A 71,414-nucleotide genomic window follows, 5' to 3' on the forward strand; every position below is an offset into this window, starting at 1 on the left:
GTTCGACGCTGAAACCGAAGACATCGAGAGTTATTTGGAGCGTCTTCAAGAGTACTTCACGGCTTATGACATCAATGATGATGAGGATAACGCAGCCAAACGCAGGGCGATCTTACTGACGTCGATTGGGAGCACTTCGTACAGAGTATTGAAAGATTTAGCGTTCCCGGATGCCCCCAACACGAAAACATTTGATCAGCTGGCGACACTCCTTCGTGCACATTTTAGGCCTACGCGTTTGGCGGTAGCAGAAAGATATCGGTTCCACTCAGCTTGTCAAAAACCAAGTCAGTCAATCTCTGAGTATGTGCGAACTTTAAAAAAACTCGCAGGGACGTGCGAATTCACAAATGAGCAACTGAATGAAAGTTTACGCGATCGATTTATTTGTGGATTGCACTCGGAACAAATCAAGCAGAAACTTTTATCGCGAAACTTTACGTTCCAAGAGGCGGTGGACACTGCTATTGCACAAGAAGCTGCACACAAGGACGTTCGTAATCTTGGAGGTTCACACGGAGAAGAATCCGACGAACGTGTCAACAAAGTCCAGCGTGACAAATTTCTGTCACGCAATCTCGGGGCAAGACCAAGTGGACATCGCGGTGCAAACGCCCAAGGCGGAACAAAACCGAAAAGGTGTAATCGTTGCGGTCTAACGAACCACACACATGAGCATTGTAGATACAAAACCGCAGAGTGTTATAAATGTCATAAAATGGGTCACTTACAATCGGAATGTCGTAGCATGAGGCCTTCTTACAGAAAAGGGGTAGAAAATCAGCACGTCCGCCACACAGATCAGGATCCAGAGGGAACTGAAGATGAGTTCCTCGGTTCTATTTTCGGCGTAAATGAATCGTCCCAGGCTAAAATACAGGGCTCAGAGATCTCAACCCCCGCTATTAAGGTCCCAATCAGGATTGAGGATGTTGAAGTTCTCATGGAAGTGGATACTGGGGCAGGAGCGTCTGTTATGAGTTACGCGGATTACGAGCGGAACTTCAAATACCTAGCACTACGACCAGTCAATCGCTCGTTCCATGCCTACACCGGCACACCTCTAGACGTTGCAGGGCAAGTCCTAGTTGACGTGGCCTATAATGGCCAGCAGATGACTCTTCCGTTACTCATTGTTCGGGCGAAGCGGCACGCCCCTCCACTGTTTGGTAGGGCGTGGATGACGAAGATCCACTTAGACTGGCACAACTTGTTTTCGCCCTCGCATGGCCAACTAGCGGTGGAGCAGGAAAATGACGAGCGAATTGAGCACCTGAAGGAGCGATATGCAGAAATATTTAAGGTAGAACTTGGTACGGTAAAAGGGGTAACAGCCACCTTGCATTTGAAAGAAAACGTGAAACCAGTGTTTCAGAGAGCCCGCCCAGTTCCCTACGCAATACGGCCCGCAGTGGAGAAAGAATTGAAGCGAATGGAAGAGGAGGGGATCATAGAGCCAGTAGAAGTCAGTGAATGGGCCACACCCATTGTCAGCGTTCCTAAGACCGATGGGTCGGTACGAGTTTGCGGGGACTACAAGGGTACAGTTAATCCCGCAATTCAGACGGAACAATTCCCCATTCCAACATGACGAGCTTTGCCCACCAAAAAAATTTATGCAAATTAGGCTAAGCCGGATCTGAGTTCCGCCTGGCAATTATTAACTGTAAGAGAAGATCTCAGTTCGCGCCCACAGCACGTTCAAGGTGTTGCGGATGAAGTTTCTGTAATTACTTTTTGGCACTTTTCGGCGTCAAAATTGCATAGTTTGGGTAACCCAAAACCCTTAAGCTGACCTTTCTTGTCATAACACGAATGTTTTCCAGAAAGGGACACGCGGTAATGTCGGTGTCTTCTCGTGTGCAGGCATTTTTCCAGGTAAAACCCTCGCGTGGAATCAACTCATGTTTAATTTAACGCTCCTTTCATGCGCACAATGTAAGCCAAAGTAATTTTATAGTTAAACGTAAAGATCAGAATATTTTCTTCTAAGGATGATAAATGATCGACGCTGAACTAAATTATACATTGAAGAAAATGCAAAACGGCATAACATGTAAAAGAGGAAATTTGGAAAAATACGAAGTTACGGAAACCATGAAAATCTTCGATTTTTAAGAAAGGAAATTTTTATAATTCCAAGCTAAGTAAGCTTTTCTAGTGTTTCATTCTTTAAGGCTTTGTGTAGAGCGGGGCCTTTGTTTTATAAACCGTAAAACTTAGTGACAAGTCGAAAGGGCTCGCTCTTGGTTATGATACCAAAGAGTAGAGGGACACCACGGTGATCTTCCAGGTGTTTGATCATCGTCGCCGCTCGTGGTGTACTTCGCTACTTAGGTGAGCGAGATCGACGTTCTTCCTCTCTTTAATTTTGACTGCTGTGTGAAAGACCTGATCCTTACAATGAAAAACGGTCGATTGTGCTTTTTCAGTGGCGGCTTTAACGCTCGTCCATATTCAGCGCTTATCCTAAACATGCATGGCATCTCTAGCTATCTACAAGACACGCTGCGATGTATTATTCATCCATGTTCAACACAACAACTGCGCTAGTGAGATAGAGAATTGAAAGATCACATTGTTGCGCTCGAAGAAGTGCGCTAAGTTTGCCAAGTTCTACAATGGACAACAGATCGTACGGCCTCCCGCAAGAATAAGGACAAGGTCTATCAGTTACAAGCAATGGATAAGTGGAATTGTAAAAAGTTTTAATTCGTCCGGGCATCGAAAGGCCGATGGTATGTAATTTTGCTCTTTTCCGTTCTTCACACACTGGAATAGCTGTTAAAATTAAATTTAATTGCGGGTTGTGCAGTCAAAATATAACGTTGCCCAACATGGTTTTAGTTAAACCAGTGTCTTCTGAGGCGCTTCCACCAAAATAATTTAGAAGGGAACAACAGCGCTAACCGATTTAATATCTTCTCAAGAACATGTCAAAGTCTATTAAAACGCAGAAATTAAAAATAGTAAGAATTGGTGGTTCATGTTAAAAATCATTAAAGAACAGTTCTCAGTTTGGCTCGATAGTGCTGTCACTTTGCACTAGTTGTTCATAGTGACTTACTCATTACTTTCAGTACTTGTTCGAGCTTTTCTTCGACGAAATAGGGGACATACAAGAAATCGCAATTCACCTCTAAAACAAACATAATAAGCTCTCCCAATTGGACACCAGATATGACTGCGTAGTAATAATTGCGTAGTACGCGAAGTTGCAGTGTGAGAAAAATCAGTGAGGAAAATAATTCTAAGTGCTGTACAGCGCGGTTTTTAACATAGATTACCTAGCTAAATGACCTGCTTGTCTTAGATATTTATGATAATATAGGAAGGTCCCCAAGGAATACTAAAAACCCGGTGTGTAATTTTGTGATTGACAAAACCTGATAACTCAGGTTTATGTTTGAAAGGGCAAATCATTTAGTACATTTCACTCCAGAAGTAAATAATCTCTTAACTTTCGTAATTATTATTTTGGTTTCAGGCAAATGGTGTCGAGTTGAAAGATACTAAGTTCCTGAAACATACATCCAAGCTTTGTTAGCAGGCATGCCGAATGCTTTTATAAACGTGCGAGGGTAAAAATACATTTGCGGCCCCCTGTATGGAGAGAAAAATCCAAAGTTTTTTATTACAGGGATGGTAGAGTGAATGATGTTATTTCTGGTCTGAGTCATCAAAGTTCTGTACCATTAGAGTTAAGAAAGGCTATCGGGGGAATATGGAGGTTGCTGCAAGTAGTAGCTGTTAAACTCTCAACAAGCTTTACAGGCAGCCAATTAAAGAGCATGGGGCAAGAAATCAAGCACGATTCTCACCCAGTAAACTAAAATGGTTGTTGGAAATTGAGATGGACGAGCAACCAGAGAATTTGAAGTAATCTGGTAGCCTGATCTTTTCTCAGGCACTAAAAATGGGAAACTGACCTTGCGATTTTATGTTCCTAAAGTGATACTTTGATTTCAATGATGTGTAGTACACAGTCTAGTTGACTTGTTCGTCATGTTTCGATAAATTTAGTAGCTGTTTCTTGGCAGTTTTTGTAAGTTTGTTTTAAAAAACGATAAAATGTGTTTTGCATTTAGAGGAACAAACTTGTCTGTAGAAGGCTAAGATTAAACCCTGAATACAGCAAAATGACCCTGTAATATTAATGCAATTCATGTCTAGCTGGGCGCACTATACTCTGATGCCCTTCATTCTGTTGTAACCAAATTCAGAGGAAAAAAAAACACCTGGAGAAACTCTTAGAGGGATAATATCTGTGGACTTTCACCATTTCTATGGTCATCAGGAATGACAGAATAAAGCAGTAACTGTTCACAAAGTCTTAATTCACTTAACTGAAAGAATAATGAGTTGGAGGGAACTATAGATCATTTTTTTCCAAGCATCTCTAATAATTCATGATGGAAATAGTAATAACATTGATAACAATAATAATGATAATAATGATAATAATGATAATAATAATAATAACAATGATAACAATAATAATGATAATAATAATAATAATGATAAAAATATTTACAATAGTTAGAGAAATAATGTTCATTATCCTGATGGTTATAATTCCTATGATTATTTCCATTAATCTAATCATTATTATTATCATTCATATTACTATTATGATTATTTCAATGTTTATCTATGAACAAAATAGTGTTATTGTTAGTCTAGCTGAATGAGTATCCAAGTGATTGAAACTGGGGCAAAAACAAATTAAGAAAAGACAGAAAAACCCCAAAAACTGTTCAGGACTGCAATTCTTGAGTTGGCTCATTGTGAAAGGTTTTGGGACTTCATTAAGCTAGTGCTGTCTGTAGTGGGCCCTGTGTCAAAGAGAGAAGAGTAGCAGCTGAATTAATAATAATAATACTAAAGACAATGATAGCATTGATTGACCAAAGTCACCCTATAACTAATAACAGATGATACATGACAAGCAGCATAAGCAACACACTTTTCAAAACAAAAAGAGCAAGCTAAAATTGCCATCAGATAAAAATAACTGTCCATAAAAGACTGACAGCATAGAGCTGAAAAAAAAAATGGGGACTGGTTCTGCCATCAGATAACAACAGTCCATAGACTGACCACCCAAGAGAAACAGAACAGATCGGTGGTTCTGCCATCAGATAACAACAGCCCATAATGGACTGACTACCCAAGAGAAACAGATCCACCTGTTAGTTCTGCCATCAGATAACAACAGTCCATGGACTAACTACCCAATAGAAACAGAACTAGGCAGGTGGTTTTGAATCAGAAAACAACTATTTAAGACCTCTGTACAATGTGTCTTAGAAAATCTTCTACATTCTAACAATCTATTGAAGAGACAAACTATCAGAAACACTTGAATTTCTATTTGGGGGGAGGGGGGAGGAATTAAATGAAAATCTACTTGCCTCAGCCTGCCATCCTCACTGAGCAGCCTATTTCAATTTGAAAATGATGATCACAATCATAAAGATAATGATAATGATAACAATAACAAATCATTATTATTATCATTTATATTACTATTATGATTATTTCAATGTTTATCTATGAACAAAATGGTGTTATTGTTAGTCTAGCTGAATGAGTATCCAAGTAATTGAAACTGAGACAAAATAATCTCAAGAAAAGCCAGGAAAACCCCAAAAACTGTTCAGGACTGCAATTCTTGAGTTGGCTCATTGTGAAAGGTTTTGGGACTTCATTAAGCTAGTGCTGTCTGTAGTGGGCCCTGTGGCAAAGAGAGAAGAGTAGCAGCTGAATTAACAATTATAATAATAATGAAGACAATGATAGCATTGATTGACCAAAGTGCCTCCGACTAATAACAGATGATACGTGACAAACAGCATAAGCAACACATTTTTCAAAACAAAAAGAGCAAGCTAAAACTGCCATCAGATAAAAATAACTGTCCATAAAAGACTGACTGTATAGAGCTGAAAAAAATAGGGACTGGTTCTGCCATCAGATAACAACAGTCCATAGACTGACTACCCAAGAGAAACAGAACAGATTGGTGGTTCTGCCATCAGATAACAACCGCCCATAATGGACTGACTACCCAAGAGAAACAGATCCACCTGTTAGTTCTGCCATCAGATAACAACAGTCCATGGACTAACTACCCAAGAGCAACAGAACTAGGCAGGTGGTTTTGAATCAGAAAACAACTACTTAAGACAAGCCCTCTGTACAATGTGTCTTAGAAAATCTTCTGCATTCTAACAATCTATTGAAGAGAAAAACTATCAGAAACACTTGAATTTCTACTCGGGGGGAGGGGGGGTAAATAAATGAAAATCTACTTGCCTCAGCATGCCATCCTCATTGAGCAGCCTATTTCATTTTGAAAATGATTCAATCACAATCATGAAGATAATGATAACAATAACAAAATCAGTAATAATAATGATAATTATAATAATCATAACAATAACTACAACGACAAAGTCCGTGTTAGTCTGGCCTCTACCTTGCAGAAAATGCAGCCCACCAACTGAAGCTGAATTCTTTAAAGACATTGTGTTGCAATTGGTCATTGAGGCACTCAAGACACCTCACCACGACAAGGTACGAACAATGAGGTGGAAAAAAGGGTCTGTAAAATTGACTCCATGCTGATTCGAGATGAGAAATCTGTGTTCGAAGCTTCTTCAGTTCCACTCCAAGGGAATTTACTCTAGCTGATCTTTCGGTAAGTTAGGAAGAGAGCTCTTCGGAGTCGTGACTGAGTTTGGCGCCAAAAGATAAATTTTTCGCGCCTTCGGGCTCAAAGTCTAGCGTGGCGGAGTTCACCAGATTTACGATAGTCATAGATCCCGCAGATTTAATAAGTTCGTCGGGCATTGTTTATTACGAAGAAGATAGACCAGCTATTAGACAGAACGTGAACACAACGTGAACGAGGTCGGGAATCCTGGCTAACCCCACTACTCCGAACGATGAGTTGGCCGGCTGAAGTTCCCGTGTCGCCACACTTTGGATTTCGTCGGGAAATATCTTAAATACATCGCATATGAAATATTTACGCAAAGGAACGTCACATACCTCTTTCAAAAGTAGATACCAATGCTTGCAAGGGTCAAGTGTGGCACTTGTAATCCTGCAAAGACTCTGCGTGGTTAAGTTAGCCGGTGGAAAGCCGCACGTCCAAAATCCGACTGCCTCTATGACTTCATTTCGAATGGTTTCGAAATCGAAAACATGATGCTTTTCGACATTTCGACATGAAAAATCTCGTCGAGGTTTAATATTACAATATTGGTAAGAATTTAACCAGGATACGAGGCCAAGTCGTGCGACCGCCACAGGTTTTGTTCCAAAACAATAACATCGTGTACTACGATCGCAAAGCGTGAACACTGATCGATCCACCAAGTAACGCAATACTGGAAATTCGATGCGGTTGTTATTCAGGTCGTACGGCACATGAAAATTGCGATATCTTTTGTTACTGTTTTATGGCAAACCAAGCGAAAGAATCATACCTAAATAATCGAAAGAGAGGCTTTTCGAATACGGCGCCTCGCCGGTATTGCCTCTTCTGTGAAAAGGAAGGATCTTTGAAAGACTACGTGATTAAAAATGTCGTTATAAGGAAACAGGCAGAAACAGAGAAAACGCAGTATTTTATGACCATTACACGCACAACAAACTTCATTTCATTTCATGATTTTGATTTTCATCGCCAACAGATGACCCCGCGTTAACTCGCACGCAATCGCGTATCCCTCGTGGATTCGTGGGCGCTAATCTGTATAATTACATTGTGGTGTAATTAATGTGATGACAGCCACCCAACGCCTTCTTCCCCAAACCTCGGCATCAGTTTACGATGCCTGCTGAGGATTTTTTTCTTGAGCAAAGCTCGTCATGTTGGACGAGATTCGGGGAAAAGTTTCTACATGGAAGAAGTTCACCAAGATCGATCTGAGAAGCGCCTATCAACAATTGGTGTTGGATAAGGCCTCTCAACAGCTCTGCACGATCAATACGCACAAGGGCCTATTTCGATATACGCGTCTGCCATTTGGCATTTCATCCAGTCCCGCTATCTGGCAACGTTTTATTGAGCAAGTGCTTGCAGGTCTGGAAGGAACTTGTGTGATTATGGATGATCTTTTGGTAGGAGGGATCAACGATGAGGAACACCTTCGTAATTTAGAAAATGTCTTCAAGCAGTTTCAGAAGTACGGGCTAAGAGTCAAGCTTCCCAAATGTGTGTTTTTGGCACCTTCCGTGGTATACTTTGGTCTACGCTTTTCTGAAGGGGGGCTTCAGCCGACGGACGAAAAGGTTAAAGCTATCAGGGAGGCCCCCTCGCCAAGTAACGTGACGGAATTACGTTCCTTCCTGGGAATGCTAGCAGCACTTAGCAACTTTATTCCGAGGCTATCAACTATGGCGCACCCTCTGTATGAATTGTTGGGCAATAGACCGTGGAACTGGACGTCAAGTTGTGAACAAGCATTCGGCAACGTGAAACAAGCGCTCACATCAGAAACTACCTTGACGCATTACAACCCAGAACTCCCTGTAGAACTATCCGTCGACGCCTCGCCTTATGGTCTAGGCGCGGTTATAATGCACGTCTATTCCAATGGCATACGTCGTCCCATCGCTTACGCATCGCGAACGCTTAACGAACACGAGCAACGGTACGCTCAGATTGATAAAGAGGCTCTGGCAATTGTATTTGGATTAAAGCGGTTCCATCTATACCTTTATGGTCGAAATTTAACGATCCTTACCGACCACAAGCCTTTAGAGCGGATTTTCGGGCCAAAAACGGCAATTCCATCCCTGGCGGCTATGCGGCTACAACGTTGGGCAATAATGCTCGCAGCCTTTGATTACGACATTAGATTTGTTCCATCCAAACAGAATGCGGTCGCCGACGCCTTATCACGCCTACCTTTGTCGTCAACAGCAGGAGGCGAACACGCAGTGTTTAGAGTTGAAGAGCGTTTGATTGATTCATTGCCCGTCACGCACAAGGAAATCGGTCATGCGACACGGGTAGACCCTGTGCTGTCCAAGGTGCTGGGACTTGTGAGACATGGTTGGCCTCAGCACACTGACGACTTGCGCCTAAAACCTTTCTTTAATCGTCGCTTCGAATTGTCTATCGAGCAGGATTGTTTGCTGTGGGGAGTACGGGTTATCATTCCTACACGGTACCAGAATGATATGTTGGAGGAATTACATACAGGGCACCCGGGCATCGTCCGTATGAAAGAGTTAGCTCGTAGCTATATATGGTGGCCTAACATTGATCTGGAAATTGAGCAGACGGTGAGAAGCTGTGGTAGTTGCCAACGGGTTCGGAAATCACCCGTTGTGGCTCCACTTGTGCCATGGTTGTGGCCTAGCAACCCCTGGCACCGTATTCACATTGACTTTGCTGAGTACGAAAAGAAACATTATCTCATTGTTGTTGACGCGCATTCTCGTTGGCCCGAGATTTTCTACATGCCTCAAAACACGACAGCAACAGCGACAATCGCGATCTTACAGGAACTATTTGCCAGATACGGAATACCAATTCACTGCGTTAGCGATAACGGGCCGCAGTTTCGCAGTGAAGAATTTGCTCATTTCCTAAAAGTGAACGGTGTGAAACACGTACGGGTAGCACCTTATCACGCAGCGAGCGATGGGTTAGCGGAGCGTATGGTGCAATCGTTCAAGAACCACCTAAAGGCTTGCAAGGGCAGCAAACTTTCCATTCAGCAACGTATTGCGAACTTCCTCTTATCCTATCGGTCATCAAGACACCCCACGACTGGCAGAACACCCACTAGCCTGTTCCTGGGTCGCGAACTACGAACGCGGCTAACTCTTCTCCGCCCAAACTTAGAAGAGAAGGTCATGGATTCCCAAGCAAAGCAGAAGGCCACGCACGACGAACATGCCAAGTTCAGAGAATTTTACCCCGGGGACAGAGTTTCAGTGAAAGACCTCAGAAAAGAGGACACCTGGTGGCAAGGTTCGATAGCTGAGCGAAGTGGACCCAAGTCGTACATAATAGTATTAAATGACGGCAGAGTGTGGAAACGTCACGTCGATCACGTGAGACGGGACGGCATGGGCAGGTCGGCATTAGAACCAGGTGGAGAGAGAGAGTATCAGGACCAGTCCTTGGAGGTTCCATGGGCTATTCCGGTCAGGTCGGATATTTCCGGACAACCCCAGGTACAACCTGATGCCCAAGAAGGTGTATCAGCTGAAACAGATTCAGCTCAGGATCAAAAGCAGGACGTAACACCGGCAGTAAAAGCGGAGGCACCAGCGACGGCTCCTCCCCAGTCCGTGGAAGCGGCCCCCACCCCGTTTCGCCGATCTTCCAGAGGGCGAAGAGCTCCGGATAGACTAATAGAGTCTATCTGAAGTAATGCTGGGACTTCCGTACATTTAACTGTTGTCATCAGACATTCCTAGTTAATGTTGAAGTTTTTACACGGAGTGTTTGAACTATGTTCTCGGACTCCGTTCCTTGTTGTTATTTTCGGACCCCGTTCTTTGTTGTTATTTCCGTTGTAGTTCGGTCCAAGAAAGGGGGAGATGTGGTGTATTTGTAGTGACTGAGTAGTATTGGTTCCAGTCTCCCCCTATCTTTGTGTGAGGTTGTCAAGCGATGCCATGTGCTCGTAAGTTGTCAATATATTTAAAACCGTTTCCCTCGTTGAATACGCTTCACTTGCAAATAGAATTTTTATGCTTCTTCTCCCCGTTGTGTACTTTTTATTGCCTTTGGGAGCCTGGGACTTGGGGTGGCATTTATTTGGATTATACCCAATACCCTTTAGGATACTTGTGCTTGCCAAGTGACCAGGCTCCCATGTGAGCGTCACTCCGTTCCATCTTGATGGTGGTTAAAGGCTCTAAATCAAACTAAACAGGAGCAACAATGGCCCCAAATAAAATCCAGAGCAACAAGGGCTCTAATTCTAAACAAACAGGAGCAACAAGGGCCCCAAGTAAAATATAACCAGAGTAACAAGGGGGCTAATTCAAGATAAACAAGAGCAACAAGGGCTCTAAATCAAAATAAACAGGAGCAACAAGGGCCCCAAATAAAAACCAGAGCAACAAGGGCTCTAATTCAAAATAAAAGAGTGCGATCGAAAACTGGAATTGAAGCTGCTTCATGTGACGGACTTTTTGCAAATTCCAAACTTTAACTATATAGAACTCTGTTGTTCTGTTTTATGGGAGTTTGAATCATTTGTGATAATATATTAATTTAACGCCAAGCGATCCAATACTTAATTTTCTGTCTTGAAGAAATGCCATTGCAAACCTGAAAAAGCGATGCTTTTGAAGTTATTAACCTTAACAACGCCACAACCTGAAAGGGCTGAAAACAGCCGGACTCTTTATTCAGTGCACAACTGCCAGCTCCACAAGTTTCTTTTTTGTGATCAATTCTTGTGCAATGCGTTTTCGACATTGCCCGAAGAAAGTAGGCCATGAGTTTGACTTTTTGAAACTATTTAAGTCGAGAAGATATTCGAAAACTTGACAGAACGTCGCTCGAATTAATCACACAGAAGCTAATATGGTAATGCTGTCTATAAGCGCATCTTTCGCTTAAAGAATACGAAGAGAATTCAATTCAACTGACGGCAAATAAATGTCATTGGAATCGACCACTAAGACACTATGGGTTTATACACAATGAGTTTATACAAGAATTTGAAAAAAAAAATTATTTTTCCAATATTTATATGTGCACGATCCTTCGCAGTAAAGCACTATTTAAGCAATAGTGAAAATCAGACCTGAAAAAAATTCAGGCCTGTACGGGATTCGAACCACTGACCTCTGCGATACTAGTGCAGCGCTCTACCAGTTGAGCTAACAAGCCAACTGGGAGCAGGCCATCAAATTAATTCGTCATAAACCCGTAGATGATAAATCAAACAACAAACATGTAATGTGGTAAAGTTTAAATTCTAGGAATGGTCATAAGTGGGTTATTATCGGTAAATAGAAAATAGATCAGCTGTATTTGCCAGCAGCAAAGGGGAAAGATTGTACAAAACTCAATAAAAACTTAACACGTGTCAAATTCGATAACATTTTATGGGACAGAGCCTCTTTTTGGTGAATCATATCTTGAACTGTTCCCTTTTGTAATTGAAGGGGTTGTAATTGTAATTGTAACTGATCATTCTCCAGTGGTACCAAAAACTTATGAATAATCAGGTCAAGGCGAAGATAAAACGGATGTTGATCTGTGATAATCCCACAATGCCACGGATTCATGCCACTGAAAACCCCAGATGATTCAACTTAGCAACCAACCAACAACATCGACACCCATATTATCAATCTATTAAAATGTTTCTTTGAATGAAAATGGCGTCATGCCAAAAAGGATAAAAGTCAGAGCTCCACTGATCCATATTTAGCACAGCATTCGATCTGGCAATTCTTGGTTTGTAGGCTACTTTCCCTCTTGTTCCCTCGAATCCCAGTTTAATTTCAAAGCAGCACGAGATAATGTAATTTAGGTGTAAATTAATAAAGAACACTAAGACTACCATGTCCTAAAACCATATTATACGCCATAGTGATTCGTTAAATTTCTTAACTCTGATGCCGGAGGAATATCTCTTATCAAAGGGTCATCTCCGAGGGAAAGATCTTTGACTTTTTGAATGCTAGACGGCTGATTATATTCAACACCATTTTGTCAACACGACAAGGGAGTGATTTGAGAACGTGTACTACACGTGTACCACCCGGTTTACAATCCGCTGACCTACTTTCATGGCCATTCAATGACCAACTGAGTCATACACGAGTCTTAGGCGTGGCCATAATAATACTTTTAACCAAACAGTACAATGTTGAGAAGGTTGAGAGGGTAGGTAAGGAGAAGGGATTGAGGGATGAAAAAATCAACAAAGATAAACTGTGATGGTGAGATCGACGAATAAATGTCAAGATTCTCACATTTCCGGTGATATATATTTCCATGTTCTTCCCAAATAAACTTTGCTCTCGATTAATGTGGTTTCACAAAGAAAGACAAACTAACAACAAAAAGCCAATACTGACGACCAGAAATAAATTTATTGACATTCCTAAAATGAATGTGGAATTCAGGGGAACTGATTGCATTTTTCTCTAACTCATACAAACAACTTTTTTTTAACCATTAATGCATTCGCTGGCAAAGAAAGGTTTTAAGAATTTCTACTTGTTACTATGCACAAATGTTCTCAACTACATGAAAATTACAGTGTTCTCCACTGATTACAAAGAATGAAAATTTAAGAAATAAATAAAGTTTTGCGTAAACTTGAACGCGCCATCACCTTGACACAAATAAGCGCTCTTGCACCTTGAGTTGTGGGAGAAGGAACCAGGGGCCCGTTTCTCGAAAGACCCAGTAACTAACGGGCTCGATGGCATATTTTAAAATCGGAAATTAAAGAATAGAGAAACAACTTCTCTGACATCCTCACCAGTCCATTTCGCTTCTTTAGCTGCTAGTTTTATTGTATAATACTCAAACCATTTGAAACCCCTGCCTCGAATGAAAATAGAACAGCCATACGGGCTCGTAAAGAAACTCGTAAGTTTACCGGGACCTTCGAGAAATGCCGGTGACCCAGCATCGAAATAATTCATTCTGACAACTGTAAAGAGGATTGAATTTCGTTTTGAATATTTCATTCTTATCTATATCGTGTTTTTATTTGTTAACTCCTCGCTTTCCCCCTGTATACATCCCGGCCACATCTTCAAGTTGGTTTTAACCCTAAGCCAGTTTTTCATTTTGCAGGATACCGCTAGAGGTGAAGCTGAATGCTTTTCAATTAACTGGTAACCCAGGAACCTACTCACAAACGGCGGACTCCGATGATCGCCACCAAAGGACACTATACATCGGTAAAGTAGTCTCTCCGTAGATAATCTGCAAATGAAGCTAATCGCAACAAAAAGACGATCTACCTCATGCAGGTGAAAACTCAGTCAGCCCAAGAGAGTGGAAAGAAACAAAAGATACTGGATCACGTTGGTTCTATAGTAAATGAAAATCTGTTTTGATTTTGAGAAAAACAAATTGATTGCAAACTGATGGTAAAGCTTCACACTCAATTGAAAAAAGTTTTTCCACAAATAATTTATCATTAAAACCATACAACTTTCTGAGCCTCATGACACGAAAGGGAGAATGCACCCCCATCCCCTTTTGTGAGAATTTTCTTTTTGCATAGATTGAAGTCCCGCTCTCTCCCTCCCCCTCCCCTTCCCCCTCCCCTCCCCCCACCTCTTCTTCGATTCTCCGGATCTCTCCCTGCTTAGGTGTTATTGAAAGCTTTGAAACATTGAATCAGTTTTATCCTTTCCTCCATTTGAATCTTCAGGAAATTTAAGGATGAAACACTTATTGAAATCATGTGGTAATTTTAATGAAATAGCTACACCATATGTAATGAGTGCTAGTGTTTGGCTTTGGTTTGCCATCCCTGGAGTTTAAAGAAACCGCAATGCGCTTAGGTGTACTTGGTTCTTGTAATGACCTCCCAAACTGCACCGTCACCTAAAAAGCTTTGTGTATAGCTACAAAACTATTAATACATCTTACAGTCTAAACCTCGCTAAATAGTTGGAAGTTAAAACAAAACAAAAAGAGCAGTTGAAAGTTTAATTATTATTGACATTACCACATATTTTTGTCCCCTGACCTTCAAAGATGAACAACAAACACCCAAACCTTGCAGCCTCATTGGAGGAGATTGATTCCTAGTTAAGTTATACGACATTAAAAAATATTCTACTCTTGAAAATTTTGTTTGTAAATTTCAACTCTGAACTTCAAACCACAGAATGATGACTTTACTTCTAAAGGTTGCTTTGCGTAGCTTACACCTTAGAAACCGAAAAAAAAAACTGAATAATGACCCAAAGATTTATCAACTCTTCAAGTTAAAGTTACAAAAAATAGCCTCAAAACACGATAATCACTAACCGTTAATGAAAGTACTGCCTTGTACACTTCACTGGATAAATGTGATAATCACTCTACCATGTCCTTCGCTATTATAACAACATTCATTTTGCTGATTTGTTCCATTGTTAAAAGATCCCCCCCCTCCCCCACAGGAGAAATTTTCATCAGCTGCTCCGCCATTTCCCCCAGAGTAACCTCCACCGCCGCCAGCTCCCTTGTTGCGTCCGTGTAAACCACCGCCACCTCCGAACCCACCCAGGCCATGTCCTCCTACTCCTCCTTGAAGATATCCTTTACCTCCTCGACCACTACCGCTCGTAGAATCATCTTGTCCCTTATTATAGAAGCCACCACCACCTCCACCTACAAAACCAAAACATGATAAGTAGCTCTCTTATAAAAAGCAACATTTTCATTATAAACTAAAAAATAATTACACAAAATCATTGAATATTGTAGCCATGCAAAAGCTTATGAGGAATAGTCAGTGTTAAAATTTTGCATTTCACAATTTTTTAAAACTAAACTAGTGGGCAACACTCTGAGAACAGTAGTTGTAAAACTTCTTTATTCTCCGACGCGTTTCGTCTAACTGTCGTAGACTTCCTCAGGGAGTTTTACAAGTTAACACTAAACGCCTGTTTTTATAAGCCATAGTTAGCAACTATTACGTAGGCCAATGACCATAAAGGCTTGGCCGGACTTACGAACAGGAAAAAGCGAAGTTGTCAAAAATTGGAAATTTTTTTAGGCGACGTGAGAAAAAATATTTTGGGAGGCACAGTTTTAGCTAGTTGAGTGCTACGAGCTTAATTTTAAAAAGTTTTTCTATTTAATCCAAAATCGCTATTAGCTAATATGAAGGTCTCGCCAGTTGTTCTATTATTATCTCATACACGAGAAATTGAAATAACGCGATGATAGTGCATATTGACGGATCGGTGGTGAGCAGTAAATAAGTTGAGTAGGATTTTAGAGACTGAACGAACGAAACTCAGTTGAACTTTAGATATTTATAGAGGTGCCACTACAGATGTTGTTAACTAGAAAAGAAAAAAAAATCAAAATTTAGGATTAATAATTCCAATAGAGATCTGATTAATTTTACTGTCGTCTTACTGTCCCAATGAATTGAATATACTAATGGATTTTTCTTCTTTCTCCGCTTACCTGATCTTTTACCAGGGGTATTTCCTCCACTTCCACTGCTTCCTCCTGTCCCCAGTGGCAAGTTGTATCCTGCATTCCCTGTTGTATTAATGGACGCATCACATCCTGGATGTTGTTCTGACATTTTTCTAACCCCCCCTCCTCCTCCAGCAATGATCAAAGGCGTGTTGTTTCCTTTCACCACAAATGTACCTCCACCACCTCCGGCAGTTTCTGGGTTGGCATTCCCTCTTCTCCCTTTTTGACCAACAAGTACAAAGATATTCTCATCTTTGGTCAAATTAAAGTTTCCAATCATCCTTGCCCCTCTTCCTCCGTTGTTGATGTCACTGTCCTCACCGTACCCCCCTGAGGCTCCTATTGCTTCCATTCTGTATTCGCCAGTGCGTGGCACAGTCCAGAGTTGAGTACCGTTGGACACCGTAACTTGTCCGCTATGATCCTGATCTGTGTAGTGGCTACCGATTGAGTCTGGACCCTGAGATCCATTCTGACCCAGGTTTGTAAACACAGCTGTAAATTCTATTTAATAGACGTGAAATAAAATGAAAGTTACGATGTTAGTTGGAAATTTTTCAAATTTTCTTCGTCACTTCAGTGTTGCCATTACAATGGAAATGTTCTTATAGTAACGTAAATAATTGGATCACACTGGAACGGAAACGTCAGTCACTTGGAGTGTTCGAATTTTGTCGTGCTGTGCTATTTTCTAAAGCCTGCTCACCATTGTATTTTTAGAAACTAGAAACCTTTGATAGTCGGGTATTGACTGACTTCACTGCATTTGAGGATTACATTCGACAATAAGATATCTGAAACAAAATTGTGTTTTTGAACAGACACATGCTACTTTCATAAACTGTAGAATTCAGCTGTCACTGAATTTTGATCTAAAAATCCCAGGAGAGGACGAAGTTTCTTTCCCATTCCCATAAATTGAGTCGTTTTTCTCGTCAATTTATTCAAGATCGTTGTTCGGCGATCAGAGGTGATGGTGAAAGGAAGAGAGTGAAGAATAAAGGAATTCCTTATGACCAAAGCTGATAAGTCAATTGAGTAATGCCCTGCAGAGTAATTTTCGAATGACTGGAATAAGTTATCGGGGATTTCATTGACGTTGCCTTACTTCGCCCTGTTATTGGTCCACAAAAATTGCGCCGTTGAGATGACACACAGCGAATAATATCCGAGCGCTTGTGTTTGAACTGGAAATGAAATATCATCTGGTATAAATTGATCTTTTCAAGAGGTACCACTCGGGCGATATTGTCATGCAGGCCTTACCTTGTACACAGCCATACAGTTCAACCCCCATTGATATCCAGTTCTGCCACTCTACTGGTTTAAAACGAATGTAACGCGCAGTGATTGGTGGGTTAAGGTCGTGATAAACCACGGTATTCTGATCTGCGTTTCCATGAAAAACCTTTCAATCAACAACATAAAACATAACAGCCTTTCAATTAAATCTTTAATGTAAGTGTATGACTGTTGACTTCCTTCAGTATAATAGTTACAAGGCTCCCCCGGTCGTATCGGGGGGCGCTGTTGTAGAAGCTTGTCCAATGACCTTTCCTGGGGGACGCATGTTGACCACCTGCTGAAGAAGGCTAACAGACGGTTGTTTGCTTTAAGGCAGCTCAGGAGAAGTTCTGTCCCAGCGGAAGATATCGTCTACATCTATTGCTGCCTAATATGTTCCATACTTGAGTACGCCTCTACTGCATTTGCCAATTTACCGTCCTACTTATCTAAGACATTAGAGTCAGTGCAAAGGCGTGCTCTCGCCATTATTTGGCCAGGTCATTCGTACTCAGATACCCTAATGCTAGCCGGTAATAAGTCGTATTCATAATGACAACCCCCTTTATACTGCAATGTATGCCGACGTTCGTAAATCTTCAGACCGCTACAATTTAAGATCAAATCGTACTCACTATCACTCAAAAAAGTCAACCGATCATTTTAAGAACTTTGTGACAGTCAAATACTTGTCAGTTTAATCATACTCGTTTTTTTTATAATAAACATTATTATCATTTTAGTATTATCATTTCTATGTACATGCTGTTTTTACTTGTATGTAGTTTAATGCATTTTGTACAGTTTTCCCCCTTTTTTCTCCTATAATTCTTCTTAATATTAAAAACCTGTAATTCAGCATTCCTGCAAGAGGTTTGAATAAACGATATTATCATTATTATTATTATTATTATTATTATAATAAAGGCTATATTATGAATATCAGTTATTACGATGTAAAAACAGACCTCTCACTTATTCATGTACCATTCTTCTAGGCGTTCCCCTCGGGGGCCTCGATGTTTTATATCATTTGCGGTGCATATTGCAAAGACTCTGCTACTGATGATCAAAAAAATTATTTTCCTGCTTATATTAAACGGAAAACACGCGATACACGATAAATCAATTCTACCTTCGTAATGTTTTGTCCTGGGACTGTATAATTGTAGAACCTTCCTGTATTGTTGCCGTACTGCAGATTGTACTTCGTAACCCACTCCCTCTGGTGTCCATTACTACCTTGTGTTGCCACACGTATCACTTTTGTGTGCAGAACAACCAGATCAGCTTGGAGCCATTGATCCGTATCATTGCTTGCAGCTGCCCAAGATTCCGCTTTGTTAGGATGCACGAAGTAAAGTCTACCCTGGGCGGCAGAATGATTGGAATCTCTCTCTGAGGAGGCGCTTAACTGTCCATCAGAGATTTCACCGCTTTGCATACCGAGAAATCTTCCACATTCTGTTTTGGAAAGGTTTATAGACGATTTACAAAGCAGCTATACGATAACCCAATAATTAATTAAGTGAAGTTTATATTAAGCTAAAACTGTCTTTAACATAATTCCAGAAACTTTCAACGAAATGAAGAACCTTAAAGAACTCCTATGATCAGATCAACTGTGGCGCGGAGTCCTTTAATGTCTCAAGCTTATTAGAGGAAAACTGCAAATAGTTTCGTTCGAGGGAAATTTAGAAGCAATTTCTGGGACGCACCCGACAGTCATCGTCTCTGTTGACCACTTAGGATTTTATGTTTTTAGTACGGCTGATTCAACTTTTAACTTTCAATTTTCTTCACCTAGTTTTTCTTGACAACGGGATCTTTTATTCGACACAATACAAAACAGAATCGATTGCTCAGTTTATGCAATTAGCCGGCTAGATCATAGTTACAATGAGTATCAGCATTGGAAGACAGCCGTCTTCCTTACCTTTCACACATCCATACAGTTCCACTCTCATTGATATCTTATGGTTCCACTTCAGTGGTAGGAAACGTATGTACCTTGCTTTGATTGGTGGGTTTAGGTCGTGATAAACAACACTGTTCTTGTCTGTGTTTCCATTAAACTCCTACATCAAGATAAATATGAAATGAATGCTGCTCGTTTTGTTTTAAAATGTACTTTACGTGCTTGCGTTGTATACATAAGAACTTGCTTACTACTATCTATAAAATAACATACTGCAATGATTTCACGAGTAAACCGATTCGATTTGTCTCGGGAAATTCATCCCATACCACGGTACGGTAAAATTAAGACGAACTTTTTCTACAAATATCAATCTGAGATTAATCAAAAGCTGGATAGATGAGAGTTATACCCGGGCAAAGAAAATGGTAAAAAGTATGAAACTTTACAAACGTTTTATACATTGCAACAAATCGAGCAATGAAGCTCTGACTGCAAGGAGCGGTGCTTATCCTAACAAAAAGTACTGCTTGTCCTAACAAACTACTCAAAGAACACATTGGGAAGTTTAAGTTAAGTTCTAATTTTGACTTTGCGGCGCACAATAAGCAGCTCACGTTTCAAAATATTCTACCGTCTCGGATCTGTTTTACCTTAACTGGGGTTTGTCCTTGTTTCCTGTAGTATTGAAATCTCACTCCATAGTTGCTGTATTGTAGCTTGTACATCTCCACCCAGTAACTTTTCTGATGGGATCCTTGTGTTGCTACTAGTGTTACTTTAGTGTGTTGAGCTCTGAGATCTAGTTGGAGCCACGGATTTGAATCAGTCCTATCAGCTATCCAAGTCTCCCCAGCGCCATGTAATCTTGTGTTTTTTACGGTCTTCCCTTTATGGGATGAGACACTTATCTGCTCGTGTTTGATTGCACCACTTTCCATACCAAGTGTTTCTTGACAACGCAAATCTATTTCAAACCAAAAGGAAACTTTAAACTACCAATTTAAAATAGCAAAGTGTTGCAACTACTTATTATCCTGCTCACTGCTCACATGCAATTAGTAGATATGTCGCATTACTTCCACAGCCATGTTTACCAGTCAAACACTCGTCTATATCTGGAAAAAGAAAGTGATGAACATCATAGATAGTTGGCTCCTTTGAGAAGATTTAAAAAGCTTTTCATTACGTTATATCTTTTCTTGATAATGGGGTCATGTCTGAATTTTGGCGTAAAAATTCGTACTCAGTTTCATTGACATTTACTTCAATAAAAAGAAACTGAGAAACTACAAGTGGCCTAGAGGTTGACGGAAGACATAAGGAAAAAATGTATCGAGAAGATTGGGGAAAAAGGTCATGAACCCGCATCCAGTACCCCTTTTCTTACTGACATAGCTTAAGCTATCCGTGATCATTTTCACCGGAAACCTTAAAAGACAAAAACTCTCAGCTATAATGTTCTGTGACTATTAAAACTGTTGAGGTTCTAGCGATTGTTTGACATTCATCCCTTTCAAATAAGTCTGCCCAATCACCGAAACGAATTTCAACTTGGGGGAGGACAGTGTGGAACTCGTCACTTATATTCAATGTTTCTGCCCTAATAAAAGTATGAGATTCCTTACCCTCATCACAATCATGGCCTTCAAATCCAGATCCAAGAGCACACAGACACTGATAATCTCTGTCTGTAAACCCAGCTTGGCATGTTGCGTTATTCTTGCAGGGGTTTTCCGCGCAAGCATTCTTAAGGAGTCCGTTCATTTATTCCCTTCGCAAGCAGGGAATTTTAAAGTAAAGGAGAGGTGGGTGAATCCTTTGGTCTCGTATCAAAGCTTTCCCGTGGTACAGAATTAGAATTGCCTAGTGGTTATTACCTTGTCATTATGTAACTTAACGTACTACTACGTGGAGTGGAGTAATATATAAATACAAATACAAATACAAATAAATACAAAGCTTTCCTGGACAAGGACGGGAGTATTACTTATAGCTCTTAGAATTAATCCTCACCTCAGCTCCGCGGTAAACATAACTTTCGTTTTTCACCAGGTCTCCATCGTGTTCAATGGTTGCATTATTCAGTTCACACTTGTGTTTTTCAGACGCTTGCAATTGTTTTATCTTATGAAAGTTATAACTGACGCAGTTAGGTTCCAGGTAGCATTGTAGCATGCAGATATCCTCGTCAACCACGTCAACAGTTCGAACCGTGTGATTCTCCAGTCGGTAGTCAGGTTTAGGAAAACTGGTAAACTTCAAATTGCGGCAATAACCTAGAGAAAAATTGTGTTAAGTTAGAAAGTTACTGTGTGACAAGCACTTCTACTTAAATTGGGACTGTACAGCAGTGTTAGTACTGTATGACTCTCGCTTTGGTTTGGCTTTTGGCCTTACGTTAAACACCAGTCGAGTTATTTTTATTTATATTACAATAATTTGATATTTATATTTCGCAAATTAACATGTGGATATGATCAAATGCGTATCACAACACTTTTCGGGGGACTTTGGCCGCACTGCATCAGCAGTTTACAAACAACCGAAGGTAACTTATTTGAAGATGCCCCCTCCCCCCCAATTCCCAGTAAACAGGCCAGACCACGTCAAAGTAATTTCATAAGTGGGTTCTTTAACGTCCCCTGCCTAACCAAATTAACTAATTAATAGATGCAGGAGACGGAACCTACGGTTTATTCGTCCTTATCCGAGGAGACCAGAATGTCCATCCATTTCTTGATAGAAAGGTAGCGCATTCTCCTCAGTTCTTTTAAGACCTTGAGTGTTGGTCCGGCCGGGGCTCGAACCATCGACCTCGACCTCCCGCACAACAGTCCAGCGCTCTAACCAATTGAACTAACCGGGAGGCGGTTTCTGAATGATCATAGCAAATTTTAACTTCTTTTTGATGCGATCAGCTATTGTGATCGATCGACTGATCCACGCCGAAGTCTATAAACTACTCGTGTTGGTATGTAGAGTGCATAACTTAAGTATTTAACTACGTCAGACGTGCTTGTTGGAGCTCCGACATTTTACGCGAATTTTATCATCTATGGCTGCTTATGGCCTTTTCTTCAGGCATTAGTATCTTGCTATTGTGCCTAATGGTAACTGAGGCACAAAATGGATTGGAGAAAACAAGATTCTACGTTGTTTCAGGCGGTTTTTCGCCAAAGACCAAACCGATCAGTGTGGAAGCCGAAGTCACTCAATCGTCTGCTTTTGCATTTATTAAAATGCCTTCTCGGTCGCAGGCTATTGTCTCGCATTCGGATAAATCGTGCATCGTGGAATATCAGCATGCATGCCCCACGCAAAGGTGTCTTGGAAGTCAAGTCAAATTCCCTCGCGAGCAGTTGTCGTTCTTGTTGTCGATCGACTGTCGTCAGAGTTCGTCGCACTACACTAGTAACACAAAGAAAAAGTACGGAAAGTCCAGGATTCCGTATTACTCTAATAGTACGGCGACTTACCAGCTGTTAATGGCCTGGTGCGACGTCCATCCACAACAGGGACCTACATTAACATCCACGAAACCAAAATCATCCTCGATGCCAAAGTGTCCAGTTTGCGAGAAAACTGTACAGAGAAATCATAGACGCCTGGAATGTGAAAAATGCTTTGATTTAATTCATCTTCGTTGTTCTGGTGTAACAAGTTTTAACCATGTGAAGGCAAACTTGCCCGGGAAGTGGATCTGTTGTAACTGTGCGCTATCAATGCTGCCTTTCCATGGTCAATATGATCTAGACCAATCAGGCCCGTCTGAGGCCTGTTACGAAATTGAAGCTAATGATGTGATATTAGAGACATTGATCGATAACTCCAGCTCGCTGAAGTTGATGCACTTGAATACGCAAAGTATGCTTTCGACATTTAATGAATTCGCTTTGACAGTCAACAAATACCCCCTTGATATCTTAACTCTAAGCGAGACCTGGATGAAGAACAATAAGGATCTACTAGAATATGTCTCACTCCCTGGTTTCTCAAAGGAATTTCAGAATCGGGACAATGTCAAGGGTGGTTGGGTAAGGGTTTATATTCGAGACAATATCAAATACAAGCGACGAAAGGACATCGAGAACACCCAACCTGACATGGAACACCTCTGGCTGGAAACTCAAGGAAAGAACAAGCGCAGTAAACTTTTGCTGGGGAGTTTTTATCGGTCAGAAGCCATGCACAGACCTTCGGCATGGCTGGAAAAGTTCGAAGATCTCATCGGTTGCATTATTGCGCAGTGGGATGGTCTTCTCCTTCTTACAGGCGACGTGAATTTCGACCTATTGGGCATACCGGACGCCCCAACGCGGCGATATATTTCCCTACTTGACACCCTTAATGTCAAGCAAATCATTGACAAACCTACAAGAGCAACAAGAACATCACGAACCTTACTGGATCACATTATTATCAATGATCCATCCAAAATAACATCTCATGGTGTGATACCGTGCAGTATTGTGAGTGGCCACGATGGCCCCTTCGCGTGTGTAAACATCAGCGTAGCTCGTTATCAGCCAAGATATAAGTACATCAGAAACCTGAAGAACTTAAATGAGACAGCTTTTTTAGAGGATTTCTCCGCACTACCATTTTCGGTAATAACATCAACTGACGACCCTGACGATCAATTAGAGACTCTCAACACCTTGTTTAACGAGTGCCTTGAAAGGAACGCACCCCTCAGAAGGTGCCGTGTGACACGTCCTCCCGTCCCGTGGATGGATAACGAAACAATACTTAACCTCCAGTCACAAAGAGACAAACTGAGGCGAGAAGCGCATCAGTCAAATTCAGAATCTTCTTGGTCTGCTTTCCGGGAAGTGCGAAATAAAATAAAGAGCGCTATACGCAAAGCTCGTAAAGCTTTCATGGAAAAGGCTTTGCTGTCCAACAAGTCTAAGGAAGTCTGGCGCATGGTTCACCGCGTACTCCACCCCTGTCGACAGCCTTTAAGGTTCGACCCCGACAAGCTTAATCTTCATTTTGCTACGACCGCAAGGAGAACGCTTGATGTTGAATCGACCAACCAAGATGAACTCTTCCAGTTCATCCGCGGTCTTACGGATAAAGAGGGCGCCTTCCACCTGGAAAGTGTTACACACAAAGAAGTCCTGCGAACCCTTAAACAACTGAGCAGTGACTGTTCGACTGGACCCGACCAATTGCCTGCCCGGTTTGTAAAGCTGGCTGCTGGATGCTTGGCCGGCCCACTCACAACTATCATCAATAACTGTATTTCAAAGTTGTACTTCCCGCATGCCTGGAAACTCGCTCGTATCAGCCCCATTCCAAAAGTTGACATACCTGTCTCGGAAGATCACTTGCGTCCAGTGTCGATTCTTCCCGTACTTTCTAAGGTATTTGAGAAGCTTGTTGCTTCCCAAATGACTGATTTCTGCACTAGAGAATCTCTCCTTAGAGACACCATCTCGAGCTTTCGTAAGGGGCATTCGACCTCTATGGTACTCCTAGGTCTAAGGGACGACCTATTGAGTGCCATGAAAAGGGAAGACGTAATTCTTATGGTACTAGCAGACTTTTCGAAAGCATTTGATACAGTTTGTTTTAAAACGGCGATAACCAAGTTGCATCACTTCGGTTAATCAAAGTATGTCCTCAAATGGCTGGCTAATTACCTATGCGGCAGCAGAGATTACGTTCAAATTGATGATCGCAAATCGTCACCCGTGCTCTCCGAATTTGGAATCCCCCAAGGCTCAATCCTTGGACCGATGTTGTTCAATCTCTACGTCGCGGATCTTCAAGATATTCTTCCACCTACAATCAAAAGTTTCCAATATGGCGACGATACAACATTATACTCTAGCTGTTCTACACTGCAGATCACATCTCAAGCGGAAAGCATGAATGCAACCCTGGCAGGCCTCGGCGCCTGGTTAAATGATTCAAATCTGGCCCTGAATTCTAAGAAAACCAAGGCCATTCTTATCTCAACTCCACAGATGGCTCATGTACATTCTCTCGGAAATCTGGAGTTGGGATTAGAAATCTCCGGTAAACCACTGGAACGTATTAATTCTACAAAACTCCTGGGAGTACACATTGACTCAAATGTGTACTCCCAGGAGTTTCACATTTGGGAATTTCACATCAATTCTATTCTTAAATCTTGTTATGCGACTCCGAGAACCTTAAGAAAAATAAGGAACTTTACTAATTTTAAACTACGGAAATATTTGGTAGAAACATTAATTCTGTCTATAATAAGCTACTGTGACATTGTTTTTTATCCACTACCAAAGTTCCTCTCAGCTAGACTACAAAGGCTCCAGCGGTTCGCTATGGCTAGTTTCATCACTTGAAAATATGTTGTAGCGGCCGACACAAGCGAAGCAAAATTTCGACGACAACTATGAGTTTCGCAAATGAAGACACACTATGAAGCGAGGATATATTTTACGGACAAGCCTTGAATCGTTTTATTTAACGTAGTCGTGGTATCCAAGTACTTATCGTAAACTGAAATATGAATTTATAAGGAAGAAGCTAAGCTAAATGCGAATAGACAAACCAACATTCCGATATAAAGGCAAGATGCAAAGCTAGCTAAAAACTCAAACAAACTCACAAAACAAACTATATAAGCTCAAGGAAAGGAACATTAGCACTTACATAACAGTCCCGCTTGTAAGAATCGAACCAAAACGAACTTCAATATAAGTTAGGTATTCGGAAGCGAAACGGGAAATCCAAACAGACACTTACTCTAACACAGAAAACTGTAGTCTTACGGCAAACGACAACAACCAAACGATAAACAAAAAAAACTTCAACTACTCTTCTCTAAAAATCGCACACGTCAACATTAAAAAAGGGTCCGCGTGATTTGCTTACGAGATTGCTTCGTAACCTCAAAGCACGCGCACGCGAGTCGCGCGCGCACAAGTTTGTTAACGTCTTCTTAACAGCAGGCAAAACCGTGGCAGCTGTTACATATGTAAATAGTATATCTACCATTCTGGATCTTGGCTGGCTACCTATCCTGGAGCTAAGGGACTACTCGCTACTAAAGACTATTTTAAAGCACTATATTCTGATAACTGGCCCTCCCATTTAAATTTGCAAGTCGTAAAACCCGTTAGGCATCTCCGTTCAAGTGTTGCTCCAAGGCTTTATGTTACATTTGTACAAGGCACCTTTCAGCATTCAGCAGCCATGATTTCTAACGAATTGCCACCAAATATAAGGAATTGCATAGATTTTAAAGAATACCGCAGGCTCTGCAAAGCGTTCTTGAAGGCGGGCGCTTTGTCTTCCTTGTAAGGATATAGAAACCACCACCACCACCAACCAACATATTCTGCATATTTACTTTCATGTATAGTTTTTATTACAATTTAGTTAGTCATTATAATTTAGTTCTAATATTAAATATTAGTATCGTAGGCCTTCACAGATCCACACTGTGGATCACCAGGAGTGAGGAGGCAAAACGCTGAAATGTATGCTCGAGCATGCACATTGTAACTGGACAGAAGACATGTTATTTGGCACGTTTATCGATTATCCTATGATTTCCAGAGTATTCTTGTTTAGTCCTTTAGGAAAGTTCTAGTAGTTCCGGCATGAGTAAGTGACGTCTATTTATCGAAACTCGAATTGTTTACCGTAAATTCTGGAAAATTCTATGATGTTGTATTACTAAAAATAGTCGTGTTGTAAATCTGTAGAATCTTCTAGAAAGATTGTGGGGAACTATATAAGAAGGTGCAGTAGGTTGTTTCGTTTAGAGGAAAAAGAATAAGAAGAAGAGAAAAAGATAAAGGAAATAAAGGAGTTAGTGAAAACAATTAATTTCAAGGTTTATAACGAAACCAGTAACAGCGTAATTGAGTATACAGGAACAACAAATCCTGAAATGTCACATTTTGGTCGAGTGAAGTGGAAATACGATAAAAGGAAACATGCGACTGCTTTTCAGAGTCTGATTTCAAAATAGCAAGTGATAGCAAAACTTGAAAAACTATGCAGGAAAATAGAAAACCTTGTGCTGTAGTAGGAGTGTTCGAGAAGCTTCTTTTTCTTTAATTATTCTGGACATGCCATAGGGGTGAAGAGGGCATTTTCACATCATTCTCTTTAAAAGCGTGTTCTCGAAAATTTACGTTTTCGATGGACAGCTATATTATCCAGATTTGTGTTGATGGTAGGTTATACTGTAAGAATTAGTTTGCTTTTTCGGCCAAATTTTCCCCACTAAGTGAAAGTGCGGACTCAAAGTTAGGTGTTGAATTCGATTTAGCCTGAGGCCGCTAAATTTTCCTGTCAGTCAAAACAGGATGTCTACATCAATTAATGATGAATCCTATTCAAAAATCCATCCTCTGTAGTGAACAGGTCAATGGTTTTCTATCACACAGAATCTTTTCCTGTATTCAAAAAATGCTATCTAACATCTTTATTTACATCAAAGTTAAATAACGTTTATATCGTTTTTGAGAACAGTGACGAAAATTTACTGACATCGCTGTTCATACATTTCTGATCTTATTTCGCAATACTGATGCAGCCGAACAGTCATTGTTTTATGAAATAACTCAGATATTTACCATCGCTAGGTTTTCAAAAACCGTCCACAGTTCACAGTGAAACCTTTATTTGACGAAAAAAAGACTGCGCTACCGAGTTAAAGTTGCTTTGATGGCACACAGTCTGAAAACGGTCTGTCTTGAGATTCGTGTCAAATCGTACAAAGCAATGTCCTGTTTGCCATCGTTGTTCTCGCGCTTGAAGAAGTTTTAAACCTGACTGCGTTGTTTTAAAAATGAAAAATCTTAAGGAACTCCATGAATCGACGGTCAACAATCTCCGTTTTGATAAAACAGGACTGCATAAGAGTTTGTTTAATATTTTTTTTTTCGTGAAACCAAATGTTAAGCTTGAAAAGTTCTTTTTAAGGAAGTAACAACGAATGGATGTATTTAAGAAGGTAAGATTCGTCAAATAGCCGAGTTTTACCACAAATAAAATGTTAAGCCTAACGGCCGTTTAAAAGCTCGGCTGCTTTTTCTTTTCTCTTCAATTTTTCCATGTTATTTGTAAGACTATGTTACATGGCTTGGAAAGTTTCGCTTCTGTGTCAAGTTTTCATTTGATTCAGTCGAACCATTTTAGTTGAGTTTTAAATTGAATTCCCATTTGTTTTAAAATTCGAAGATCTGCCAGTGGTCACTTATCCATCGTGAGGTATCGAAGAGTCGAGAACTTTTATGGACAGCATTGCAGAGACGTGTTTAATTATTCTGAGTTAAACTTTCCCTTTTGGCTGATCCAAAAACCATATTCCCTTAAAATTGTATTCTGAACTTCTTATGAAATGCGTAGGTTGTATATATTGTGCTTGTCCAGGACCAAAACTATTTACTTGAAATAACTTTAATGTCTTTAATACTTCTTGAAGAAGCCTGTGTGAATATTTCAAGACTTAGTTATGCTAATAGGGATAATAAAAATGTAACATAATGACTTAGTAAACTTTTAAAAAGTACTCAGACATGAGTTAGGACCCAACTGTAGGAAAATCTCACCTTGTCCTTCTGGTATTAAGGAAGCCAAAACGGCGAGAACGAAGCAGTAGAATACAAAGAGCATGTTTCCTAGAAAATTCCCGCTGTACTTCAGGCGAACAATTACGGCGAGTTATTCAACCTTATGCCGGCGAAATATCAGACAAATTGAGAGAGCTGATGTTTAATATGCGTTCAAATACATAACCTTCTCTGTTTAATTATAAGGTTGTCAGTGGTTGCCACAAATGAATAAGTTTCTCTGGGATGTAGTTGGTTGGTGAAATTCGATTATACTTCATGCATATTGATGGCCTTCAATTTGAATTTTAGGGAAAGTTGTCCTTTATGTGTTTTTCTATTCTGGTTTAGTTATCTCTGTAGGGGTGCAATGTATGGCGATAAGTTACTTGAAAACATTGTAACAAATATTTCTACGCTCTCCTTATCTACCCAAACTTGACTGCAAAATAAAGACGACCAAACCATCAACTAAACATGTAGAACTTTCATACAAAATCCTGAAGTAACACAAAAATTATTCAGACAGTAGAAACTTGTTTGAAAGCCTCATTGGGCTTTCGGTTCTATATAGTTCCTGGGATATCCCGTATATCCCTGACAGCATTATTTTTGAAAATAAAACATCTCAAGGAACTCAACGAATCGACGGTGAACAATCTCCGTTTTAATCAAACAGGATTGCATAAAAATTTTTTTTAACAAAAATTTCTTGAAAACCACCTGTTTAGCTTTAAAAGCCGCGGCTCTTTAGGAAGAAACAGTGAATGGATTTATGTATATATGTATGTATGTATGTATGTATGTATGTATGTATGGATGTGAAGTGAAATTGTGTTCCAAGCTTAGTTTCTTTTCTCGAGAGGCAAAGTTTCAATCCACAAAGTCCTCAGATTTTACCAACAGCCAAGTATTAATACAAATAACACGTTTAAGCCCAAAGTTAAAAGCACTGGTGCTTTTCCTTTTCTCTATATTTTTTCTCTTCAGGTAGGGTTTGAAAATTAAAAATTTTTCACGAAACGTTAGTTCGCCTGTAGTGACGATACAAAGGACCTCCAGTGATAATTTCGCTATCACGTGGCATCGAGAATTTTAAAACGTGCATGGACAGCGTTGTAGAGACGTGATTAATCATTCTACAGCATACTCTCTTTTGGCTACTCCAAAAATCATGTTCCCCATATTCTTCATCTTGTTGCTCGCAAATAATTTGTTGTAAAATGAATTCGGCAAATGTTGAACGTACTGTAAAATTTGAATAAAGGCTAATAGTTTCGAAAGAAACTGTTTGGGGCTGCGTCGGTGGGGGTAACGAAATAATTTGGATATATCAACAAAGTTGAAATGGTGAATTGGCCACCTTAAGTGGCCAATTTACCGGTGGCGAATTTACCATTTCAACTTTGTAAAATTTGAAGGTTATTTCATACCATTCAAAGGAGAAAACTATTTGTCATGATTGGAGTAATTTGTTATACCTAGCAACACTGGAAGTTTGTGTGAATATTTCAAGGCTTTGTTATGTTAATAAGGATAATAATAATCTATGATGATAAATTTTTAAATAGTACTCAGACTTGAACCAGGACATAATTATAGGAAAATCTTACTTTTCCTTCTGTAGGTATCAGAGAAGCCAAAACGGCGAGAACGAAGCAGTAGAATGCAAAGGACATGTTCCCAGAAAATTCCCGTTATAATTTTCTCGAGTCAGGCAATTTGAGCTAGCTGAAGTTTAATCTGCGCTCAAATACACCTCATTCTTTCTTTATTTATAAAGTTGTCAAGGGTCATTGGTATGACTCTTGCCCCTTGGTATGTTGAGTTGGAGAACCCAATGCAGCCGTTCTTAGCGTTCAGCGCGCTAAAAGTTGTTTGTATTTTCGATCAAAGTGTGAGGAAATATGCTTAGTAGTGTTAGATCGTAGTTGTACCTTTTTATTCAGCGGTCACCACATGTACCTGTTCAGACACACAAGGTACTCGAGTACCATACCGTAAAAACGACATTGGTAAATTCTCGCTTGTGCAACTTGAAGTTTGTTTGAATCTTTTCTTCTTTGGAAGCTTTGCTAACATGGTTTGTGTATAGAGATTACTCCGCGTTTACGATTTTTATTTACGAATTGAGCAGTATAAGCCCTCAAGGATTTCATGGTAGTTCAAACTCCTAAGTTTACAAGGCCAACCAAGGGGAAATATACATTAAATTTTAATTTTACAGGTATTTGTATAGTTTCCCTTTACGTTTTCTGGAAGCTTAACCGTCAGCCGTCCTTTCGATCTTCGGTTAACCATTGGTGCTGCAAGTACTTTTATATTTATTTATTAATTGACAAAAAAATTTTAAAACTAGCCTAACCAACATTTCTCTACAAGTGGTTAAATGAGTGCGAAAAAATTTTGAACATTCCCTCTTACTTTTTCTAACACTTTTTTGTCGAAAATCTGCTATCTGGGTTTGCATGCCGACCTAGGCAGGAGTAAAAAAACATCGCCATGCTTTGAAAAATTTATCTACAGTCACAAAGACACGCGGGAGGTTGCAAGACTTGTCAAGGAGTTACAAACAAATCCCGATGTTTTGCTAGATTTCACTAAACTCACAAAGACATACAGGAAGTTGCAAGTCCTGTGGAAGAGTCACATACAAATTCCGATGGTTTTCTAAATATGACTAAACTCACAAAGACCTCCGGAAGGTTGCAAGACTTGGAGAGGCACCATTACGCAAATAAAATGTTTTGATCATCATCTTGTCGTAGTTCACCTCCACATCTCCCATGCATACTTTACTCTTATTTCATCAATTTTCCCTTCAGCCTTTCACATTTTTTAAAATAAACTTAGAAGCAAAATAACTTGGAAAGTGTTAAACTTGTATGCTACGCATGTAAAACATGCGTATCATTGATTTCCCGTCAGCAAATCAATGATAAGTCATTAGCAAACCGCGTAAGCTATCAAGATATTTGCAAGAATATCGTCTAAATTAATGGCGGTGTACCTGAACACGAGTGTCCATCGCCAGTGTATCCCTCTTTGCAAGTACAGTGATAGGAGCCCACGGTGTGTTGGTACAGTATCCATTGACGTCACAAGCATTGTTTCCACTGATGCATTCATCTTGATCTGGTTAGTTCAAGAGAAAGGAAGAAGTCATGATTTCATAAATGTTAATAAAGCAGAGAAATAGCCTCATCAAGATGAATGCATCAGTGGAAACAATGCTTGTGACGTCAATGGATACTGTGCTATTGCTTAAATAGTGCTTTACTGCGAAGGATCGTGCACATATACGTTTCATAACCGTAGTTCATATATATGTATCTCATATGTTTGTTGTTTGATTTTCCAATATTGCTGGTAAACACGGTCTATTTTGCTGGGAGACAATTAATTCTTGTTTTATGGCAGTGATTGTCAATTTAGTACTGTGTAAGGCTATTTCTCTGCTTTATTAACATTTATGAAATCATGACTTCTTCCTTTCTCTTGAACTAACCAGATCAAGATGAATGCTCCTATCACTGTACTTGCAGAGAGGGATACATTGGCGATGGACAAAAAAGCGTTAGAAAAGTTAAGAGGGAACGTTCAAAATTTTTTCGCACTCATTTAACCACTTGTAGAGAAATGTTGGTTAGGCTAATTTTAATTTTTTTTTCGGCATAATAGATAAATAAAAAAGTACTTGTAGCACCAATGGGAGTTTGAATTACCATGAAATCCTTGAAGGCTTATATTGCTCGATTCGTAAATAAAAATCGTAAACGCAGATTCTCCAGGGAGTAATCTCTATATACAAACTATGTTAGCAAAGCTTCCAAAGAAGAAAAGATTCAAACAAACTTCAAGTTGCACAAGCGAGAATTTACCAAATGTCGTTTTTACGGTATGGTACTCGAGTACCTTGTTAGCCTGCGAACAGGCTCCCGGCTTGGAGGGCGCGAAGCAGGGGAAAGGGAAGGGGACAATGTTTCACCCCACAGCATGTGATTATAAATAACTACAAACCAGTTGAACTCACCTAACTCTTCCAGAGTGATAAACAAAGACTTTATGACATCCCTCTACTCTGCACTCATAATGTCCAAGTGATGCCAGTTCCAACTCGTGGGTTTGCTGAACCAGGCATTCAATATTTTCAGAACCGAAGACATATTCATCAATGAATGTTTTACAAAGATTTAGCAACCACTCTCCTTGCGTTGCATTACATACAGAACCATCAGGCAAAATGTAGTTTGGTTTGTCTGAAAATAATATTAATTTACAACTCATGATTTAAAATAATGTTAATTTCCTAATTGTACTACTGTTGTATTGTACAAAACAAACAATTTTGTGTCATGTGACTATCAGTTCAATTACTAAAATTATAATAAATATTGGGGAGGGTTAGATAAGGAAACACTAACATTTTTTATCTAGCCTGATAATCTGCATATTTTGGGAGCTAGAAATTGACTGAAAAATAAACATTGGAAAAAAATATAGGAATAATACCATCTGCTTTGGCCATTCCTGACATTTCAGCAAAGGCAGCACAGATATGACCTTCAACCTCGCACTGGTGGAACTCCTTATACTCATTGTATTTCTTCTTAGGACCAGCTGATGCATTTGTCTTGCGGGTGCGGTTCATACTAGCTTTGGCGGTTCCAAGCTCACTTCCTGAATCTGATTTATAAAACATTTCAAACTCCATCTACCAAAAAAAAAAAACCAACTAATTATTCGATAAGTAATCCTCAAAGTATGATAACACAAAAATGAAAAATCCGAATGCTGGCCTCAACAAGACAGCAACCTTGATGTTTCTACTGACTGCCACTTGATAGAGGGTCAAGCCCCAAGTGAACCTTTGAAGTGGATTCAAACCAAGAGCAAACCATCTAACTGTTTTCTCAAAACCCAGTAACCAATCTATTAAACATGATATAAATGAAAACAATAGTTTGTTTAATATTTTTTCAACTTCAAGGCTGACCAAAAGATCAAGCATTCTACCAAAGCCAATCATTTTGCATGTTTGCCTATTTAGTACCTGGGATATGCTAATGAAATTTGGAAAGAAGTTACTTGCTACAAATATTGCATAGGCCAACAACCTGTGTGAAGCTAAGGGTTTTATCTCTAAGTTAAAATTCTTACTCTTACTTTTGATGCTTGAATAGATACAGACATACCTCATATAAGTTTACTTTAGCATGCCAGTCAGCAAATTCAGGATGAACACCTTCAAGGCGGTCAAATCCATTGTCTCCATCCTGGAATGTTCCAATTACATTCCTCGCTCTCTCTTCAAACAACTGATCTCCATGAAAAGGAATAGGTGTCAAAACCTTCTTTGAATCCCCTTCTCTACAACATGGAACATATTTTTCTTGATTCTTAATTAATAGCTGTGCTATATCACCTGCTACATTTGGATTGAAGAATTCCATACCAAGACAGCACTACAGAAAAGGAATGAAAAATAAAAATACAAAATAATCCAGATAAACTGTTCCAAAAAACATAATTAAACCTTATAGATCAAATTTTATGAAAGTAGTGTTATTTTGTTCTTAATTATTTGTGTGTTAACTAGAGGAACCTTTTGATAACAGTTCTATTAGAACTGATAGGTTATACTGTATACACATTCGTGTTATTATTATTATTGTTGTTATTATTAGAACAAAACAATGTACTGAACTCTTTTAACAAGACGTTAAAACTGGCTGTAAGTGAATTTTGAAGGTGTATGTTCTGTGTTTTAACTTTATCTTTGGTCTAACTAATTTTGAATCAGTTTGATTTTTATTTGTCATTGTCTCATGTTGATTGTTATAATTCTGAAATAGAGGACAACTACCTAGAATAGGAAAAACAAATTAATTACTATTTCAGACATCTTGGATGCTTCTGAAGAGAATGGATGGGGTATGTGGTTAATAACTACTCTCCTTAAGAACTGGAATTCTTTCAGGTGTTTGGTCACAACACGACTGACTAAAATTGCCCATGACCGTCTTAGTCTTGCCTGAACATCAGGTGTTGGGAGGAGCTCTACCAGCTGTAATTCATCCAGGCTTTTCTGGGGCTTGATGTTGTCTAGCAGGGGATCAATTACACTGTCGCGTATGGCATACTGGTGTGTCCAGTGGATTGACTGGTTGCCATGCTCTTTTGTTTGAATCCGTGCATGAAGTTCGTAATCAATGTTGTCACCTACTATCCTGATAATAATAAATTGTAAAAAAAATAATTAAAACCAATTGCACCAAAACATTCTGACACTACTATCCCTACAATTTGCAGTAGCTTGAAGTTACAACCCCTCACATCGAGTTTAACATTTTATGCCTTCGTGTGGTTTATTTTAAAAGGCTTCAATAGTTTTCAAGTAGGCCTTTAAAAAAAACAGTACAGAAATTTCTATAGGGACTGGTGCTTTCATTGCATTTTACAGTATTTGCATAACTTGTTGACCTGAAAAAGTAAATTTGGGAGCATAATGCCACTTGATTCCGTAGGTTTCTTTCAATGTATGGAGGCACTCTTTTACAACATTAAGTTAACATTAGAACAAGCGAGTTTGTTAATTCATATTTTTGTTTCATTGTTTTGCAAGAAAAAGATATTTGCATGTTGTAATCAAAGTGTTTTAATTTTTGTACCTGTTTGATTAAAACGGAGATTGTTCACCGTCGATTCGTTGAGTTCCTTGAGATGGTTTATTTGCAAAAATAATGCTGTCAGGGATATACGGGATATGCTAGGAACTATATAGAACCGAAAGGCCAATGATCCTTTCAAACAAGTTTCTACCGTCTGAAGAATTTCTGTGTTACTTCTGGATTTTGTATGAAAGTCCTAGGTGTTTAGTTATGATGGTTTGGTCGTCTTTATTTTGCGGTCAAGTTTGGGTAGATAAGGAGAGCGTAGAAATATTTGTTAAAACGTTTTCAAGTAACTTATCGCCATACATTGCATCCCTACAGAGACAATTAAGCCAGAATAGATAAACACATAAAGGACAACTTTCCCTAAAATTAAATTGAAGGTGACCGATATGCATTAAGTATAATCGAATTTCACCAACCAACTACATCCCAGAGAAACTTATTCAATTGTGGCAACCACTGACAACCCCATAATTAAACAGAGAAGGTTGTGTATTTGAACGCATATTAAACTTCAGCTGTCTCAATTTGTCTGATATTTCTCAGGCATAAGGTTGAAAAACTCGCCGTAATTGTTCGCCTGAAGTACAGCGGGCATTTTCTAGGAAAAATGGTCTTTGTATTCTACTGCTTCGTTCTCGCCGTTTTGGCTTCCTTAATACCAGAAGGACAAGGTGAGATTTTCCTATAGTTATGTCCTAACTCCTGTCTGAGTACTTTTTAAAAGTTTACCAAGTCATTATGTTCCATTTTTATTATCCTTATTAGCATAACTAAGTCCTTAAATATTCGCACAGGCTTCTTTAAGAAGTATAAAAGAAATTAAAGTTATTTCAACCAAATAGTTTTGGCCCTGGACAGGCATAGTATATACAACGTACGCATTTTATAAGAAGTTCAGAATAAAATTTTAAGAGAACATGCTTCTTGGATTAGCCGAAAGGGACAGTTTAACTCAGAACATTTAAATACGTCTCTGTAATGCTGTCCATAAACGTTCTCGACTTTTCGATTCGGCGCGATGGATAAGCGGCCACTGGCAGATCTACGAATTTTAAAACAAGTGGGAAGTCTTAGTGAACTGAACTAAAACAGTTCGGCTGGATCAAATGGAGCGAAACTTTTAAATCAGGTAATATAATTTTTTAAAAATAAGGTTATGTTGAAAAAATTCATGAGAAAAGAGAAAGCAACAGAGCTTTTACCTTTGGGCTTAAACATGTTATTTGTATTGAAACTCGGCTTTTGGTAGATCTCACATACATCATCTTATCACTGTTACTTCCTAAAAAGGGCTTTCCAAGCTAAACAGGTGGTTTCAAGGATAAAAATTGTTAAAAATTTTTTTACGCAGTCCTCTTCGATCAAAACGGAGATTGGTGGCCGTCGATCCGTGGATTTCCTTATGATATTTTATTTTCAAAAATTACGCAATCAGGTTTTTAACTTCTTCAAGCGCGAGAACAAAGATGACAAACACGACTTTGTTTTGCACGATCTGACGCGTATATCGAAACAGAGCGGAGTCTTTTTGTCGTTGAACACAGGTTTCATTGCGAACTGTGGACGGATTTTTAAGATCTATGAGTTATTTCATAAAAGAATGAAGGTTCCGTCCTGGTGTACCGGTTCCCAAGGGAATTACCATCGTTTTTTTTTTGTTTAGCTGGTCATTGGTTAGCTGTCGTGTATTATTTGTTCTTTTGTATCGGCTCTTGTGAACCGCTACACGAGGACAGAACCACAATGAATGTCCGGCGGTATCAGTATTGCGAACTCCGAAGATCGGAAATTTCAAGATGAACAGTGATGTCAGTAAATTTTCTTGCTCTCAAAAAGATATCAACTTTAGTTAGCTTTGATGTAAATAAAGATGTTGGACAGCATTTTTCGAATACAGGAAAAGATTCTGTGTGATAGAAATTCATGGACGTGTTCACTACAGAGGACATAGTTTTGAAAAGGAATTCATCTTTAACAGTGATGCAGACATCCCGTTTTGACTGACAGGAAAATTTAGCGGCCTCAAGCTGAATCAAATTCAACACCTAATTTTGAGTCCGTGCTTTCACTTAGTGGGGTAAATTTGAAAAAAACAAACTTATTCTTATAGTATAGCCTACCATCAGCACAAATCTGGATAATACAGCTGTCCATCGAAAACGCAAAATTTCGAAAACACGCTTTTAAAGAGGATGATATGAAAATGCCGACTTCACCCCTGTGGTATGTCCAGAATAGTTAAAGAAAAAGAAGCTTTTCGAACATTCTTCCTATAGCACTATAGCACAAGGCTTTCTACTTTCCTTCATAGTTTTCCAAGATTTGCTATCACTTGCTAGTTCGAAATCAGACTCTGGAAAGCAGTCGCATCATTGGTCACAGTTCCTTGTATCGTATTTCCTTTTCACTTGACCAAAATGTGACATTTTAGGATTTGTTGTTCCTATTATACTCAATTACGCTCAGTCTTATAATGTGCATGCTAGAGCATACATTTCAGCGTTTCGTCTCCTGGTGATCCACACTGTGGAAGTAAACTTTTAATACATTTTTAGAGATAAAAACCCAGCACCTGAATAGGTATTAAAAGAGTTAATAAAAACTTTCACTTTTCATTCATAATACGCAGTATAGTTGAAATCTGAAGTCACGCTACATAACAACACACGCTTTTCATGAAATGAGTTTTGAGCTGAGACCAAACAAAAAGATCTTTTTTTTTGACAGGGAGCCCACGTCACAAAGTGTGGTTTGTGACGCGAAAACGTAATCGTTTTTAACGAACTAAACAAGCTTGGACGAGACGACCATTATTACGTACGTGATTAACACGAATCACTCTACATACCAACACGAGTAGTTTATAGACTTCGGCGTGGATCACTGAGTCGATCGATCACAATAGCTGATCGCATCAAAAAGAAGTTAAACTTTGCTATGATCATTCAGAATATAAATAAAAAACAACTCTACTGGTGTTTAACGTAAAGCCAAAAGCCAAGAGCCAAACCAAAGCGAGAGTCATACAGTACTAACACTGCTGTACAGTCCCAATTTAAGTAGAAGTGCTTGTCAGTAGAAGTGCTTGGTAGCAGCTTTCTAACTTAACACAATTTTTCTCTAGGTTATTGCCGCAATTTGAAGTTTACCAGTTTTCCTAAACCTGACTACCGACTGGAGAATCACACGGTTCGAACTGTTGACGTGGTTGACGAGGATATCTGCATGCTACAATGCTACCTGGAACCTAACTGCGTCAGTTATAACTTTCATACGATAAAACAATTGCAAGCGCCTGAAAAACACAAGTGTGAACTGAATAATGCAACCATTGAACACGATCGAGACCTAGTGAAAAACAAAAGTTATGTTTACCGCGGAGCTGAGGTGAGGATTAATTCTAAGAGCTATAACTAATACTCCCGTCCTTGTCCAGGAAAGCCTTGTATTTATTTGTATTTGTATTTGTATTTATATATTACTCCACTCCACGTAGTAGTACGTTAAGTTACATACTGACAAGGTAATAACCACTAGGCAATTCTAATTCTGTACCACGGGAAAGCTTTGATACGAGACCAAAGGATTCACCCACCTCTCCTTTCCTTTGAAATTCCCTGCTTGAGACGGGAATAAATGAACAGACGCGAGGAACCTGTCATGCCTGCCGAAATACCATTTTAAGTTTCCCTTCTCCTTTTCTCCTTAAGAATGCTTGCGCGGAAAATCCCTGCAAGAATAACGCAACATGCCAAGCTGGGTTTACAGACAGAGATTATCAGTGTTTGTGTGTTGATGGATCTGGATTTGAAGGCCATGATTGTGATGAGGGTAAGGAATCTCATACTTTTATTAGGGCAGAAACATTGAATATAAGTGACGAGTTCCACACTCTCCTCCCCCAAGTTGAAATTCGTTCCGGTGATTGGGCAGACTTATTTGAAAGGGACGAGTGTCAAACAATCGCTAGAACCTCAACAGTTTTAATAGTCAGAGAATATCATAGCTGAGAGCTTTTGTCTTTTAAGGTTTACGGTGAAAATGATCACGGTTAGCAGAAGCTATGTCATTAAGAAAATGGGTACTGGATGCGGGTTCATGACCTTTTTCCCCCATCTTCTCGATACATTTTTTCCTTATGTCTTCCGTCAACCTCTAGGCCACTTGTAGTTTCTCAGTTTCTTTTTATTGAAGTAAATGTCAATGAAACTAAGTACGAATTTTTACGCCAAAATTCAGACATGACCCCATTATCAAGAAAAGATATAACGTAATGAAAAGCTTTTTAAATCTTCTCAAAGGAGCCAACTATCTATGATGTTCATCACTTTCTTTTTCCAGTTATAGACGAGTGTTTGACTGGTAAACATGGCTGTGGAAGTAATGCGACATATCTACTAATTGCATGTGAGCAGTGAGCAGGATAATAAGTAGTTGCAACACTTTGCTATTTTAAATTGGTAGTTTAAAGTTTCCTTTTGTTTTGAAATAGATTTGCGTTGTCAAGAAACACTTGGTATCGAAAGTGGTGCAATCAAACACGAGCAGATAAGTGTCTCATCCCATAAAGGGAAGACCGTGAAAAACACAAGATTACATGGCGCTGGGGAGACTTGGATAGCTGATAGGACTGATTCAAATCCGTGGCTCCAGCTAGATCTCAGAGCTCAACACACTAAAGTAACACTAGTAGCAACACAAGGATCCCATCAGAAAAGTTACTGGGTGGAGATGTACAAGCTACAATACAGCAACTATGGAGTGAGATTTCAGTACTACAGGGAACAAGGACAAACCCCAGTTAAGGTAAAACAGATCCGAGGCGGTAGAATATTTTGAAACGTGAGCTGCTTATTGTGCGCCGCAAAGTCAAAATTAGAACTTAACTTAAACTTCCCAATGTGTTCTTTGAGTAGTTTGTTAGGACAAGCAGTACTTTTTGTTAGGATAAGCACCGCTCCTTGCAGTCAGAGCTTCATTGCTCGATTTGTTGCAATGTATAAAACGTTCGTAAAGTTTCATACTTTTTACCATTTTCTTTGCCCGGGTATAACTCTCATCTATCCAGCTTTTGATTAATCTCAGATTGATATTTGTAGAAAAAGTTCGTCTTAATTTTACCGTACCGTGGTATGGGATGAATTTCCCGAGTCAAATCGAATCGGTTTACTCGTGAAATCATTGCAGTATGTTATTTTATAGATAGTAGTTAGCAAGTTCTTATGTATACAACGCAAGCACGTAAAGTACATTTTAAAACAAAACGAGCACCATTCATTTCATATTTATCTTGATGTAGGAGTTTAATGGAAACACAGACAAGAACAGTGTTGTTTATCACGACCTAAACCCACCAATCAAAGCAAGGTACATACGTTTCCTACCACTGAAGTGGAACCATAAGATATCAATGAGAGTGGAACTGTATGGATGTGTGAAAGGTAAGGAAGACGGCTGTCTTCCAATGCTGATACTCATTGTATCTAGCCGGCTAATTGCATAAACTGAACAATCGATTCTGTTTTGTATTGTGTCGAATAAAAGATCCCGTTGTCAAGAAAAACTAGGTGAAGAAAATTGAAAGTTAAAAGTTGAATCAGCCGTACTAAAAACATAAAAAACGTGAGTGGTTAACAAAGACAATGACTGTCGGGTGCGTCCCAGAAATTGCTTCTAAATTTCCCTCAAACGAAACTATATGCAGTTTTCCTCTAATAAGCTTGAGACATTAAACGACTCCGCGCCACAGTTGATCTGATCATAGGAGTTCTTTAAGGTTCTTCATTTCGTTGAAAGTTTCTGGAATTATGTTAAAGACAGTTTTAGCTTAATATAAACTACACTTAATTAATTATTGGGTTGTCCTATAGCTGCTTTGTAAATCGTCTATAAACCTTTCCAAAACAGAATGTGGAAGATTTCTCGGTATGCAAAGCGGTGAAATCTCTGATGGACAATTAAGCGCCTCCTCAGAGAGAGATTCCAATCATTCTGCCGCCCAGGGTAGACTTTACTTCGTGCATCCTAACAAAGCGGAATCTTGGGCAGCTGCAAGCAATGATACGGATCAATGGCTCCAAGCTGATCTGGTTGTTCTGCACACAAAAGTGATACGTGTGGCAACACAAGGTAGTAATGGACACCAGAGGGAGTGGGTTACGAAGTACAATCTGCAGTACGGCAACAATACAGGAAGGTTCTACAATTATACAGTGCCAGGACAAAACATTACGAAGGTAGAATTGATTTATCGTGTATCGCGTGATTTCCGTTTAATATAAGCGGGAAAATAATTTTTTTTTGATCATCATTAGCAGAGTCTTTGCAATATGCACCGCAAATGATATAAAACATCGAGGCCCCCGAGGGGAACGCCGAGAAGAATGGTACATGAATAAGTGACAGGTCTGTTTTTACATCGTAAGAACTGATATTCATAATATAGCCTGTATTATAATAATAATAATAATAATAATAATAATAATAATAATGATAATATCGTTTATTCAAACCTCTTGCAGAGAATGCTGAATTACAGGTTTATAATATTAAGAAGAATTATAGGAGAAAAAAGGGGGAAAACTGTACAAAATGCATTAAACAACAAACATATGAAATACATATATATGAACTGCGGTTATGAAGCGTATGTGCACGATCCTTCGCAGTAAAGCACTATTTAAGCAATAGTGAAAATCAGACCTGAAAAAATTCAGGCCTGTACGGGATTCGAACCACTGACCTCTGCGATACTAGTGCAGCGCTCTACCAATTGAGCTAACAAGCCAACTGGGAGGAGGCCATCAAATTAATTCGATATAAACCCGTAGATGATAGTATCGCAGAGGTCAGTGGTTCGAATCCCGTACAGGCCTGAATTTTTTTCAGGTCTGATTTTCACTATTGCTTAAATAGTGCTTTACTGCGAAGGATCGTGCACATACGCTTCATAACCGCAGTTCATATATATGTATTTCATATGTTTGTTGTTTGATTTATCATCTACGGGTTTATGTCGAATTAATTTGATGGCCTGCTCCCAGTTGGCTTGTTAGCTCAATTGGTAGAGCGCTGCACTAGTATCGCAGAGGTCAGTGGTTCGAATCCCGTACAGGCCTGAATTTTTTCAGGTCTGATTTTCACTATTGCTTAAATAGTGCTTTACTGCGAAGGATCGTGCACACACGCAAAATGCATTAAACTACATACAAGTAAAAACAGCATGTACATAGAAATAATAATACTAAAATGATAATAATGTTTATTATAAAAAAAAAACGAGTATGATTAAACTTACAAGTATTTGACTGTCACAAAGTTCTTAAAATGATCGGTTGACTTTTTTGAGTGATAGTGAGTACGATTTGATCTTAAATTGTAGCGGTCTGAAGATTTACGAACGTCGGCATACATTGCAGTATAAAGGGGGTTGTCATTATGAATACGACTTATTACCGGCTAGCATTAGGGTATCTGAGTACGAATGACCTGGCCAAATAATGGCGAGAGCACGCCTCTCCACTGACTCTAAGGTCTTAGATAAGTAGGACGGTAAATTGGCAAATGCAGTAGAGGCGTACTCAAGTATGGAAAATATTAGGCAGCAATAGATGTAGACGATATCTTCCGCTGGGACAGAACTTCTCCTGAGCTGCCTTAAAGCAAACAACCGTCTGTTAGCCTTCTTCAGCAGGTGGTCAACATGCGTCCCCCAGGAAAGGTCATTGGACAAGCTTCTACAACAGCGTCCCCCGATACGACCGGGGGAGCCTTGTAACTATTATACTGAAGGAAGTCAACAGTCATGCACTTAAATTAAAGATTTAATTGAAAGGCTGTCATGTTTTATGTTGTTGATTGAAAGGTTTTTCGTGGAAACGCAGATCAGAATACCGTGGTTTATCACGACCTTAACCCACCAATCACTGCGCGTTACATTCGTTTTAAACCAGTAGAGTGGCAGAACTGGATATCAATGGGGGTTGAACTGTATGGCTGTGTACAAGGTAAGGCCTGCATGACAATATCGCCCGAGTGGTACCTCTTGAAAAGATCAATTTATACTAGATGAGATTTCATTTCCAGTTCAAACACAAGCGCTCGGATATTATTCGCTGTGTGTAATCTCAACGGCGCAATTTTTGTGGACCAATAACAGGGCGAAGTAAGGCAACGCCAATGAAATCCCCGATAACTTATTCCAGTCATTCGAAAATTGCTCTGCAGGGCATTACTCAATTGACTTATCAGCTTTGGTCATAAGGAATTCCTTTATTCTTCACTCTCTTCCTTTCACCATCACCTGTGATCGCCGAACAACGATCTTGAATAAATTGACGAGAAAAACGACTCAATTTATGGGAATGGGAAAGAAACTTCGTCCTCTCCTGGGATTTTTAGTTCTCCCAACAACAAAATTCAGTGACAGCTGAATTCTACAGTTTATGAAAGTATCATGTGTCTGTTCAAAAACACAATTTTGTTTCAGATATCTTATTGTCGAATGTTATCCTCAAATGCAGTGAGGTCAGTCAATACCCGACTATCAAAGGTTTCTACTTTCTAAAAATACAATGGTCAGCAGGCTTTAGAAAATAGCACAGTACGACAAAATTCGAACACTCCAAGTGACTGACGTTTCCGTTCCAGTGTGATCCAATAATTTACGTTACTATAAGAACATTTCCGTTGTAATGGCAACTCTGAAGTGACGAAGAAAATTTGAAAAATTTCCAACTAACATCGAAACTTTCATTTTATTTCACGTCTATTATATAGAATTTACAGCTGTGTTTACAAACCTGGGTCAGAGTGGATCTCAGGGTCCAGACTCAATCGGTAGTCACTACACAGATCAGGATCATAGCGGACAAGTTACGGTGTCAAACGGTACTCAACTCTGGACTGTGCCACGCACTGGCGAATACAGAATGGAAGCAATAGGAGCCTCAGGGGGGTACGGTGAGGACAGTGACATCAACAACGGAGGAAGAGGGGCAAGGATGATTGGAAACTTTAATTTGACCAAAGATGAGAATATCTTTGTACTTGTTGGTCAAAAAGGGAGAAGAGGGAATGGCAACCCAAAAACTGCCGGAGGTGGTGGAGGTACATTTGTGGTGAAAGGAAACAACACGCCTTTGATCATTGCTGGAGGAGGAGGGGGGGTTAGAAAAATGTCAGAACAACATCCAGGATGTGATGCGTCCATTAATACAACAGGGAATGCAGGATACAACTTGCCACTGGGGACAGGAGGAAGCAGTGGAAGTGGAGGAAATACCACTGGTAAAAGATCAGGTAAGCGGAGAAAGAAGAAAAATCCATTAGTATATTCAATTCATTGGGACAGTAAGACGACAGTAAAATTAATCAGCGCCCAGTTGTTCAAAGGCCGATTAGTGCTAACCCAGGCTTAAACTTCAATCCCGGTTTCTATATTTCTCTGTTCAAAAGCAGTTTTGGAATGATTTTCCCAATTCGTTTTAGAACAATCGATCATCAAATTTTAGACAAATGGAATTACACTGAATTTTCTTATGAAGCTTTCAGATCTAAAATCAAATTTCACACTAACCCTGGGTTATCTTAATCCATCTTTGAACAACCCAACCCAGATCTCTATTGGAATTATTAATCCTAAATTTTGATTTTTTTTTCTTTTCTAGTTAACAACATCTGTAGTGGCACCTCTTTAAATATCTAAAGTTCAACTGAGTTTCGTTCGTTCAGTCTCTAAAAATCCTACTCAACTTATTTACTGCTCACCACCGATCCGTCAATATGCACTATCATCGCGTTATTTCAATTTCTCGTGTATGAGATATTAATAGAACAACTGGCGAGACCTTCATATTAGCTAATAGCGATTTTGGATTAAATAGTACAACTTTTTAAAATTAAGCTCGTAGCACTCAACTAGCTAAAACTGTGGCTCCCAAAATATTTTTTCTCACGTCGCCTAAAAAATTCCCAATTTTTGACAACTTCGCCTTTTCCTGTTCGTAAGTCCGGCCAAGCCTTTATGGTCATTGGCCCACGTAATAGTTCTTAACTATGGCTTATAAAAACAGGCGTTCAGTGTTAACTTGTAAAACTCCCTGAGGAAGTCTACGACAGTTAGACGAAACGCGTCGGAGAATAAAGTAGTTTTACAACTACTGTTCTCAGAGTGTTGCCCACTAGCTTAGTTTTAAAAAATTGTGCAATGCAAAATTTTAACACTGACTATTCCTCATAAGCTTTTGCATGGCTACAATATTCAATGATTTTGTGTAATTATTTTTTAGTTTATAATGAAAATGTTGCTTTTTATAAGAGAGCTACTTATCATGTTTTGGTTTTGTAGGTGGAGGTGGTGGTGGCTTCTATAATAAGGGACAAGATGATTCTACGAGCGGTAGTGGTCAAGGAGGTAAAGGATATCTTCAAGGAGGAGTAGGAGGACGTGCCCTGGGTGGGTTCGGAGGTGGCGGTGGTTTACGCGGAGGCAACAATGGAGCTGGCGGCGGTGGAGGTTACTCTGGGGGAAATGGCGGAGCAGCTGATGAAAATTTTTCCTGTGGGGGAGGGGGGGGATCTTTTAACAATGGAACAAATCAGCAAAATGAATGTTGTTATAATAGCGATGGACATGGTAGAGTGATTATCACATTTATCCAGTGAAGTGTACAAGGCAGTACTTTCTTTAACGGTTGGTGATTATCATGTTTTGAGACTGTTTTTTGTAACTTTAACTGGAAGAGTTGATAAATCTTTGGGTCATTATTCAGTTTTTTTTTTTTCGGGTTCTAAGGTGTAGGCTACGCAAAGCAACCTGTAGAACTAAAGTCATCATTCTGTGGTTTGAAGTTCAGAGTTGAAATTTACAAACAAAGTTTTCAAGAGTAGAATATTTTTTAATGTCGTATAACTTAACTAGGAATCAATCTCCTCCAATGAGGCTGCAAGGTTTGGGTGTTTGTTGTTCATCTTTGAAGGTCAGGGGACAAAAATATGTGGTAATGTCAATAATAATTAAACTTTCAACTGCTTTTTTTGTTTTGTTTTAACTTCCAACTATTTAGCGTGGTTTAGACTGTAAGATGTATTAATAATTTTGTAGCTGTACACAAAGCTTTTTAGGTGACGGTGCAGTTTGGGAGATCATTACAAGAACCAAGTACACCTAAGCGCATTGCGGTTTCTTTAAACTCCAGGGATGACAAACCAAAGCCAAACACTAGCACTCATCACATATGGTGTAGCTATTTCATTAAAATTACCACATGATTTCAATAAGTGTTTCATCCTTAAATTTCCTGGAGATTCAAATGGAGGAAAGGATAAAACTGATTCAATGTTTCAAAGCTTTCAATGACACCTAAGCAGGGAGAGATCCGGAGAATCGAAGAAGAGGTGGAGGGAGGGGAGGGGGAAGGGGAGGGGCAGGGAGAGAGCGGGACTTCAATCTATGCAAAAAGAAAATTCTCACAAAAGGGGATGGGGGTGCATTCTCCCTTTCGTGTCATGAGGCTCGGAAAGTTGTATGGTTTTAATGATAAGTTATTTGTGGAAAAATTTTTTTCAATTGAGTGTGAAGCTTTACCATCAGTTTGCAATCAATTTGTTTTTCTCAAAATCAAAACAGAATTTCATTTACTATAGAACCAACGTGATCCAGTATCTCTTGTTTCTTTCCACTCTCTTGGGCTGACTGAGTTTTCACCTGCATGAGGTAGATTGTCTTTTTGTTGCGATTAGCTTCATTTGCAGATTTTTTACGGAGAGACTATTTTACCGATGTATAGTGTCCTTTGGTGGCTATCATCGGAGTCCGCCGTTTGTGAGTAGGTTCCTGGGTTACCAGTTAATTGAAAAGCATTCAGCTTCACCTCTCGCGGTATCCTGCAAAATGAAAAACTGGCTAGGGTTAAAACCAACTTGTAGATGTGGCCGGGATGTATACAGGGGGAAGGCGAGGAGTTAACAAATAAAAACATGATATAGATAAGAATGAAATATTCAAAACGAAATTCAATCCTCTTTACAGTTGTCAGAATGAATTATTTCGATGCTGGGTCACCGGCATTTCTCGAAGGTCCCGGTAAACTTACGAGTTTCTTTACGAGCCCGTAAGGCTGTTCTATTTTCATTCGAGGCAGGGGTTTCAAGTGGTTTGTGTATTATACAATAAAACTAGCAGCTAAAGAAGCGAAATGGACTGGTGAGGATGTCAGAGAAGTTGTTTCTCTATTCTTTAATTTCCGATTTTAAAATATGCCATCGAGCCCGTTAGTTACTGGGTCTTTCGAGAAACGGGCCCCTGGTTCCTTCTCCCACAACTCAAGGTGCAAGAGCGGATATTTGTGCCAAGGTGATGGCGCGTTCAAGTTTACGCAAAACTTTATTTATTTCTTAAATTTTCATTCTTTGTAATCAGCGGAGGAGAACACTGTAATTTTCATGTAGTTGAGAACATTTGTGCATAGTAACAAGTAGAAATTCTTAAAACCTTTCTTTGCCAGCGAATGCATTAATGGTTAAAAAAAAGTTGTTTGTTTGAGTTAGAGAAAAATACAATCAGTTCCCCTGAATTCCACATTCATTTTAGGAATGTCAATAAATTTATTTCTGGTTGTCAGTATTGGCTTTTTGTTGTTAGTTTGTCTTTCTTTGTGAAACCACATGAATCGAGAGCAAAGTTTATTTGGGAAGAACATGGAAATATATATCACCGGAAATGTGAGAATCTTGACATTTATTTGTCGATCTCACCATCACAGTTTATCTTTGTTGATTTTTTCATCCCTCAATCCCTTCTCCTAACCTACCCTCTCAACCTTCTCAACATTGTACTGTTTGGTTAAAAGCATTATTATGGCCACGCCTAAGACTCGTGTATGACTCAGTTGGTCATTGAATGGCCATGAAAGTAGGTCAGCGGATTGTAAACCGGGTGGTACACGTGTAGTACACGTTCTCAAATCACTCCCTTGTCGTGTTGACAAAATGGTGTTGAATATAATCAGCCGTCCAGCATTCAAAAAGTCAAAGATCTCTCCCTCGGAGATGACCCTTTGATAAGAGATATTCCTCCGGCATCAGAGTCAAGAAAACTAACGAATCAGTATGGCGTATAATATGATTTTAGGATATGGTAGTCTTAGTCTTCTTTATTAAGTTGTACCTAAATTACGTTATCTCCTGCTGCTTTGAAATTGAATGGGGATTCGAGGGAACAAGAGGGAAAGTAGCCTACGAAACCAAGAATTGCTAGATCGAATGCTGGGCTAAATATGGATCAGTGGAGCTCTGACTTTTATCCTTTTTGGCATGACGCCATTTTCCTTCAAAGAAACATTTTAATGGATTGATTATGTGGGTGTCGATGTTGTTGGTTGGTTGTTAAGTTGAATCATCTGGGGTTTTCAGCTGCATGAGTCCGTCGCATTGTGGGATTATCACAGATCAACATCCGTTTTATCTTCGCCTTGACCTGATTATTCATAAGTTTTTGGTACCACCGGAGAATGATCAGTTAAAATTACAATTACAACCCCTTCAATTACAAAAGGGAACAGTTCAAGATCTGATTAACCAAAAAGAGGCTCTGTCCCATAAAGTGTTATCGGATTTGACACGTGTTAAGTTTTTATTGAGTTTTGTACAATCTTTCCCCTTTGCTGCTGGCAAATACAGCTGATCTATTTTCTATTTACCGATAATAACCAACTTATGACCATTCCTAGAATTTAAACTTTACCACATTACCGAACCATGTTACCCATATTTTAAAAGATAACTCAGAAATTTTCACCTGCTTGAATTGAACTCATTTAAGAAGTTTCTGTAAGTTATATTTCTTTTTTTTGGTCTGCGCTGTACTTTTTAAAATCCTTTATTTTCGTCAGCAAAACCTTCCTCATCAGTGCCAGTCCCGCTCCGAGGCTTGACTATCACCACAGGACTCGTGCAACGCATTACTTACTTGATCTTCTTTCTGAACTGATGGTTTAGGAGGGAATAAACAAAGGGGTTCACAGCTGAATTGAACCAACACCATCATGTCAACGGTGGCTATGTGGACGAAGCTGATTTTCAGACTCGTGAGAAATCTTAAGACGTATTCCACTGACTCTGCTCCCCAACAAACTGCAAATATGACACTGACTGTTATGACTATCAACGTGATGCGTTTCTTCACCTTCAACACACTCTGTGAATAGTCTGAGAAAAATTTCAGCTGAGAAGCTTTCCTGTACAACTGTCAATAGCCGCCTTAATCCTGATCAGCCAATTAGGTTTTTTTTTTCTGTTAATTGCAAGGACGATAATTGTATCAATAGGCTTGTCATTCAGGTTCTTCGAGCGTTTGTGCCGAATTATGAAAACTCAGCTAATTCTGTTTTCCTTGAGAACCATCTTATGATGATAAAAAAGGCCTAAGCTAAGCTTATTGGTTTGACTATTCCAAATATAACTTGCGGTAATTAGGAGCTCACTCGTTGTTGATAGTTTAGATGGTTGCCATCATCAGCTTTGTACCATAGTGTGTACACTACTTTAGACTGTAACAAAATCATTATGCCAACAGCAACCACGACCAGGACCAACCAGGATAAGCAATAAGCTGTGATCATCCACTCTTTAGCCCAGGTTTGCACACAGTGTTTTTTCTTGTCATCAAAGGTACGGGCAAAATATTTTGGTAGGTTGAAAATTACTGAGAACACCCAGGAACTAAGGATGATCACCTAAAATGAGGATTGGAAGTATTTCAATCCCTAATTTCAAAGGGAATACTTTCATCCCAGTTGTTTTTATTCACTGATTTATTTAATTTACATCTCCACAGCGGTCATGAATACTCATAGAATAGAATCAAATTCCGACCTCTTCTACTCCTTGAATCAATTTGTTTTCTTTCAAATGCAGAAATGAAGTATCCCTTGTTTGTATCATTCTGCGAAATTTTTAACAAATGGTAAACACCACAGCGTACACTATTGAGTTATGGCTGCACTTGGGAGGTTTGCTAAGCACGAAAGAAGCGTAAGAGTCGCTCGAGGCGATAGCCGAGAGCGATTCTAGCTTCTTGAGTGCTTAGCAAACCTCCCAAGTGCAGCCATAACTCAATAGTGTGCGCTGTGGTGTTTACCCTTTGTTTTATAACATGACATTGATACATTGTAGCTAAAGAGTTCCCTTTTATTTAACAAATCTTACGTGAGCAGAAAATACAAGCGCGCGCGGAAAAATAGTCTTTGCATTTGCTCACGTCAGTAGGGTACACCCATGGGCAAATGGCGGACGCTGAATTGACCAATCAGAGCGCGCGCTTTACTTTGGTTATGTTATAATTAATGATCTAGTCCAATGTATATATGAACGTAAATGTGTAAGGAATGACCGTGAGTCCCAGTGTACTAAGGTACGTAGTCCAGATGTAACCCCATTTGAGTTCACAAATGAAAAAGATTTTAAATAAACAAATAGCCCTAAGATGCTATTTGATCATTCTCTTAATCATGACAATATGGAATTATCTCTACAATGGAGGACGGTAGACAAGCGAGGGTCCTGGTTTCGTTACACGTATGATTTTTAGAGAAATTCACACGTTGCGTGTAGTGAGGTATTGGATACAGTCCAATCGCAGAATAATACAAGCATCTGCTATAGTTACTTATTAACTCAGCCCTGATCACGTGCTCTCGTTTCTTATTCTGTGATTCACTTTTAGATGACCTTCGACTTTAAACCCCGCATTTGCCATTAGTCTACAGGAAGACTTCTGATGTTGTCCTTCAATAAATCGCACAGCCTTTAGAAATGCGCAAAATACAGTAAATTTGACTGTCAACAACTTATCTTATATCGCATTGTTTACAAGTTCAGTCTATACTGTACTTGTAAAAATATTTTAGCAAGAAAACTTTTCGCTAGAAAAGTCGCTGCTTGATGTAATGCCTGCGAATGCAACGATTATGTTATTCCAAAAGCTGCTGCATGCAGTTGGGGCTCCGTCCGTTAACACAAATATATTGAATTCCGAATAGAAGGATAACAAATAATTAGCTTATATCTATCCTTGCTTTAGTGATTTGCCAGCTACTAGATTTTTTCGTTAAGTGATATTTTTTTCTAGCCATGCACTTTGATTTATGTTTTTATCGACTGTGAAATTGCAACATTTCAGTACTTACAGGTTCTAATACACTTTACAGATAATATTAATGCTCTAGGACTGCTCAAATTTTGCTCGTTAAATGAAACGATAGCTTTCTTTCAGATGATAAAAGGGATAAAACACTTGACTAGGCTCACAAGATTTTCAATTTGGTCTCACGATGATCCATAGATGCTGTAAACAACAACAAGATTCCTCGCTTAGCGATCTTTCTCTGAAGCGAAAGATTAACCAACGTATGGCTCCTGAGTCATGTGTAAGGGTCTGGATGGGGGGATACAAATATCAGTTGTCAGTTAAAATTTCGGCCATTTGTCAGTTCTCAGTTGATTTTAGGCCATTTGTCAGTTGTCAGTTAAATGACTGTTAATAATCAACTTGGCGAGTTTACTATTACTTTCCGACACTATGTTTGGCCAAAAACTGCACATAGCATAAATTCAAAAATTAGGTCGAAAATTGATTAAGTAAGAGCTCCTTTTTCTCAATTCTGGAATAAAGTAATTCCAAGATATCCCAAGTGACTTTCAGTCTTTGTTTGAAGGGTGTTTAAGTTAAATTATCACCTTTCTGCACACAAACTTCTGTAGGCCAGTGTGCAAAATTGAAACATTTCTTTTCAACCGTCTTAGCCGGTCAAAATGTTAGAAAGAAGATCTTCAGAAGGAAAACAAACTTTTGAAGAGTCCTCAAGCACAATATTATGTTTTTATGTTTTGTTTTATAATGTGTCGATTGCGATTGACTCCGATGAAATAATCTGGTGGAAAGGAATGTTCCTTTGTCTACTTTCCAATTAGGTTATTAGAGATATCTACTGTAAGCTTATTTTAGAAATCCAAGCGAAAATGGGCGCGAATTGGTCGTCTTCTGAGTCCGTGTCATATTCGTCTGCATATGTTTGCACCTCAGCAACTTCCACTTCAACGATACAGTCGGCTCGTTTGTCGCTGCTGAGCCCTACTGGCTGAAAATCGTTCCCTAACCCGGCTAACAAGTCCACTTTGGTGGAATCTTGTTGCTTCGTGTAGACGGCCGGTGGTAAAGCCCCTTCCTTGTCCTTCGTAGTCTCCACCCGAACTGTCCTTTGCCTCCGGCGAGGGACGTTACTTCTCCGCAAATTCTTTCATAACACTTTCAGTCTCGGGGTAAATTGACATTTGCAAACTCCGTCGTCTGAGGGACAGGATAGCGGGATTTTTTTGGCTGCTCATTTTTTTACTCTCTTCAGCGACTCCTTGGTAATTATCCCAAAATCCTGAGAACAATGCGGTGAAAGTCTCATGCTTAAAATAGGAAATTACCTGTTGATTCTCCGCAGCCGTTGTGAGCAACGTGCACAATTCAATGTCTTCGAGATTATCGTTGCTAATTGAAACTATGCTGTTGTGCAGGAGGCGTATTCCTTGGAGAAGTTTTAGTGAGACTCGAGTTTTATTAGACAAAGTTTATTTAGGGTCATTGGTTGCCGTGGTTTCCTTTATACTATACCTTTGTTTCACCTCAGAAACGGTCTTTGCGATGTTGTCATTTACATACGATACTTTGTCTGCGATATCTTGAAGAGGCATGTGTGCTTTCTCTATGCTTTGAGTTCTGAGACCAAAACTGTTCTAGAGACTTTCAAGGACTCTAAGAACGACACAGTACCAGTGAGTCCCGATGCTAGTTTAAAGCGACTTGTAGCAACATTCGATACGAATAAAGTCTTCTTCACAGAACAGATGCCACGAACTTGCGTATAAGTACACGTTTCATCCGTTCCATCACTTGCTGCTTTCTGACTAGAGCCCGTCAAGGTTTTAACGCTTTTCTCAGAAGGACAGAGTCTCCTGGGTCAATGAACGCTATCCTAGCCTGTCTTCAAATTCTTTACAAGCTTAAGACCTCGACTTGCTCTTTAGAAGTAGTTCAACTTCTAAGCTTGAGAAAATTCGAGCCATGTGGTAAAGTTCAACATCAAAATCTCCTAGGCCATATTTGCTGGACAATTCTGTTAGACCAGGGATCTGGCGTACTCCTACTGATATGTAATTCCAGTTTTTAAGATATTTAGGGCGATCCGCTCTTTTGTAAGCTATCAGTAAAAGCCCACCACAAATGTCAGTTGTCAGTTAGATTTTCAGCGATTTTTCAGTTGTCAGTTAAAATTTTCGCCATTTGTCAGTTGTCAGTTAACCCCATCCCGACTCTCATGTGTCGTCTGCTGTTTAAAAACCTAAAGCTTAGTCTCATTGGCTACACTTTCCTCTGTTCCAGTTTCAGCCCGAGGCCTGGGTTTTATCACAGAACTCGTGCAGCACATCACTCCCCTGCTCTTTTGTCTAAATTGATGGTTCAGGAGGGCATACACGAAGGGGCTGACAGCTGAATTAAGCAACACCATCATGTCAACGAAAGTGTTATGGACAAACGTAATGTTGAGAGTCGTTAGGAATCCTAACACGTATTTAACTGACTCTGCTCCCCAACAAATTGCAAATATGACACTGACTGTTATGATCATCAAAGCGGCGCGTTTTCGTAGAAAGAAAGAGAAAGTAGTGTCAGCTCAAAAGCTATGGCCAATATGATTGTGACGATCAAGACCTTTTTTTAACTTTTCCGTTCACGGCTGTCCCTATAACAGGCAGTTTGTCCCTCGATTAACTTTTCATACCATTCCCATGCAGTAGGAGAGGATGTGCCAATAAGAAATTTGCCTGAAATTAATAAAAGACCCGAAGGCAGTCTAAAAAAGATTTGCAAAAGTTTCATTAAAGCAGCCTAAGGAACTTGGGACATAATTTCTTTCCGTGGATTTTCATGAACTTACAATAGAGGCACCTGGCTCTATGACAAGGGGTTACTTTCTGTTTCTATTTGCTTTGTTTTATCAAATCAACCAGGATGCCTTTCCTCGAAAAAAATGGAATTTCTGGCGTTTGAGTGCCAACGAATAAGCCGGAAATTAAATATTTCTGCGGCACGAGAGCAACAGGGCAAGGGCCTGGGTCCTTGAGTATAGATGTATTATGGGTATAGTGATACGAGTATTAAAGCTTGTGATTACACGTGGGCAATCATTCTAGACCTACACCTTCTCAGCTATTGCTAAGTTTATTTATTTATTTATTTTTTGTAAGTATGCATATAGCCTAGTAGGAAGGTTACGTGAGCTTGTGCCTAGTTCCTACCCAGATTTCCTGTCTCTTTTTCCCTACGGGGTACTTTACAGCAGTTTTTTCTGGCCACCGTTCTAACCACGATGTTTGTTAGTGGTTGCTAAGCTCTCGGTATGTCTTTTTGTCGTGTGCTTTGATAACGATTACTGAAAATGCAATGTTTTTGAGTATGTGTTCCTTCATTATTGTACGCTGGTGCTCGGCCGAAACATGCAAAATAAACCTAATGGTTCACTACATTAGTGTCTGTTAAGAAGTGTAGCTGAAATAAACCGCTTCTTTGTAGTTTAACCTTAAAAGGTTTAATTTACAGTTGTTGACGTAAATGTAATTTTTGTACATAATGCATTCTTTTCCCATATGGGGAGTTTTTCTAACCATTTTCCACTGCATTATCGCAGTAGGGTAGGACTAGAACGGAACATATGCGATCCATGCGAGTAGTCCACCCAATAAATCCCACCCATCCCACCCCAGGGGAGGACATCCATCACGCAGTAATCTCGTGCGTGGTCATCATTACTGATATCTGTAAAATGCGCCAACTTAAAAACCAGAAATGTGATGTGGCGGCTCGTTTACTGATTCCTGTCATGTATCGCTTAGAGGGTTATTTGAATTACTTAAGCCAAACTAGGAAAACACAAAGAGGACATCTTCCTCTACAAATTGAAATAAAAGGCCATTAATACACATTATGAATAATCGAGTTTCACCAACCAACTGCCTCCCAGTGGAACTAATTTATGATCAATTCTGACAACCACTGAAGGCCTTACATCATAATTAAATAAATAGGGTCGCGTATTTGAACGTAGATTAAACTTCAGCTGTCCCAATTTATAATTATCTGAGGTGCTACTCAAATTAGAAAACCTTACTGTGGTGGTTCGAATTATAACGGGAGAACATGGTACATGTATTCTACTGCTTCGTTTTCTCCGTTTTAGCTTCCCTAATACCAGAAGGACAAGGTGAGATTCTCCTTCTAAGAGCTGTTTCCTTGCTCACGTCTAATTACTATTCCAAAGTTTGCGAAAGCATTATTTTCCTTTTTTTTCTATCTTTATTTACACAGCTAAGCCTTGAAATATTCAAGCGAACTTATTCTACTAATATTGGATATATGAATTATTTAATCTAAAAATGTTTTCCCCTTGGACTGCAATAAGATAAGCTCGTACAGATTTTGTTAGATGTTCACATATTTTGAAGTTATTTTACGACACATGTTATGGAAATGAGAAGACTACAAAGGATATAATGTAAGGGTAATATTGCTTTTAGCAACCAAAAGAGGAAAAACATTTTCTGTTTCTACAACGGTATCCAAAAACCCCATTTTCGACTTTTGGATCCCGCTCGATGGCTCAATAATGCCCAACGGGGACGATCCTCAAAATAGCCTCTTCTGAAGCAAAATGTAACTAGTTTGGAAATTTTAGAAATAAGACACTGGCTGATAATTTTGGACAATACAGCCTGTAGCTGGAAAATACTAAACTTTCACTTTTCCATTAAAAGTAAAATAACAAGGGATTTGAAAATAATATGATAACGAATTGAATTAGGAAACGGAACTCTGTTGTTTCTGCTGTCATCCTGATAAAGAATAGTCAATAGGCAGCTGTCAGTACTTGGTATGTAAGGTAAGCAAAGTGGCTCTTATTAATGAGAAAAACAGATTGTTCTGTGAGTAAGTAGGTTATATCCTGCTCGAAAATTCTCCCTTTTAACGATTTTGAGAGAAGGCAGTACTTGAGAGGTGTTGAAATCTGAGCCGCCAAACCAGTTGACAAATCCGGCCGATGAAGACGCAAGCTACAAGCCGTCGGTGACCATAAACTGTATCACAGAAGGAAAATCAGCGCTTTTTTCAAACTGAAATAGCATGCAAATTATTTGCGCTATCCCGATAAATGTTTAACAAATCGGCCTTTACTCTTATCGAAAACAATTTCGTCATCTCATTGGTGAAAATGTTGTGGACCCACGAGGCTCAGCCCAGTGAGTCCAAACATTTTGACCACAGTAACTATGATGATGACTATTGACATGTGATTCGAAAAAGACGATAGCTTTTTTAGTGAACGAATTTCTAGAGATTGTGCATACCATGAAATCAATAGGTCAGAAATGCCTTTTTCTTCTAAGTATAAAAAAAAACAGCGATCTACGGTTTACATAACCTGTGATTAAACAAACGGAACGTTAGAATAAAAATCCAGGCCGTGATGTGTTGGTTCAAGAAAATTTCAAAATCAGACAAAGCAAATCTCTTGAAGGCTGAATGAAGTATAAGATCTGTTCGACCGTCTGTCTATTAAGAAGATACAGCCACAGAAGAAAGGTTTATTGTCAGCCTTAAGAATAGAAAAAGTTCGCCCTTTGATGTCGTACACGTAAAACGCGGACCTCCTTACGAATTTTGTTTTTCAGGAAAAATGCTTTGGAGATTTACTTATGTTCTTGTCTGTGTTTCGTTCACCAACCTTGCAACCTCTGAGGATCAATGCAGGACAGAAGTAAACATTCGTGGCATGGCTCTCAAAGGTTTTGTTTCCAAGAGAATGACAGTAGTAGCTCCTGATATCTGTGATATTTTATGTGAAAGGGAAGTTACCTGCCAGAGCTATATTTCAAAAGAAAAGAACAGATCTGTGAATTAAACAACCGCATAAAGGACGCAAGAGCTGAGAATTTCCGCTCCGTAGATCCAGCGTGGTTTTATATTCGGCGTTTGAACGGAAGAGGTAAGTACTTGACCAAGCATTTTAAATGATAGTTAGACATATTTTAGTCATACTTCCCACTTTACAAACAGCCAACATTTTCTGATCTTCCGCGCTTTCCGTAAAAAAAAAATAACTAAAAGCCTTAAACAGTGGGCTTATGAGTGAGAGGACCCCGCTTCTCAAGGTCAGGTTGATGTCTGACAGAGAGTTTAACCATTCTCAGCCAAAGAAGGACATTCAAGTGAAAGGAATTCGAACACACCTACGAATACTTTGTTTTCAGCTATTTATCCTATACCAGCTCCCTTGGGTTCGATTTCGGAGTTAGCAGCTCGTTCATGCCATGAGATAAAAGCAAGCGAAAGGAAAGACATTGCAAGTAGCAACTACTGGCTGGATCCATCTGGCACTGGGAAAGCAGTTCTGGTTTATTGTGATATGTATTTGGAAGGTTAATCACATTGTTTTAAGTCACTTCTGGTTTCCTTCTTTGTTAAATTCGTCGATTCTTTAGATCAATCTTCTTCGGTGCAGCATGAATTGAAAATTTTCATCATGCACTAGTTGAGAATTCAGCGGGAACTTTGTTCTGTGGTTCCCGCTTTTCATAAAAAAGCCAAAAAGGGCAAAAAGTCGCACCAACGGACAAGCTGAAACTAAACTGAATTTTGATGAAAGTTTGAAAAACATTCTTGCTTCAATATTGCAGGCATTGTCCATTTAATTGAAAGAAAATATTAAAATTCTGTTGTGTTGTGTGGCCATGATTGTCAATTAAGTACAATGTACTGTTTCCCTGATAAAAAATACAAACATATTTCTGTGGAACAATAATCGTTACGCCCCACTTTAACAGACAAGCTGGACCGGTCTATTAAAACTGAGTAAAATTTAGGAATAAAGGCTGATAGTTTCTCAAGAAACTGTTTGGGGCTGCGTCGGTGGGGGTAACGAAATAATTTCAATAAATCAACAAAGTTGAAATGGTAAATTGGCCACCCTCACGATTATAAAAGCTGACGTTTCGAGCGTTAGCCCTTCGTCCGAGCGAATAGAGGAATTGTGGTTTGTGTGTGCTTTTAAAGGCAGAAAATGGAGCTACGTGATTGGTGGGAACATGGCAACGAGAAAAACACGAATAAATTAGTGGAATGAAAAGCGTTCGTTGATACCTGTGGGATTTAGACTGCCGGTTTGAAAGATGAGCTTTTGTTCAAGAGTTTACGGGTTTCCGTGCTACCTAAGTGTAACTGGGAAAGACCGCAGATTGCCATATGTTGCTTGGAATGATTAGGCAAGTTAAAATGTCTAGCGACTGGTTTCGATGTGTCCTTGTCATTCCTCTCCACGTCGCGAAGGTGTTCTCGGAATCGGTCACCTAGTCTTCTGCCTGTTTCGCCGATGTAAATCTTTTTGCAATAAGTGCAAGTTATGCAGTAGATTACATTGGCGGAGGTGCACGTGAAGTGATCGGTGATCTTAATGGATCGTTTGGGTCCCGATATTTTCTCAGTGTTGTGAATGAAAGGACGCATTTTGCATCGTGCACGAGCGCATTTAAAAGTGCCTGGTTGGTCATTAGTCTGAAAAGAACTTCTGACCAAAAAATTACCTACGTTTTTGTCGCGTTTGAATGAAATGAGCGGAGGCTGCGAAAAGATAGTGCTTGTCCCTGGATCGTTTTGAAGTAATTTAAAGTTTTTAAGAATGATGGATTTAACGAATTTGTTGTGAGGGTGAATGGAATGCGGTCGGAATCTTCCTTTTGTGACGTTTGTAGTGCTGAATGTCGATCAATAAGTTGGGCGCGGTGGTAACCCGCTTGAACGACAGAATCAGGGTAACCACGTTTATCGAATAACTGGCACATTGACTCTGATTTGTGGTGGAAATCAGAGTCATCGCTACATAAACGACGAAGTCTTAGAAACTGAGAGAAAGGAATGGAGTTCTTAACGTGAGATGGATGCGAAGACGAATACAACAAGTAATTATGCGAGTCTGTAGCTTTGTTATACACACTAGTGCATAAACCGTTGCCTTCAATTGAAACTTTGATGTCTCTTTCAGAGCCGGGTGAAAAGAATTGACTGCGGTTATGAATTGAGTCAGCTCCTCTCTGGTAGAGGAGGTGGCGCCGATGCAGTCGTCGATGCAGCGACCGTAGAGTTCAGGTTTGGAGCCGTTTTATTAGTGTTCGACAAAACCTACAAAAAGATTGGCATAGCTAGGTCCCATTTTGGTACCCTTGGCTACACCATTGGTTTTTGTGTACCCGTGGCTACAACACTGGTTTCTTGACAAAACCTCCCGAGGGGACCAGAGGAGCTAACTGGTTTGTTTGTCGATCTGGAGATAAAAGCATCGCTAGTGAAAGATCTGTGGGAGGAATTGGGAATCGAGTGAATGGAAATGGAACTGCAACATCTCTGCTTTGATTTTCTGGAGGAATCGAGACTGGTGGTAATTTTTTGGCGGAATTATTCGCTTCGGGCGACGGACACTTTTAAAATAGGTTTCCGGCCTTTTAGCAGTTGAACACCAACATAGCGCTAACTCGCCGAAAACGCTTGAAAATGGCCTGAGACGCTAGGAATCAACAAAGAAAACAACAAGGCAATAAGGGAAGCCCATTTTTTTCAAAACAAGACATTTTTTCCCTCTTTTAAGGCAAATCGATAACATCCCATAAAAACCTTTATAAATATAAAACGTTGCGCAACACGGTAAGAGTCACATCCGCTTTTCCAGTAGTGAGCTTGGGCTGCATGTGATTTACCATTTCAACTTTGTTGATATCTTGAAATTATTGAGTAATATTTGAACAACTCAAATAGACATTTGTTAAAATTCGCCTCAGTTCTTCTAGGTTTTCTCTTTTTCCTTTTTCCAACCTGTTCATAGTTCTGAAAATACAACGATAAGCAGCTCAATGTTGGCTACATGACTATAAAATATGTGTTATGGACAGGAAGATTGAGGAATCATTAAAGTACTCAAGATCAAGTATTCTAGAAACATTTTAAAACTTACTCGTGACCTATCAATAGAGAGGAATAATGAACTCTTTATTAGGAAATATTCAGCCTAAAACCTACAATGAGCCTCTAAGGCCCGGTTCAAACGTCGAACTCTACATGTGCCGAACCTAATACCTATTTGGGTCGACCCAAATAATTAAATAATTTGGATATATCAACAAAGTTGAAATGGTAAATTGGCCACCGTAATGATTACAAAAGCTGACGTTTCGAGCGTTAGCCCTTCGTCGGAATAATTAAGTTCGACAGTTGATTCAGACGTCAGTTGAACTAGAGTTAATAGAGGGAACTGGTTATGAAAGCCGGCGAACTTCAAACGATGGAACTCTTTGTGTTGGTTCATGGCATGTCACGTGACCGCGAAGCTGCACAAAGTGCTTCCAGTTTATTTTTTTTTTACGGATGATCTAAAAATAATCTAACTGAAATATTATCTTAAGAGGATTCGTAAGTGATGCCAAGGGTCAACTGCTCCGTCCTTGGCTGCGGATCGTGCAGACGATCGAAGGGAATAGGAATTTTTAAGCTGCCTGTCGCGAAAGACGAGGCTCATCGAAAATGGCGCAACAACAAATTAAAACCGTTACGGTCAGCGGTTACTAATATGAACCCAAGAGGATTCAACATGGCGGAGTTTTCGGAAAATCGCGCGAGAAACAACTCGGAAGAGTTTCTCATCGCTAATGCCATCCGTGAAGGAAGAAGAAGGCGCCTTAACATGCAAATGGCGTTAAACCACCTAGTTGCTAAGAGGAGGAGAGTTTTGAATGCCTGTTTTCTTGTTGTGTTGTTTATTTCATCAAAACGAAACAACATCATTCCTGTGTCTCGCTCCTGTCGTCGGTTGAGGAGAAGCGCTGGATGGTGGGAGAATGCTCGGAACAACTATTCGGAGGCAAGATTCAAGAAAACATTTCGGATTTCTCGGTCAATACAATACAATACAATGTTCTTTACAATACAATATTCTTTATTTCGAGAGGGCAGATACATGATTAACCCAGTAAAGAGTTTTCTAACACATGGCCCTCTAATAAACCCACCCAAACCACCCCAGTGGAGGACATCCATCACACAGTAACCTCGTGCGTGGGGAATTAACGTCTCTTACCTCAACCTTGCAGGAGATGGGACCTCCATTCATTCGTCCCTATCCGAGAAGACTAGAATATCTAGCCATTTCTTGATGTTATAGAAAGGCAGCAAATTCTTTTCAATTATTTTAAGACCCTGAGTGTTGGTCCTGCCGGGGCTTGAACCCTCGACCTCCCGCACAACATTCCGGCGCCCTACCAATTGAGCTAACCATCATCATCCAACAATAAAATTTACGGCTGAAATTTCCGATAAGGAAACAACATTCTTGGACACCTACATCTACAAAGCGAACGATTCGAAAAAGACGCAGTCCTTGATGTGCGTACTCCTTTTAAACAAACTGAGACATTTCATTATACACATTATAGTTCCTGTCACCCTCAAGGAGTTAAAAAAGGCTTCATAAAAGGGGAGGCCCTTAGACTTCTCAGAACAAACTCCTCTCAAACAATATTCGAGGAGAAAATCGCAAATTTCAAAGCGTATTTGCTGAAGAGAGGCTACCCAGAGGACCTCATTAACACAACCCTCTTAGAGGTGAGTTTCAAAAACAAGAAACTAGCTCTTTAATAGAAACAGAAGACGAACCAACGAATCTTGCCTTTTGTTACAAAATACCAACCGTCAGTGCCAAACCTAAAGCAAATTCTCATGAGAAACTGGCATTTAATAGAAATACAACTACTACTGAGCGAAATATACAAAAGACTGCCCCTCGTATCTTACAAAAGAGGACGGTCGCTCAAAGACATACTCGTGAGGGCAAAACTTTGAATAGGCTATTCTAAACACGCGCTGAGAAGTCGTGTAGGCCTGTCAACCCCATTTCACATCGAATGTAATCTTATGTGCATGGCAACTACCTAAAGGCTAGGGGGATTGTGGGGAAAAAATTACAAATTTAAGATATTTATAATGTATGCATTAAGATCGGCACCTGTGAAGATCGACGTATGAATCGAAGTCGATCTTTTGCCGTTCCATTCGACAAGCTCAGTGGAATAGAACGGCAGAGTCGACCCTAATACAAAAGCGTCGATCCTAATTGATTCAAACGTCGAACTTTACATGTGCCGAACCTAATTATTAGGTTCGGCACATGTAAAGTTCGACGTTTGAAACGGGCCTAACTGATATATCTTTGAGATACAACAAAATATATGAGGTTCATATATTTTGTACTGCGATATTAGATACATATGATGCACGATCCTCGCAGTAGATAGCGCTATTTAAGCAATAGCGAAAATCAGACCTGAAAAAAAAAAATCAGGCCTGTACGGGATTCGAACCACTGACCTCTGCGATACTAGTGCAGCGCTCTACCAATTGAGCTAACAAGCCAACTGGGAGCAAGCCGTTACGTTGATTCGCAATAAACCCGTGAAAGTGATAAATGAGTATCACTTTCACGGGTTTATTACGAATCAACTTAACGGCCTGCTCCCAGTTGGCTTGTTAGCTCAATTGGTAGAGCGCTGCACTAGTATCGCAGAGGTCAGTGGTTCGAATCCCGTACAGGCCTCATTTTTTTTTCAGGTCTGATTTTCGCTATTGCTTAAATAGCGCTATCTACTGCGAGGATCGTGCATCATATGATATATCTTTGGTGGTAACTACTTGAACCTAAATACATATAAATCAATACATACTTTATCGACTTTCCTCGAAGGAGGCTTCTCGAAGACAGCGGTCTACAACGATTAACTATCAATTACTAATTACGATACACGATCTGGAATCATAACTAATCATGATTTAAAATAAGCTCAATCAAAGCACCATTTAGGGTCATGAAATATGCCACCTCGAAAAATTTGGCGTCCTAAGGATCGATAAAACTTTTAAGAAGAGTACGATCGAAAACTGGAATTGAAGCTACTTCATGCGACGGACTTTTTGCAAATTCCAAACTTTAACTATATAGAACTCTGTTGTTCTGTTTTATGGGAGTTTAAATCATTTGTGATAATATATTAATTTAACGCCAAGCGATCCAATACTTCATTCTCTGTCTTGAAGAAATGCCATTGCAAACCTAAAAAAGCGATGCGTTTGAAGTTATTAACCTTAAGAACGCCACAACCTGAAAGGGCTGAAAACTGCCGGACTCTTTATTCAGTGCACAACTGCCAGCTCCACAAGTTTCTTTTTTGTGATCAATTCTTGTGCAATGCGTTTTCGACATTGCCCGAAGAAAGTAGGCCATGAGTTTGACTTTTTGAAACTATTTAAATCGAGAAGATATTCGAAAACTTGACAGAACGTCGCTCGAATTAATCACACAGAAGCTAATATGGTAATGCTGTCTATTAGCTCATCTTTCGCTTAAAGAATACGAAGAGAATTCAATTCAACTGACGGCAAATAAATGTCATTGGAATCGACCACTAAGACACTATGGGTTTATACACTATGAGTTTATACAAAAGACAACATTGCACCAAAAACGGATTCCTAAATGGAATTTTACTTTGTTTCGAAAACTCTCCTATTTCTCGCGCAAATCGTGTTTCTTACAATGCTGAACGGGTGAGAAATTTATACATTTCATTGGTACCAGGAATTAAGGCCATAAGGTAAAAAAAATGACAGAGACATTTTTCATTTTTGGCTCTTATTTCGCTATTCACTTTTTCTCTCAACAAAAGCACCACAGATTTTGCTGGGGCATCTACTCGTTCCATTTTATGTCTGCTCATTCATGCCAAATTTTACACACGTTTAAAAACAGCATAAATTTGCGCAATTCTACCTCTTAATTTCCCAAAACTCTACTCAAGTCCTAGAGTTAGGGTTAGGGGTTAGAGCTGTTGCTTTAACTATCCACTGTTCTTAGTCAGCCTTAAGATAAAAGTTCGTTATTTGATACCCAGACCTATATATGAGTTCCGTTTATCAGGAATAATGCGGTGGAGATTTTGTTATTTTCTTGTCTGTGTTATGTTCATCAACCTTGTGACCGCTGAGGATCAATGCAGGTCAGAAATTAATATTCGTGGCATGGCTCTCAGAGGTTTCATTTTCAATAAAATGGCGGTGGCAGCTCCTCATATCTGTGATATCTTATGTGAAAGGGAAATTACCTGCCAGAGCTATAATTTCAACAGAAAAGAACAGTTCTGTGAATTAAACAACCGCACAACGGACGCAAGACCTGAGAATTTCCGTTCAGACCCAGCGTGGTTTTATATTCGCCGTTTGAACGGAAGGGATAAGTACTAAGCTAACCACCTTGTCGAATAATAATCATGGATATTTTTAACACAAGCAAAGATTACGATAATTTGTGTATGCAAACAATGTCAAACAGACGTTTTCTAGAAAGAGTATGCATGTGTATATAATTGGGATTCCAATAAAGATATTTTAATATTGAAATAGAAAAATATTTTGAACATAAGCTCGACGGCTGCTTACAGTCCGCCTTTTCCGATCTCTTATGGTATTATATAAAGAATATATAACTCTATAATTTTTCTAGAGAGAGACAAAGACAACTTTCGTGTGTGCGTAAAACGATAAATTATTGGTTTATTTACCTTTTAAAGTGTTAGAAGAAGCTAATCTAGTAAAGCTTATGAGAGAGGGTACCTACCTATCCATGGGGGTAGGGGGACAGCTTAACCGAGCTTTTAAGCTTTGTCAATCGAAGGAGGACATACAAGTGAGTGGGATTCAAAACTCATATTTTTGTGCAATTAGTTCTTATTCCCCTTTCGATGAACGCAATTTAACATACCTTGTGTTTTCCAACATTTTTACCCATTCAGCTCCCTTGGGTTCGATTCCGGAGTTACCAGCACGTTCATGCCGTGAAATAAAAGCAAGCGAATGGAAAGCCACCGGAAGCAACAAATACTGGCTGGATCTATCCAGCACTAGGAAGGCAGTTCTGGTTTACTGAGATATGTATTTGGAAGGTAAATCATAGTTAAGCCACTGCTTGCGTTGTCTATTATTTTTATAGTACCCTTGGTTGCTTCAATATATAATTACTCGTGAATAATTATGCATTGCACAGTTTCCGCTCTATGTTTCCGTTTCACTGAGTAAAAAGCTTAAAGGCAAAAATACGCAGGAGTTTGACGATCTCAAACTGAACTAAATTTTGATAGAATTTGTTTGTAACTCCTTGACAAGTCTTGCAACCTCCCGCGTGTCTTTGTGACTGTAGATAAAGTTTTCAAAGCATGGCGATGTTTTTTTACTCCTGCCTAGGTCGGCATGCAGACCCGGATAGCAGATTTTTGACAAAAAAGCGTTAGAAAAAGTAAGAGGGAAGGTTCAAATCTTTTTCGCACTCATTTAACCACTTATAGAGAAATGTTGGTCAGGTTAATTTTTAAATTTTTTTTTGGCATAATAGATAAATATAAAAGTACTTGTAGCACCAATGGTTAACCGAGGATCGAAAGGACGACTGACGGTTAACCTTTCAGAAAACGTAAAGAGAAACTATACAAATACCTGTAAAATTAAATTTAATGTATATTTCCCCTTGGTTGGCTCTTTAGCCTTGTAAACTTGGGAGTTTGAATTTTCATGAAATCCTTGAGGGCTTATACTGCTCAATTCGTAAATAAAAATCGTAAACGCAGAGTAATCTCAATACACAAACCATGTTAGCGAAGCTTCCCAAGAAGAAAAGATTCAAACAAACTTCAAGTTGCACAAGCGAGAATTTACCAAATGTCGTTTTTACGGTATGCTACTCGAGTACCTTGTGTGTCTGAACAGGTACATGTGGCGACCGCTGAATAAAAAGGTACAACTACGATCTAACATTACTAAGCATATTTCCTCACACTTTGATCGAAAATACAAAGAACTTTTAGCGCGCTGAACGCTAAGAACGGCTGCATTGGGTTCTCCAACTCAACATACCAAGGGTCAAGAGCCATAACAATGACCCTTGACAACTTTATAAATAAAAAAGAATGAGGTGTATTTGAGCGCAGATTAAATTTCAGCTAGTTCAAATTGCCTGACTCGAGAAAATTATAACGGGCCATTTCTGGGAACATGCTCTTTGCATTCTACTGCTTCGTTCTCGCTGTTTTGGCTTCTCTGATACCTGCAGAAGGAAAAGTAAGATTTTCCTATAATTATGTCCTGGTTCAAGTCTGAGTACTATTTAAAAATTTATTATTATAGATTATTATTATCCTTATTAACATAACAAAGCCTTGAAATATTCACACAAACTTCCAGTGTTGCTAGGTATAACAAATTACTCCAATCATGACAAATAGTTTTCTCCTTTGGATGGTATGAAATAACCTTCAAATTAAACAAAGTTGAAATGGTAAATTGGCCACCGGTAAATTGGCCACTTAAGGTGGCCAATTTACCATTTCAACTTTGTTGATATATCCAAATTATTTCGTTACCCCGACCGACGCAGCCCCAAACAGTTTCTTTCGAAACTATCAGCCTTTATTCAAATTTTACAGTATGTTCAACATTTGCCGAATTCATTTTACAACAAATTATATGCGAGCAACAAGATGAAGAATATGGGAAACATAATTTTTGGAGTAGCCAAAAGAGAGTATGCTGTAGAATGATTAATCACGTCTCTACAACGCTGTCCATGCACGTTTTAAAATTCTCGATGCCACGTGATAGCGAAATTATCACTGGAGGTCCTTTGCATCGTCACTACAAGCGAACTAACGTTCTGTGAAAGATTTTTAATTTTCAAACCCTACCTGAAGAGAAAAAATATAGAGAAAAGGAAAAGCACCAGTGCTTTTAACTTTGGGCTTAAACGTGTTATTTCTATTAATACTTGGCTGTTGGTAAAATCTGAGGACTTTGTGGATTGAAACTTTGCCTCTGGAGAAAAGAAACTAAGCTTGAATCACATACATACATACATACATACATACATACATACCTACCTACCTACCTACATACATACATACATACATACATACATACATACATACATACATACATAAATCCATTCATTGTTACTTCCTAAAGAGCCGGGGCTTCTCATTCTAAACAGGTGGTTTTCAAGAAAATTTTTGTTAAAAAAAATTCCATGCAATCCTGTTTGATTAAAACGAAGATTGTTCACCGTCGATTCGTTGAGTTCCTTGAGATGGTTTATTTGCAAAAATAATGTTGTCAGGGATATACGGGATATGCTAGGAACTATATAGAACCGAAAGACCGATGATCCTTTCAAACAAGTTTCTACCGTCTGAAGAATTTCTGTGTTACTTCAGGATTTTGTATGAAAGTCCTAGGTGTTTAGTTATGATGGTTTGGTAGTCTTTATTTTGCGGTCAAGTTTGGGTAGATAAGGAGAGCGTAGAAACATTTGTTAAAACGTTTTCAAGTAACTTATCGCCATACATTGCATCCCTACAGAGATAATTAAGCCAGAATAGATAAACACATATAGGACAACTTTCCCTAAAATTCAAATTGGAGGTCACCGATATGCATTAAGTATAATCGAATTTCACCAACCAACTACATCCCAGAGAAACTTATTCAATTGTGGCAACCACTGACAACCCCATAATTAAACAGAGAAGGTTGTGTATTTCAACGCATATTAAACTTCAGCTGTCTCAATTTGTCTGATATTTCGCCGGCATAAGGTTGAAAAACTCGCCGTAATTGTTCGCCGGAAGTACAGCGGGCATTTTCTAGGAAACATGCTCTTTGTATTCTACTGCTTCGTTCTCGCGGTTTTGGCTTCCTTAATACCAGAAGGACAAGGTGAGATTTTCCTACAGTTGGGTCCTAACTCATGTCTGAGTACTTTTTAAAAGTTTACCAAGTCATTATGTTCCATTTTTATTATCCTTATTAGCATAACTAAGTCTTGAAATATTCACACAGGCTTCTTTAAGAAGTATTAAAGAAATTAAAGTTATTTCAACCAAATAGTTTTGGCCCTGGACAGGCATAGTATATACAACGTACGCATTTTATAAGAAGTTCAGAATAAAATTTTAAGAGAACATGCTTCTTGGATTAGCCGAAAGGGACAGTTTAACTCAGAACATTTAAATACGTTTCTGTAATGCTGTCCATAAACGTTCTCGACTTTTCGATTCGGCGCGATGGATAAACGGCCACTGGCAGATCCACGAATTTTAAAACAAGTAGGAAGTCTTAGTGAACTAAACTAAAACAGTTCGGCTGGATCAAATGGAGCGAAACTTTAAAGTGAGGTAATATAGTTTTTTAAAAATAACGTTTTGTTGAAAAAATTCAAGAGAAAAGAGAAAGCAGCAGAGCTTTTACCTTTGGGCTTAAACATGTTATTTGTATTGAAACTCGGCTTTTGGTAGATCTCACATACATCATCTTATCACTGTTACTTCCTAAAAAGGGCTTTTCAAGCTAAACAGGTGGTTTCAAGGATAAAAATTGTTAAAAATTTTTTTACGCAGTCCTGTTTGATCAAAACAAAGATTGGTGGCCGTCGATCCGTGGATTTTCTTATGATATTTTATTTTCAAAAATTATGCAATCAGGTTTTCAACTTCTTCAAGCGCGAGAACAAAGATGACAAACACGACTTTGTTTTGCACGATCTGACGCGTATATCTAAACAGAGCGGAGCCTTTTTGTCGTTGAACACAGGTTTCATTGTGAACTGTGGACGGATTTTTAAGATCTATGAGTTATTTCATAAAACAATGAAGGTTCTGTCCTGGTGTACCGGTTCACAAGGGAATTGCCATCGTCCTTTCTTTGTTTAACCGGTCATTGGTTAGCTGTCGTGTATTATTTGGTCTTTTGTATCGGCTCTTAAAAACCGGTACACGAGGACAGAACCACAATGAATGTCCGGCGGCATCAGTATTTCGAACTCCGAAGATCGGAAATTTCATGATGAACAGTGATGTCAGTAAATTTTCTTGCTCTCAAAAAGATATCAACTTTAGTTAACTTTGATGTAAAAAAAGATGTTGGACAGCATTTTTCGAATACAGGAAAAGATTCTGTGTGATAGAAATTCATGGACGTGTTCACTACAGCGGACATAGTTTTGAAAAGGAATTCATCTTTAACAGTGATGCAGACATCCCGTTTTGACTGACAGGAAAATTTAGCGGCCTCAAGCTGAATCAATAAAGAAGTCACGCTACATAACAACACACGCTTTTCATTAAATGAGTTTTGAGCTGAGACCAAACAACAAGCTCCGCGAAAACGTAATCGTTTTTAACGAACTAAACAAGCTTGGACGAGACGACCATTATTACGTACGTGATAAACACGAATTACTCTACATACCAACACGAGTAGTTTATAGACTTCGGCGTGGATCACTGAGTCGATCGATCACAATAGCTGATCGCATCAAAAAGAAGTTAAACTTTGCTATGATCATTCAGAATATAAATACAATAATTCGATTGGTGTTTAACGTAAAGCCAAAAGCCAAAAGCCAAACCAAAGCGAGACTCATACAGTACTAACACTGCTGTACAGTCCCAATTTAAGTAGAAGTGCTTGTCAGTAGAAGTGCTTGTTAGCAGCTTTCTAACTTAACACAATTTTTCTCTAGGTAATTGCCGCAATTTGAAGTTTACCAGTTTTCCTAAACCTGACTACCGACTGGAGAATCACACGGTTCGAACTGTTGACGTGGCTGACGAGGATATCTGCATGCTACAATGCTACCTGGAACCTAACTGCGTCAGTTATAACTTTCATACGATAAAACAATTGCAAGCGCCTGAAAAACACAAGTGTGAACTGAATAATGCAACCATTGAACACGATGGAGACCTAGTGAAAAACAAAAGTTATGTTTACCGCGGAGCTGAGGTGAGGATTAATTCTAAGAGCCAGTAGTAATACTCTCGTCCTTGTCCAGGAAAGCTTTGTATTTATTTGTATTCGTATTTGTATTTATATATTACTCCACTCCACGTAGTAGTACGTTAAGTTACATACTGACAAGGTAATAACCACTAGGAAATTCTAATTCTGTACCACGGGAAAGCTTTGATACGAGACCAAAGGATTCACCCACCTCTCCTTTCCTTTAAAATTCCCTGCTTGCGACGGGGATAAATGAACAGACGCGAGGAGTCTGTCATGCCTGCCGAAATACCACTTTAAGTTTCTCTTTTCCTTTTCTCCTTAAGAATGCTTGCGTCCAAAATCCCTGCGAGAATAACGCAACATGCCAAGCTGGGTTTACAGACAGAGATTATCAGTGTTTGTGTGTCGCTGGATCTGGATTTGAAGGCCATGACTGTGATGAAGGTAAGGAATCTTATACTTTTATTAAGGAAGAAACGTGAAATATAATTGCGGTAAGAACAATCAAGGAAAACACAAGCTATCTAATTAAGAAAGAGGGGGACTTGAGCAGGGTTCATCACCTTTTTTTTTCTTTCCCATCCTTAACCACTTTTGAAACCGTTTTTCTTTGTGTCTTTTGTCAGCATCTATGCCACCTAACTATAGTTTCTCAGTTTCTTTTTACTGAAGTAAATGTCAATTAAACTGAGTACGAATTTTTACGCCAAAATTCAGACCTGACCCCATTATCAGGAAAAGATATAACGCAATGAAAAGCTCTTTAAAGCTTCCCAAACATGGT

At 39.3% G+C, this 71,414-nt stretch overlaps 5 protein-coding genes, 3 long non-coding RNA genes and 1 pseudogene across 9 annotated transcripts in view; 3 read left to right on the forward strand and 6 right to left on the reverse strand.

Moving 5' to 3' along the window:
• LOC148721304 (uncharacterized) overlaps window positions 1-1,591 on the forward strand; it is a 1,617-nt gene extending 26 nt beyond the window's left edge. Inside the window, exon 1 of the mRNA XM_088736124.1 lies at window positions 1-1,591. This exon is cut by the window's left edge and continues 26 nt beyond it. Coding sequence (XP_088592250.1) covers window positions 1-1,591 — 1,591 coding nt within the window.
• Window positions 1,589-4,330, forward strand: LOC148721305 (uncharacterized). Its single transcript, XR_015992435.1, has 2 exons — window positions 1,589-2,738; window positions 3,488-4,330. It is a non-coding gene; the product is annotated as an uncharacterized LOC148721305 (long non-coding RNA).
• A 49-nt stretch (window positions 4,331-4,379) lies between these two features.
• On the reverse strand, window positions 4,380-7,704 carry LOC148721306 (uncharacterized). 2 transcript variants are annotated; one of them, XR_015992434.1, is made up of 3 exons: window positions 7,057-7,704; window positions 6,319-6,345; window positions 4,380-5,737 (listed from the first exon to the last, which is right to left on the reverse strand). It is a non-coding gene; the product is annotated as an uncharacterized LOC148721306 (long non-coding RNA). The 2 variants fall into 2 exon arrangements; XR_015992433.1 differs by having other exon boundaries at window positions 6,319-7,704.
• A 6,599-nt stretch (window positions 7,705-14,303) lies between these two features.
• On the reverse strand, window positions 14,304-19,526 carry LOC148721307 (uncharacterized). Its single transcript, XM_088735895.1, has 5 exons — window positions 19,389-19,526; window positions 18,588-18,916; window positions 17,435-17,576; window positions 16,151-16,672; window positions 14,304-15,343 (listed from the first exon to the last, which is right to left on the reverse strand). The coding sequence occupies exons 1-5, from the start codon at window positions 19,417-19,419 to the stop codon at window positions 15,027-15,029; spliced, it is 1,341 nt and encodes a 446-aa protein (XP_088592021.1). The 5' UTR covers window positions 19,420-19,526; the 3' UTR covers window positions 14,304-15,026.
• A 464-nt stretch (window positions 19,527-19,990) lies between these two features.
• LOC148721308 (lactadherin-like) lies at window positions 19,991-28,997 on the reverse strand. Its single transcript, XM_088736125.1, has 4 exons — window positions 28,934-28,997; window positions 21,387-21,649; window positions 20,999-21,119; window positions 19,991-20,337 (listed from the first exon to the last, which is right to left on the reverse strand). The coding sequence occupies exons 1-4, from the start codon at window positions 28,995-28,997 to the stop codon at window positions 19,991-19,993; spliced, it is 795 nt and encodes a 264-aa protein (XP_088592251.1).
• LOC148721309 (uncharacterized) lies at window positions 25,799-26,345 on the reverse strand. The gene is made up of 2 exons (XR_015992436.1): window positions 26,019-26,345; window positions 25,799-25,865 (listed from the first exon to the last, which is right to left on the reverse strand). It is a non-coding gene; the product is annotated as an uncharacterized LOC148721309 (long non-coding RNA).
• A 2,296-nt stretch (window positions 28,998-31,293) lies between the features above and the next one.
• On the reverse strand, window positions 31,294-35,283 carry LOC148721310 (uncharacterized). The gene is made up of 8 exons (XM_088736128.1): window positions 35,270-35,283; window positions 34,827-35,163; window positions 34,129-34,398; window positions 33,446-33,647; window positions 32,967-33,192; window positions 32,743-32,759; window positions 31,944-32,068; window positions 31,294-31,308 (listed from the first exon to the last, which is right to left on the reverse strand). The coding sequence occupies exons 1-8, from the start codon at window positions 35,281-35,283 to the stop codon at window positions 31,294-31,296; spliced, it is 1,206 nt and encodes a 401-aa protein (XP_088592254.1).
• A 6,246-nt stretch (window positions 35,284-41,529) lies between these two features.
• On the forward strand, window positions 41,530-46,990 carry LOC148721311 (uncharacterized). Its single transcript, XM_088735925.1, has 4 exons — window positions 41,530-41,849; window positions 43,478-43,619; window positions 44,392-44,913; window positions 45,962-46,990. The coding sequence occupies exons 1-4, from the start codon at window positions 41,541-41,543 to the stop codon at window positions 46,276-46,278; spliced, it is 1,290 nt and encodes a 429-aa protein (XP_088592051.1). The 5' UTR covers window positions 41,530-41,540; the 3' UTR covers window positions 46,279-46,990.
• Window positions 46,991-54,002: 7,012 nt separating this feature from the next.
• LOC148721312 (QRFP-like peptide receptor) overlaps window positions 54,003-71,414 on the reverse strand; it is a 107,658-nt pseudogene continuing 90,246 nt past the window's right edge.

This window comes from Stylophora pistillata, chromosome 10, assembly GCF_964205215.1.
Source record: "Stylophora pistillata chromosome 10, jaStyPist1.2, whole genome shotgun sequence".
Classification (NCBI taxonomy): Eukaryota; Metazoa; Cnidaria; class Anthozoa; order Scleractinia; family Pocilloporidae; genus Stylophora; species Stylophora pistillata.

Coding starts and splice junctions, on each gene's coding strand:
- LOC148721307 (XM_088735895.1), bottom strand. CDS start 19,419: ATGAGAGTGGAACTGTATGGATGTGTGAAAG. Junction 18,917..19,388: donor ACTGTATGGATGTGTGAAAG/GTAAGGAAGACG, acceptor TTTCCAAAACAG/AATGTGGAAGATTTCTCGGT. Junction 17,577..18,587: donor CAGGACAAAACATTACGAAG/GTAGAATTGATT, acceptor GTTGATTGAAAG/GTTTTTCATGGAAACGCAGA.
- LOC148721308 (XM_088736125.1), bottom strand. CDS start 28,997: ATGCTCTTTGTATTCTACTGCTTCGTTCTCGCCGTTTTGGCTTCCTTA. Junction 21,650..28,933: donor CTTAATACCAGAAGGACAAG/GTGAGATTTTCC, acceptor ATTTTTCTCTAG/GTTATTGCCGCAATTTGAAG. Junction 21,120..21,386: donor ATGTTTACCGCGGAGCTGAG/GTGAGGATTAAT, acceptor GGACTCCTTAAG/AATGCTTGCGCGGAAAACCC.
- LOC148721310 (XM_088736128.1), bottom strand. Junction 33,648..34,128: donor CTAAAGTAAACTTATATGAG/GTATGTCTGTAT, acceptor TTTTTTTGGTAG/ATGGAGTTTGAAATGTTTTA. Junction 33,193..33,445: donor AGGAATGGCCAAAGCAGATG/GTATTATTCCTA, acceptor TATTATTTTCAG/ACAAACCAAACTACATTTTG.
- LOC148721311 (XM_088735925.1), top strand. CDS start 41,541: ATGCAAAGCGGTGAAATCTCTGATGGACAATTAAGCGCCTCCTCAGAG. Junction 41,850..43,477: donor CAGGACAAAACATTACGAAG/GTAGAATTGATT, acceptor GTTGATTGAAAG/GTTTTTCGTGGAAACGCAGA. Junction 43,620..44,391: donor ACTGTATGGCTGTGTACAAG/GTAAGGCCTGCA, acceptor TCTATTATATAG/AATTTACAGCTGTGTTTACA.